The following is a 69,589-nucleotide window of genomic DNA, read 5'->3' as shown; positions in this document are numbered from 1 at the left end:
AGTAAAAAAAATTTGAAAAAAAGAAAAAAATTCTTATGTCCAAACGGGCTCTTAATGATTACTATTCCAAAATAGATTATTTTTACTTTGTCTAACGAATTTTTTTACATGTTTATCTAAATGAAAGCATTTTTTAGTACTTGGTTACCTTAAAATTTCAAAAATATTTTCCACCTAAATGTGAAACATAACTGATGTTTGGCATATTTCGATATGTGTTGATGTTACTTTGCCCATGTTTTAACCACTTTTTGATGTTATTCAATCTTTAAAACACCCAACATGGTGTAATTATTGGTTTGATGACTAATTAAGTTATGTGTGACGATTTAAGGTGTTCGGAGTGCAAAATATGAAGAAAAGGTGGTTTAGCTAGAGGAAGAAGGGTTGGATGCGTCGCATCCAACCTAGGAAAACATCATCCTGCATGCAACCTTAGCAGTGAAGTTGGGCCATCGCGTCCGCCATCGCGTGCGAAACTGGGAAGTAGAAGTGAAGCTGGATGCGTCGCGTCCACCATCGCATGCAAGCTGAGAAATAGAGGACAAGGTGGATGCGTCGCATCCACCTTCGCAGGCAAAAATTGAAATAGAGGACAAGCTGGATGCGTCGCATCCACCAGCATCAATCCCTGAATCCGATTTGGACTAGGAATAGGAGAGCTTTGGCCCACGACTTTTGTACGCAATATATAAGCCCAAAAACGCCTCCTTTAGGTTATCTAACATATTGGGAAGAGGGAAAAAGCCACGACAAAGCTGTGGAGGCCGGAATTCATCAAGTTTCTTCTTTCTCCCACCAAACTTAGTAATTTTTATGTTTCTTTATATGATTTGTTGTTTGGCTACCATGTCTATGTGGAGCTAAACTTCACGTTCTAGGGTTGTGGTTCTTTCATGACTATTGTTATTCGGATATTGATTTTGACTTCTTGATTTATCATATTAGTTTATTTATTCAATCTTGCACTTAATTATTTAATTGCTTGATCACCAATTGAATATTATCTACGAATCTAGAATTGAACTCGAAAGTGGGAATTCTATATTGCATATAGGATTGAGTAGGGCAAGTTCTTGAACTCGGGCATCGGGGAATGGATTCGTGGTTAGGATAGACATATACCTAATTGCCTTGCTTGGTTGATTTACAGGAATTATAAATGCGTTCTTGTTGATTCTAACTCCATAGACATATGGGCGTTAGGTTAGCTTGAATAGGCGAGTAAGAACTCGACAGATTCTTATGAGCAATATTAACCCTGTCAACCAATAAGCTAGATAAATTAGTCGGTCAATTCAATTGAAGAATACAATAGGATTGTTAGATAGCCCATAACCCTAGATCGTTTTCATTACATTGATATCATAAAAGTCTGCTCTTTCTCTGTTCAAAGTTTATTATTTATATTATTCTTATTTAATTAGTTAGAATAAAATATTTTTAGATTTAATTCTTGTTTAGATAATTAAGATAGGCTAATTTAGTTAATAGTTAATCATAAGTCCTCGTGGGTTCGACATCCGACTTTGAGTCACTTTATTACTTGACGACCGCGTATACTTGCGTGAGTGTGTTTGGTCGCAACAAGTTTTTGGCGCCGTTGCCGGGGACTTAGAAATTTGCTATTTTTCTAGATTAGACATTTTTTTTATCTATTCATGTTTTTTATTTTATTTTAGTTTAGTTAGTATTTTTTATTTATTTTAGCATGGCATCTTAGAATGAAAATTATTCGAATGATGGTTATTCTTATTTTGATGATCCTTGTCCATATTGTGGAGGACCCCACTGGTGGAAAAATTGTCAGAATATTCCCGGGACCGAGTTGTGCGCACAATCTCAATCCTTTGAGTGGAATATTTATAATATGTGTGGTGGTCAAGATGACCATTGGGATGGTTGTCCTAATTTTGTTCATCCTTCTCTGAGCCCTTATTATGATCTTTCTAATGATGTTTCTGAGTTTGATAGGGGCAATGAAGTGCAGGATATGGAACCTGATGCATATATTAGGGATATTTTGAGGCAAGTAGCAGAGCAACAGGATGAACTCAAAAAAGATATGAAAAGAATGAGGGTAGCAATCACAAGAATGAAGGCCAATATGGAAGAATTGAATGAAGAGAGCGAGTACCAGCAAGAGAAAATTTTTGAAAAAGAGGAGATTTTGAGCCAAACTTGGCTGGCAGAACAGGCTGAAAAGTTAGAAATATATGAAGCTCAACATGAGGAACTTACTGATGGGATGAGACACTTTATAGAGGGAAGATCTAAACTGGGACAAGGGATCTATAAATTTGTCACTACTATTCACGACTTGCAAGATAAATTAAATGCAAAGGTTGTTGCGTCTATCGCCCAACAAAATAGTAATGAGTTGTCAGAAGCTGAAAAGGAGCTTATACGCCAAATTGAGGAGCTAAAAGTGGAGAGCCAATCATTCGAGCATATTTCTGTTGATGATGCCCATGTTGAGAAAAGTACACTAGAGCCATGCGAGGTAGCAGATAATGTTATATTTGAAGACTCTAATGTGTGCACATATGAGGATATAAATAGTAATACAATTCTAAAGTTGGGGCGTGTTGGTCCTCATTCTAAACATTTTTCGACATTGTATTTGGATGATGACATGGAAATCGAGTCATCTAAGCCTTTGGAGGAGTCAATGGAAGAGGAACATGATGCCTATATTTTTGAATTTGTCATGCCAAAAAGCAAAAAATACATTCCTCATCTAAAGGCCGAGAAGTGTAGAGTGAAAAATTTATTACTTGGCCTGGTTATCTTTGTAGCCCCACCACTGGAGCATAGCCGCAAACTGGATGCCATGTTAGGGGCTCAATTCATAAGTTCGAGGTGGAGGCAAAAAGTGGTTCACGTCGTGCCGCTACGTTAAATCAGGCGCTTGTTGGGAGGCAACCCAGCGTTACTGCTTTCTTTTATTTTTGTTTACTTTTTATTTTATTTTATTTTTATTATTTTGTAGTATTTATTTTTGTTTTGTAGGATTATGAGCATAGGAAGCAAAGCCATTAGAAGAGTGCAAAAGCGAGCTTGATGGTGAGGACTAAGTGTGGGGTGCCCACACAAAGGACGATGCCTGGGGGAAGTCTGAGTACCTCGTGAGCCGCTATTGCTTCGGCCTTTGGCCTACCAGGGAGTCTCGTTTACCCTCTTATTATTTATAATGTGCATTGAGGACATTGCAAAATTTTAAGTGTGGGGTGAGGAGATCGTTTGGATAAGTTTCTGTGCTATTTTAGCTTAGTTGTAGTACTCATTCTTAAGTGTAGTAGCTTTTGTGAAGGAAAAAAAAAATGAAAAATTAGAAAAATTGGACTTTTCCCGACGATTGATCTCCTAGACAGTTTTCTTGAGGGATTAAAGTCTAAACAAAAATCCAAAATATATCTTTTAGCTTTCTTTAGGTAGTAATAATCCCCTGTGGTTTTTCTTTGTGCCTCGGTTCTTTTCCATGGGATGTAGTTTGAACCGGGTAGTTTTTTTCTTTCCGAGTAGATTAGGAATTTAGGGAATAAAAGGAGCAAGAATGATGAACCTAGGCGCCCTTGACTTGTTTGATAGTAACATATTTATACTTTCGCATGTGTAGTATCTTCTGTATGATTTGAATTTATTGATGATGCCTTGTTAAATTGGATAGCATGTTTTGTGGCGCCTATGTCTCGTTTACATGACTTATGTTCACCTTGTGTTTAATACTTAATATCTCGTGGCTCCGTGAATACTTGCATTGCTTGAGAGTCGGAATGTGATCGTCCTTAGTGAGTCATGTGCCAGAACTTGCCCGGTATGTGAGTTGAAGCAAAATTTTAGGTGATGCTCGGTTTGAAAAATGATTTTAGGCTTTCTTTGATCTTTTTGAGCTTATTGCTTATCACAAATAAAATCTATCCCTAGTTAACCCTTTTGAGCCTGTAGACCTTTTATTTGGTACCCACATTACAAGCCTATGCCCTTTTTATTCTTAATTGACATTGTTTTGATTCTTTTACCTCTTAAAGTACTTTAATTGTTAGATGAGCGCTAAAAGAAGTAAGAAGGGACTAAGTGTGGGGTGACTTTTGAGTGGAACCAATGAAAGAAAAAAAAGAAAAAAAAAATATAGATGAATAAATTATTGTCTTGTTCTTGCTAGTGGGTATGAATTAAAGTAGTGCTTAAAGAAAGAGAAAATATTGTTTGGAGTGATATTATTGGTGAAATTGAAAGGGTGTTGAAGAATTCGCGCTTAAGTTATTTGATGATGTGTTAAAGTGCTTAGGAGGGTGAGTCACTATTCCTTAAATATATCCTACCCGTCCCTTAGCCCACATTATAACCATGAAAAAGTCCTAATTGATTTTAGATCGAGCGAGCTTACATTAGTAGAGATTTACATTAAGGGCAAGCCTATGGTACTAATTTCATGCATGTGACTTCTTTGTGAGAGTGAGCGATTTTCTTTGATATATGTGAGTCATTAAAATATATTTGATCATGAGATTCGAATGTGTGGATTGAACTCGCTCTATTGTTCTTGTTGTGAGGGCACATGGTTTCACGAGGGATAGGTAACGTTATTAGACTTCTCTATGATGTTGGGTGTTCAAGCCATGAGTGCATAGTGACATTGAGTCGGTTTTTGAGGTTAGGATTGTTGTGAGCATGTTGTCTTTGTTCGAATATGTTTAAAGAAGGGCATAAGTAAAGGGAAGGGTATGTGATGCATAGCCTAGAGCCTAATGGTTGCAAATAACCACGGTCAGAGGTGCAGTGTGCTTTGAATGATAAGAGCTCAATTTTGTTTCGTCTACTATAGGATGGTTTGTTCGAGGACGAACAAAGGTTTAAGTGTGGGGTAGTGATGTTTGGCATATTTCGATATGTGTTGATGTTACTTTGCCCATGTTTTAACTACTTTTTGATGTTATTCAATCTTTAAAACACCCAACATGGTGTAATTATTGGTTTGATGACTAATTAAGTTATGTGTGACGATTTAAGGTGTTCGGAGTGCAAAATATGAAGAAAAGGTGGTTTAGCCAGAGGAAGAAGGGTTGGATGCGTCGCATCCAACCTAGGAAAACATCATCCTGCATGCAACCTTAGCAGTGAAGTTGGGCCATAGCGTCCGCCATCGCGTGCGAAACTGGGAAGTAGAAGTGAAACTGGATGTGTCGCGTCCCCCATCGCATGCAAGCTGAGAAATAGAGGACAAGGTGGATGCGTCGCATCCACCTTCGCAGAAGAAAAATTGAAATGGAGGACAAGGTGGATACGTCGCATCCACCCTAGCATCAATCCCTGAAGCTGATTTGGATTAGAAATAGGAGAACTTTGGCCCACGACTTTGGTACGCAATATATAAGCCAAAAACGCCTCTTTTAGGTCATCTAACATATTGGGAAGAGGGAAAAAGCCACGACAAAGCTGTGGAGGCCGGAATTCATCAAGTTTCTTCTTTCTCCCACCAAACTTAGTAATTTTTATGTTTCTTTATATGATTTGTTGTTTGGCTACCATGTCTATGTGGAGCTAAACTTCACGTTCTAGGGTTGTGGTTCTTTCATGACTATTGTTATTCGGATATTGATTTTGACTTCTTGATTTATCATATTAGTTTATTTATTCAATCTTGCACTTAATTATTTAATTGCTTGATCACCAATTGAATATTATCTACGAATCTAGAATTGAACTCGAAAGTGGGAATTCTATATTGCATATAGGATTGAGTAGGGCAAGTTCTTGAACTCGGGCATCGGGGAACGGATTCGTGGTTAGGATAGACATATACCTAATTGCCTTGCTTGATTGATTTACAGGAATTATAAATGCGTTCTTGTTGATTCTAACTCCATAGACATATGGGCGTTAGGTTAGCTTGAATAGGCGAGTAAGAACTCGACAGATTCTTATGAGCAATATTAACCCTGTCAACCAATAAGCTAGATAAATTAGTCGGTCAATTCAATTGAAGAATACAATAGGATTGTTAGATAGCCCATAACCCTAGATCGTTTTCATTACATTGATATCATAAAAGTCTGCTCTTTCTCTGTTCAAAGTTTATTATTTATATTATTCTTATTTAATTAGTTAGAATAAAATATTTTTAGATTTAATTCTTGTTTAGATAATTAAGATAGGCTAATTTAGTTAATAGTTAATCATAAGTCCTCGTGGGTTCGACATCCGACTTTGAGTCACTTTATTACTTGACGACCGCGTATACTTGCGTGAGTGTGTTTGATCGCAACAATAACATCACTCACTTATGAACGATGATTTTCTTTACAAATATTACTATCCTTATTCACTTACTTATCTCTATTTTAGTTCTTTCACTATATTGACCAATCAAACAAACAAAGGCAACAAGATGAAACAAGTGTCCCTCTATTGGTAAAATGAGATTGTGAGACCAGGAGCAAATGTACCACTATAGATATGAGTTCAATTGGACCCATAATTTTCGACGCAGAATATAAACCATCATACAGACAATTATGGAGGTCAGATTATGACAATAAGATTTGTGAAAAATTCATTCTATAGCCTCAAAATCAAAGAACACCAAAGCCACATCTAAATGGAGCGCTTGAGCAGTGAAGATTCATACAGCCAATCCCGACTTGTTTGGAATTAAAGCGCAGTTGCTGATGTTTACAACATCAACAAACAACTCACTCAAGTTTTCCGAATTCACACTAATAATCACCGCGTTCTGAAGTATGTTATGATGCCCTTTAGCTGAACTAGTGGATTAAACATGTCATCTGTAATAAGGTATTCCAGAGAGAAAAATGACTATGCAGTGTCACTACTTTCTCCTTTTGTCATATTTGGGCAAATTACATATTTGAACGATCGGCCAAAAATTACATTCGCTAGTCAAATATACAAAAAAAAATAATATTAATTATGTGTTATACATGAAAAAACTAAAAAAGATTAAATAAAGTTTTCCAAGAGTAATTAAAACAATTCTCAATGACTCATTAGTGCTTCACCTAAACTCATTTGTACACTCATTTTAGAGTCACGGGTTGACTTGCATTGGCGGAGCCACATTCTTCAGGGTGTCAATCGACACTCTTTCATCGAAAAATTCCACTTTATTGTTAGATATTTTTATTATTATTATGTATATTTATTGTACATTGACTCCATTTGACTTTTCGATATATTTAATTTTTTATATTTTGATATCTCTTAGTAAAAATTCTGGTTCCGCCAGTAGATTTGAGTCTTGGCCCAGAAAAATAGCAAAGCCTTCTTTTGCTGAAAGTTTTTTTGAGAAAATTTAACTATAAAAAAAAGTGGGAAAGTTGCTCTTTTGGTGATATAAACATGAAATGCAAATTTGAATCAAAATATAAATCGGACCATTTTATTGGTAAAAATATATGTGTACTCGGTGTTTATATCAAATTAATATTCTTTATCATAGTTAAGTAATAAATTAGTTAAAATATATTCTTTCTTTGTTCACATTTACTTGTTCACCTTACTAAAAGTACATTTGCAATTTTACTTGTCCATTATATTAAATTAAGCGAAAGACAATCTTTTTTTCATGTTTTACTCTTATCATTAATTACTCATTCACCAAATTATTTTTTAATATTTTTGAAAATGCTATCATTATTATGGGTAAAATTATAAAGTACATACTTTATTTATTTTCTCTTAAATAAAGTGCAAAATCAAAAGTGAATAAGTAAAAATGAACGGCGGGAGTATTAGTTAACCTTGAATAGGTGAATAAGAGTCTGTCATATTTTGCTGTAAACACTGGATAAGAATAAATTCCCTTTCACCTTAATAGTCTCTCGATCATCGAGGAATAATTTAGAGACTAAAATTAAGACCTTTTCTTATTTCTTTTGGGGCTTTCTAAACTGAATTCTGAACTATAAAAAATTGCCAAAACTAGTGAAATATTAGATAATTTGAAAAGAAAATGCAATAAAATATTAAATAAGGAAACTCAAACTTTGTCAAAATTGTTATGGTGTGGGTAAATAAAAGCTCAGTTAATAGAATGTCGCTAATGTTGAAAAAGATGCTTGAACAAAATATATTTATAGAAAGAGTGAAATTAATGGAGGAAAAATATTATAAAGAAAAAGTTACATGTCATTAATTTTAAAGAGAGAGTAAATGTATGAATAAAATTATATTGACAACATTAATTAATAAAATGTAATAATAATAATAATAATAATAATAATAATAATAATAATAATAATTTTCAATATATTTCTATTTAATGAAAAATCTTGGCGCAGCAGCTATGTCAGTGTATTTCTATTGCTTCACCTAAAATCATTTGTATACTTCGGAAGGATAGGACCTGGATAGTTCAATTTGGATCAATATTTTCATTTTCAAATACAAACACTAAATTTATAAATCAAATCTCAGAGTTTTTGCTTAACTAAAAGGTCTCTTAAGATGCCTGAACTTCATGCATAAATATCTGGAATTCAGTCATGTATATGACCTTCTAACTTAGCTCCCGTTTGGTCATATATTTTGGCTATTATTTTTTAAAAACAAATATTGAAAACATTATTTATTCATGAAATATGATCAGTTTTTGAAGAAAAAAAAAATTCCAATGTTCCCAAAAACTGGTTTAGGGCAGATTTTAGGGGGAATTTTTTCTTCCACTCATAAAACTTTTACTTTTTTTCCAAATAAAATGCATGTCTAAACACAACTTCAACTTCCAAAAATTATTTTTCAACACAACTTCAAAAGCTCTTTTTTCAAGTTTCAACCAAATCTATATCCAAATGCTAGCTTAGATTTGTCCTCTAATTTTCCTTGCCAAACTTAGTGATATATGTCAGAAGTTTGCTTGCACAATTAATTTGCCAAACTTCAAACAAAATCTGTAACTTCAAATGCAGATTTTTGCAAGTTTAATCCCATATGTCTGAAGTTATTTCCGAAGTTGTTTAGACTTACGAAAATTTATAAACTTAGGCCATGGATTAATATGGATCCCAAAATCGGCTATCTGTGCACTTGACAGGCTAAAGCTTGCCATGAGAAGAGGGGGCAAGTGCACAAATAGTCATTCTCAGGGATGCTATTTAAAAATTAGCTAGTACTTATTTTGTCCAAAAATTTAGAACTAAAAATCTTAACTTCAAGACGACGCATACTGATATTTAGGACACATTGACTAATGCAACTCCTTAGAGTGGCTACCTGATGTCATTTCTACCGCAATCCTGCCCCACCTTGCCCCGTTTACTCATAATTGGAGTGTTTACCCTAAAATTCGAGTAAAAGTTAAACTTATTTTAGTGGTTTCAAGGATACGTGATTTAATCCAATACTAATTGATAAACAAGGAATTAAATAGATAATCTGAATAGTAAAATAAATCAAACCAGTGTTCTGACATGCCTTCGACTTCGATTCGAGATGGTCTCGAGGTTGGGTAACAAGAACAATAAAGAACAGAAAATAAATAGTGATGAGCAGTAATAGATAGTAAGTGAAATAGAGAAAGCAGTGTATGTGTATATGTTTATCAGTGAATCAATGCCTCTTACAAATGAATGAGGCCCCTCTTTATATAGTAGAGGAATCCTAAATAAGGTATAATTCTAATAACGAAAACAAATCCCATGATTGGCATCAATAACCGCTTGATTCGATATGTTCCGGGATTTCCGCCGAGATCTTCGGTCGGTTGCTAACATCTCTCCATTCGATCTTCATGCTTCATACTCTGTCATTGAGCTCGAGCCTGGTCTATTACGAGCTTACTCTCGAGGCAGCTCCTCGTGCCTATGAAATCGGGCATGCCCGATTTCGACCATATACATGGAGAGAAACTATTCTTACCAAATGTGGGACAACAAATACATTGCTATAAAAATATTGCTTCTTTCTAGGGGTGGCAAAATGGTTAAAAGAAAACAGTTAACCACCCATATTATCCACTAAAAAATGGGTTGGATAATGAACTTTTTAAAAACGGGTCAAATATGGATAAGAATTATATTATCCATTTAGAAAATGGATAACCAATGAGTTTAACTTTTAGATTTGTAAAACCTCAAATTAGGGGTTCCTCAAGCTAGGGAGACTAAGAATTTTCCCAAAAGTGATCATATGCAAGAAGTCATGGATAATATGGTTACCCATATTATCCGTCGATTAACCCATTTTTTATCTGTATTAAATATGGGTCGGGTTAGATAATTTATCCGTTTTTTCATTACCCGTTTTCGATCTGAACCATATCCAACCCGACCCACCCGTTTGCGCACTCCTACTTGTTTCCAAAACAAGTACACAAACTTATAATTCCTGTAAAGGCATATTCTGGTGACTGCTGAAAAACACACAAAGGAGGAGAAAGGGACTTCTCTTCATTCGTTTCAAGACGCTGAAGTATGAACCAAAGAAGGACATCAGCATTATCAATTGTATACTATATAGCAAGTATATTTTCAGATTCAGATTTTAATCGCTCTCATCTGTATTCAATAGAGCATCATACACCAAACCAGAAGCTCAACTCTCAACATGAACTTTACAGCAAACTGACCAAAAAACCAAGAGCCGCAGCTCTCACACTCCCAGATAGCTACGACAGGGAACCAATATGATCTTTAGAGGTTCATCTTGAAAACTTACTGGAGCAGCAGTGCTAATCAAATGGTGTGCTTTATAAGTTTCGTGGGTTTCATCTGCGACGTCTATTGTTGACAAAATCTGGATTACCTTTCCTCATCATGGCAGCAAACTCATCATAATTGATTCTTCCATCCTGCAATTTGATAGTAATATTTATCAATGTCAGTCCAAGAAACATCATTATACATAACCACAACTCACTCGAAAAATCCTCTTCTTCTTTTTTCCGTATGCAGCTTTCTTATTAAAAGAACAAATTCTATTTCTTATATTTAAGAAAACATCAAAAGACAGCGCATATTTTTTTATACGGATCAAAAGACATATATCTACATACCATGAACTATTGTAGATATATCAAAAGACATATATCTACATACCATGAACTATTGAAGTCGTATCAAGTTTATATTGGTTCAATTCAACTAAGTCACGATTGACAAAATCTGTAACAAAATGATAAAAAGCACTAGAAAGAATTACGTCCTGCCAACACTTTTTTTTGGCTAAAACCAATGTTTAATGAGTGCCTTCCAAAAAATTTACTTCATTGAGAGAGACCTACTTATAAAGAGATTTAAAAAAAACAAAGATTCAACTCCGTTCTCTAGAACTTTCAAGTTGCTGTCTAAGCCACAGAGATGTCGCATGCAGATTCCATACCATGTGATCAAACTACTCTAATAAAACTCTCCTAAGTGACCAAAAGAAACTCACATTGAAAATAAAATTATATGTTGAATAGGAATATCATATAAATATTCAGAAATGAAAGGAACCCGTACATTGTCTGTGTCAACTTCAGCAATGATCTCTTTTATAGTTTTTTCATCAGAAATGTTGTATTTCTTCAGGGCATGCTCCAATTCATCCATCGTAATATACCTAAAGGAACCGAGATTAGAAAGCAGTAAAATGTTTAAATTCAACGTAGACGAGCAGGTAGATAGCTTCTCACCCGCTCTTATCCTTGTCAAAATACTCAAACGCTTTGTACAAGTGATCTTCTCTTTCCATGCGATTCATGTGCATTGTAGCTGTTATGAACTCAAGGTAATCAATTGTTCCATTTCCATCAACATCAGCCTGGAAGAGAAGCTATCTGTATTATTGACTATGTATTAATCATGTTAGGCAAGTACATGCACCCACTCTTCGGAGTATTAGAAAGCCAATTATTCATCATGTCAAACTGTTTAAGGGAACTGAGAACAACCACTACATCGTTTCCTGGAGCATTTAATAACTAAAACACTATCCATAAAGAGTTGCAGAACTTGCTAATGGGTATAGAATACTGCGATGGAGCGAGATACACATTCACCAAAACTTCCATTGGACTATGTAAATCTCTTGTTCATGTGTTTCACCAAGAAGATTTTAGTTTCAAAAATTTACATCTAAGTAATTCACTGCTCGCCAAATTTGAAAAATGAACATGATCAAATACCAATAATTGCAAGATGGAGATATAAGCTAAAAGAACCATAAACAAAGGATTGGTCAGGAATATACCGCTTCCATCAACTGCCTGACTTCTGACTCAGAAAGCTTTGTGCCCATTTTTGTAAGACCAGCTTTCAATTCTTCATATGTAATTGTTCCACTGTCATCTGTGTCTATAGATTTGAACATTTCCTTCAAGCCAATGATTTCTTCTTCAGAGAGATTTTCGGCAATTACCTACAAATGCAGGGCAACAGAAGATAAGCACAGTTGTAAGGAACACATGAGATGGAGAGAGATGGCCTATCTCGTTAATAAGAACATTGAATACACAATCCTGACCTTCAGTGCTACTTTCTTCAGCTTGTTCATAGCACGGAATTGTTTCATTCTAGATAAGACAGCAATGTCAAGAGGCTTGTCAGATGCATCACCATCTTCTCTCATCCATGGATGATCTACATTTGCACAAATATTTACTCAGTTATAGCACAGTAAGTTTGTGGTATATTTGTTAATTATTATATTTTGCTAAATAATTTTTTTTAAGTGCATCAAGCTAGTGTCAAATTAAAATACTATAACAATATGAAAGTCCTAGTACCATATGTGGAAAAAACAAATCGATAATTTGTGGCTTATTTGTTAATACAATGCACAAAGGTATTGTTACATTATTTTATTAAATAAGTACAAGGTGCGGATATAGTTGCTTTTGTGTTAATATGAATATCATATACATGTGTGGATGGGTTAGTAGTTTCCTAATAAATCTTAAGGTTCAATATAAAGTTAGATAGCCATGTCATACCCTTACATGTTTGTCTTAAGAGGGAAGAAATTTGGTTTCAGATACAACCAATATGTTCATTTGGATCACATCTCATGCATCATTTCTTACACTTATTCATTAAGTTCAGTTGGGATTGTACTAATAAGAAAATGATAATAAAGTCAATTGGCATGAGCATGTACCTTATGGCATGTATGGAAGGAAAACAACCATAGATTGGATCTTTGTACTAACTGTATACTATAGCTGATTGCACCCAAGGGTGTGGCCTAGTGGTCAATGAAGTGGGTGAGAACCATGAGGTCTCAAGTTCAAATCCCAGCGGAGGCAAATACTAGGTGATTTCTTCCCATATATCCAAGCCTTGGTGGATAGAGTTACCTGATACCTGTTACTGGTAGGAGGTGACAGGTATCCCGTGGAATTAGTCGAGGTGCGCGCAAGCTGGCCCGGACACCACGGTTATCAAAAATAAAATAGCTGATTGGGATAATTTATTGGATTTTATAGACTAAGAACTTAGTTAAAGGAATTCTGATGCTATACAGATAAATCTACTCTCAAATATAAATAAATAAAAAACTATATCTAATTAGAGACAACGTAACTATGAAGTCATTTTGCAATGTATTACGATAGATCTTGATTAAAGTTGAATCTTACTTAGGACTTCAGCTGCAGAAAGCCTTTCTCTAGGATCAGATCGTAGCATTTTCTTAACAAGATCTTTGGCACTACTCGATACTGAAGGCCAAGGATCAGATGAAAAATCAAGATGACCTCGAAGAACGGAATCAAAGATACTCTGATCATTCTCTGCATAAAAGAAAGAGAAATATTTCCAAGTCAATGAAAAAGTAAATTGGAACAGTCATTTTCAAGGAGAATATTATCCACAAACTTTGCCCTGTATAGTTTACTTATGGTAGCTATTCAGCACTAGAAACAAAAGGCTCAGCAAAATTTGGCAAAACATCTTACAAGTTTATTCGCCTAAAAATAGGATATGCTTCCCCAAGTTTGACAGTGGCAAATGGTTTAAATAATTGGAGCAGATATCCCCTCGCTAATTTTATGGGAAGCCAGTTGTAAATATGGAGTCGAAAAACAACCATGCTCAGATACAAAAGAAAACTCTAACATCTAATGCAAGATACCATCTATTCGGAAAGATAAATTTGTCTATATTGTTACATTATGGCAATTACAAGAGGAACAAGAATAATGCTGTTAAAAAATAGCTGCAAGAGAAGTATGAAATTCTTCTACTTATTATGCCATTTCCTCGAGTTTCCTAAAAAAGTGTATTCTGCTACAATTCCTGAATGACTTGTTTCTTCAATTTCTTCGTCATATTTTAGCTTAAGAGCAACAAACGAGATATTATATGGTGCATGTGCGAATCCACCATTGTTCTACCTGTGCTGAAATGAAACGGAGAAACAATAATGATGAAGAAGTTTTAGGACATTCAGATGCTAAAATTCTAGAGGTAGCAAATGAAGCTACCTCCATAGAATGGTGGAACGCCACTGAGTAGAATGTACAGGATAACTCCAGCACTCCAAATATCAGCTTCAGGTCCATATTCTCGACGCAGAACTTCGGGAGCGACATAATATGCACTACCAACTAGGTCTTTGAACACATCACCTGCATCAACAAGTGGTTTTTGAATAGGTCACCCCTATATCCCAAAGAGTTGTAAACAAGTGGTTCAGCTAAAAATTTAATGGAACATAAGATAAAAGAGACATGATCCAGGTAACACAGGCTTGAGTTCTGTTACACGGATGGCTTCTTGATTTGCATGAACTAGATGAGATTAATCCTAATTATGAATTCAATGCTTTTCGCATACTTTATTGACCTTAACAAAATTTAGTAACTATATCATCAGAACCGGATACGGTTGAGATTTGGGGAGTCAAAAGTTAGTCTTGAAACTAATTTAGTGGGTGTTTGGACATAAGGATTGTAAAATTCCAAAATAGGGGGAAAACAATTTTCAAGTGAAAATGGTATTTGAAATTTAGAGTTGTGTTTGGACATGAATATAATTTTGGGTTGTTTTTGAAGTTTTGTGAGTGATTTGAGTGAAAATTTTGAAAAATAACTTTTTGGAGTTTTTCAAATTTTCGAAAATTTCCAAAATGCATCTTCAAGTGAAAATTAGAAATTTTATGAACAAACGCTGATTTCGAAAAAAAGTGAAATTTTTTTGAAAAAAAAGGGAAAAATTTCTTATGTCCAAACGGGCTCTTACTTACAGGAATATGGGATTCGTTAAGTTCGAGACTGACCCTTCTAATAGGTCAAGCACTCAGGCTTGATTTCACAAACAGAACACACTGGTTAACTCAATCATCTTTTTCCTTATTGTCTTGTGTTTTACAATAAGCATTTGGAAAGCAAATAAATTTCTGCTTAAAGGCTCTATTATCAGTGTCTACCAGAAAATACCATTGTAACCTATGTTTGACCTACATGAATCACGATACTAGGTCCCCAATGAGATGGCTGGTTGTTGAGACATAAGAGTAACAACTAGGAGATCCCACTCTCCACTATAACACTCAATGTGAGCTCATTTGCTCCAGCCTCATGGGCAGGTTTAACTGGCACTTATGTTTGTAGGTTGCAGTAGATTACCAGTTTTCAGTCGAGGTGTGAATGCCTGACTGAAACAAGTTAAATTATAGTGATGGTGTAAAAGAACATTACACTGAGTGTATAATATTCATTATCAATGTATATAACATAAAATTATCCTTACATAGAGTTACCTGCAATTAGATTGTGTAATAGCAATATTTACAGTGTCAGTAAACAGAACTTGGTTTGAAGAAGACTGATAATACCTATCCAATAATACCTGGTTTGAAGAAGACTGATAATCCAAAATCAGTAGCTTTCAATGGTGAATTTTCATCGGAGCTCAAAAACAAGAAATTTTCTGGCTTTAAATCCCTATGCATAACGCCCATAGAATGACAATAATGAACCACCGTAACCATCTGCCGGCAAAGTCCGGCGGCAGCTCGTTCGGAATAGTGTCCTTTAGCAATTATCCGGTCAAAAAGCTCGCCGCCGGCACATAGTTCCATGACGAGGTGAACGTGATGCTTGTCCTCAAACGTTCCTTTAAGTTCCACGATGTTCCGGTGGCCGGTTAAGTGGTGCATGATCTGAACCTCGCGGCGGACATCGTCCACGTCGTCAGCCGCTATGAGCTTTCGCGTGGCGATTGACTTACACGCGAATTGCTGGCGCGTTTGCTTGTGAGTTACTAAATAGGTTACTCCGAATTGTCCGCGGCCGAGTTCGCCGCCGAAAATGTAGGTGGAACGAACTTCTTCCATTGGTTTGCCGAGGACACGGCCGATGCCAGAGAGTGGTCGTGGAGGTGGCGGTTGAGATGAAGGGATGATTCGGATACCGGTGGTTTCAGACGGCGGTGGACCGGTGGCGCCGCCTAAGGATGTGGTGGTAGTTTGGTCGGAAGATGAGCTGTTACAGTTGCCCATTTTTGGGGGGATTGTGTACTGTTCAGTCAAACAATTTTTTGGAGTTATATTTCCTGACTTGTCTGAAATTCATTGAGTGAAGTAACAGAATTGACCTTAGCAAAATTTGGAAATTGTATCCTTTAATTAGAAATTTTTTAATTTAACTTCTGAAAATGAAGAACATTTAAGTCGACACAAAAATTAAGCAAAGATGAGATAAGAAATTCAATCTTTCATTAAGATTTTAAGTGCTGGTCTCGAATTTATGCTGATTTTCTTCGACTTTTCTTTAGAAAAAAAATCTTAAAACATAATAATACAAGACAATTCACTAAATGATTATTAGTTCTATCGGAGGAATCTAATATCAACATGTAATTGCTTGGATATTAAATATTCGATTACTTGAAGAAGTATATGAGAAAGTGTTTTACTCCCTTAGTATTTTCTCCTGAAATAATCTGAATTATATGAGTCAGTAATTATGTATATATATCACGTCCAGTAGATGTAATATATGCGAGAATACTTTATTTGAATTTTTCAAAATACTAAATTTAGGGAAAGATTGTAGGTGTCGATATTGTATACTAGTATCTAGAATCGATGAGATAGAACATATATGGATTTTTTTTTGTTGCTAGAACGACTAAATTATATTAATAATTAAGGAGTAGCATTACATAGAGGTGATGCCCTGTTGGGGACATCTAAATCACCTGAGCCAGAAGGGCTGCTAGTCATATGGTTACAAAAACTATTAAAATTTTCAAGTTCGGCTAGTTTGTTTAGTACATTGTTAGATACTAATCTAATAGTGAGTGCTGATCCTTCTGTTGCCAAACTATGTGCAAGTACGTTCCCTTCCAAAGTTATGTCGGATCAGTGAATTCTCCAGTTCCTTCAGTAATAACCTGCACTCATTAACAAGGTTAGAGTAGAGAGAATAGTTGTTATGGGAAAGCAGTTGAGATATTTCAGTAGCATCAGTTTCAATTTCTAAACTATGGAAATTATAGTTTTTTGCTATTTGAAGGTCATTTTTTTAGCGCGAGGAGTTCCATGTAGGTGGGGGTGTAGCAATAAGCGGACATTCTGTAGCCCAGAATCCAGTTCCCAAATTTATCCCGGATTATTCCACCAATCCTGTCTTTTTATAGTTGTCTTTAATCACCCGTAAATATTGAATTTTAGCTCAGTTGACATTGAATTCTTAGACGGTCAAATTTATCATATTTGGTGCTTAAGTGATATGCACTTTAACTTTTATTAGTTGTTAAGATTAAATTGCTTGATAAGCTAAATATCGAATGCGAATATGTATTTATCGTAAAAGATTATGACAAATATATCCTTAACTAATATACACGACAATTCACTTCACAGGCTCAAAAAGAAAAAGAAGAGAGAAAGGACGACTTCATGTCAACTTCTTCTGTTTCAAGTTTCAACGCTAAGTTTTTTTTAATGAAATTAGCTAAAATTAAAATAGCCTTGTAATATTTTTTTATTACTTCCTTTAATCTTTCTCTTTTTCTTTTGTATTTTTTCTATACAACCTTTAATATTTGTGATAGACACTTATTTGTCTTGCTAGATAGAATAGTACTACCACTAAATGTTACGATTGAGTAATAATACTTTTTCATCCTTAATAACAAGTCCACAATTTAAACATAGAATATAAAATCGTTTTTGGTAGGAAATATTTTAGTCTGAAAGTGGAATTTTTCGGTATAAATTCGGACTAATCGGATCAAAACGGATACCAGATACTGCTTTGGAAACCAAAAAGAAAGGAATAGTAAAAAATAGCCCTCCAATTTTTATATTAGCACCTTTTAATCTAATTTTTCGTCTGCAAATTTTTTCCTTAAAACCTTTAATATTTTGAGATATGGGTGTGTTTGGTACGAAGGAAAATATTTTCCGAAAAATATTTTTCAATTTTTTCATGTTTGGTTGGTTTAAATGTTTTAGAAAATATTTTCCTTATGAACCCATTTTCCTTATCAAGATAAGCGAAAATATTTTCCAAAACTCCTTCTCAACCTTCCTCGCTCTGTTCCCACCCTCACTAACCCACCCTACACCCCATACCCACCCACCTAACCCACTCCCTGCCTACCCACCCCACCCCCTCTCTCCAAAATCACTCACCACCCACCCCATCCCGCCCTGCAATCCCACCCCACTGCCCCCACCCCGCACAAAAAAAGTTATTTTTTTTACTTTTGTTTTTTGTAATTTTTAAATTTCTGTTTTTTTCTTTTTTTCTGCACCCCCGCCCCACTGCCCCCACCCCGCACAAAAAAAAAGTTTTTTTTTGTAATTTTAAATTTCTGTTTTTTCGTTTTTCTGCACACTCCGGCCCCGCCCCTGCCCCCCTTCCCCGGGAAAAAATATTTTTTATATATATTTTCATTTTTAGTTTTTTCATCTTTCAGTTTACAGGTTCGAAATTTTACAAGTTCCAAAGTTATAAGTTCGGAGGTTTATGTGTTAGGAAGTTTACAGTTTTAGAAATTATAAAGTTTTCGGGTTCGAAATTTCGCGGTTCAGAAGTTTATGAAATTTGTGAGTTCGGAAGGTTGTTGGTTCGAAAGTTTATGACTTCATATTTATTGTATCTAAATTATTTATGAATACTCTTGAAAAGTTATTTTCCTTAATTTGCGTACCAAACACCGTAAAATGAATAAAATTACTACTTGTTTTCTAAGAAAATATTTTCTTGAAAACATTTTCCACAGAAAACATTTTTTGTTATACCAAACACACCCATAGACTTCTTTAGCTTGCCAGTTGCCACTTGCCTGTTAGGAATAACATAATCCAATTATGTCATCCAACAGCGCCCCACAAATTATGCTGTAGTAAATAATTATTTAGGACAAAGATAGTTTATTGTTAAGATCATATAATAAAGCATTGACTCACTGAATACTGAATAATGGCAAAGTTTGATTACTTAAAATCGGGGGTGGGGGTGGGGTGGGGGGGATGCTATAGAAATAAAATTATAATGAGTTCTCATACTACCACAAAATATTTACACCAAAACTACAAGAAAACAGCTATGTACAAATGTACATTAAGCCAATACTGGATACCAAACTCTTAAACTAACTTTCAGCCTAGTATCTCCCCTTATTACTACTATGTACTATAACGCCTCTCTACATGCACAAGGTAGGGGTAAGGCCAGTCTGCGTACACACTATCCTCTCCAGACCCCATTTATAGGAATATACTGGATATGTTGTTGTACTATAACAATAGTAGGTTCAAGTCGAAATCCGACTTCACAAATGAAAGATAACAGCTTCTCAATCACCATAATGGAGAATAAGGTTGATAGGAAAAATTGACACAAATATCCGGAATTCTCAAGGCTTACAACGAAATGCAAGGATGAAGCGGCTAGTGTGTCTCGCGTGTAGTTTTTAGGCGTTACCAAAAGGTTTCCCTGGCTCGGATGTAGTCACTGTGCCCCTGCTGCTGTTTAAGGTGTGGCTAGAGCCACCGGCCAGCATTGCCATCAAACTTCCTCCGTGCACTCTTCCCTCGGAAACTGATGATGAGCTTCCACCAACTGGCGTATTCCCTTCCTTAAACTCAAAATATTTCCAACCTGTAGATGTCAAAATGTTACTTCCCATCTTCATGATATCAATATACATATCCTCTACGTTGACAATCTCCTTCATCTTACCGGGATTTTTGGGTGTTGAATCCAAGACGACAGCCCCTAGAGTGGCACCACCGTGAACACGTTTGTCTTGCACCAGGGCACCATGAGATTCACAAAGTCCAGACTTTGCTCTGGCAAATGAGTTAAAAGGACTCTCATTTTGGCCAAATTCAGAACCAGGTTGACCCCATGAACATCTCTTTCCACCACCGTGGGCCTTGCAGAAATCGGTGCTTCCCTGAGCGCTTTTTCCACAGCTGTCGAATTTGCATCTTTTACCACCACCATGGCGCACACAGAAATCTGTCCGGCCCCTAGCACTCCTGGAGCATTCTGGCATAGCACATCTCTTACCACCGCCATGTGCCACACAGAAGAGAGTCCCTCCGTGCACACTCTTTGGGCAAACGCCACCTCCTTGGTATGTACATCTTTTCCCTCCCCCGTGACCTTTACAGAAAGGTGTGCTACCCTCTGCGCCCTTATTGCACCCTTCAAATGTGCAACGTTTCCCACCACCGTGGGCCTTACAAAACAAGGTGCTTCCTTGGGCCCCTTTAGTGCACTGGGGGTACTGACACCGCCGGCCACCTCCATGTGAAATGCAGAGGCCAGAGAGTCCTTCCGCACTTTTCGTGCAGTTCTCCATCTGGCATCTCTTGCCCCCACCATGTCTAATGCATAATCCAGACTTCCCTCTGGCAGCGCGGGTGCAGCCTTCGTGACTGCAACGGCGTCCACCCCCATGCGTGATGCAGAAATCAGTGCGTCCTTCTGCACTTTTGGTACACCCTAGGAATTCACACCGCCTACCACCGCCATGGGCCTTGCAGAATGCGGTTCGACCCTCGGCTCCCTTATGGCAACCCGGTTTCTGACACCTACGGCCTCCGCCATGGGCAATGCAAAGGCCAGAAGCACCTCTTGCTCCTTTAATACATCCCTTGAACTGACACTGTTTGATACCACTGTTGCGCTGCTGCTTTGTTGACCCGGAAGTACAGGTTACTGAGCTTTTTGGATGTGTTATTACACTTGAGGAGGGATCAGGAAAGACTGGAGATGGCTCAACTTCTTTTATCGCCTGTTTCGAGAAGTAATTAGACTCTTTGTCGTGTGGCGCATGTAACGGATGAAAAAAGCTACCAGTATTTTGATGAGAACCTGTTGATACTTCATCAGTATGAAAAGCTCCAGAAAAACTGTGTGGCACAGTCGTAACATCAGATTCAGCAGCACTATTGGAAAGACTCAGTTCCAGATCAATTGCAGTCCCTGCGTCAGGTACTTTTGGAATGGAGATAGCTGAACTTTTCGGCCTTGGTGTCATCTCATTGGCAAGATAAAGACCGAAGTCCACTTCCAGGTCCATCGAGGACTCGTGAGTTTCTTTCGCTGGAGATATTGAGGTGCATAGAATGCCTGAACTCCACATACTTTCCATGGAAGTTGATGAATGGCCTAAGCTTAGACATAAATATGAATCAATTTGCTGATCAATAGATCCATGAGTTGAGCTGCAATTGCATTTGATTTCCTTTGGGGCAGGGAATGAAGGTATTAAGGACCCAACAGAATCAAGTCGCAGTGTGGTATCAGCACAATCACCACCTTCAGATGCAGCTCCGCCAATTGGGATGGAATTGCCCAGATTCTTGGATGCATGTAACGACGGGTTTGCAGCAAATCCCAAATAGTGCAATCTGGGATCCATCACTAGGATGCAACACTACTATTGAACCAAATCTCAATTGCAAAAGAACAGTTGGCCTGACTTCCAGGCTAAGAATTAGTTAAGAGGCTAAACTTCCGGGCTAAAGAATTAGTTAGTGCTAAACTAGGGTTAGATGCGTCAAAAAGAGCACATCCCACCTCCGCTTACGAATCCTGACGTATCCTTTCTATCCATTATTAGATATCAAACTTTACTCCAAGTTCTTGTAATCAGCACCTAAGGAGTAAAACTTTGTGCAACGTCAGACCCTCCAGCGTCAAGTCATGACAAATAATCATCCTGCACAACACATTGAATTACATTACTGAGCAGATCTAAGATCACACATCCACCGTATATAAGACACAAGGTCGAGACAATATGAAAGGGAAAGGATTTTGCAGACGCAAACCAGAAAGATGAAGATCATTCTTTAACTGAATCAACGCGCCAAGCAAATAAAAAAAATTACCAATCACACTACATATTGATCCAAGCTAAAAAACCACTTTGATTTTGCCATAAAACCACAAGGAACAGATTCATTAGCATTAAAAATTTAAATCATTTTAAAGCTTGATAACTTTGCTGTCGGAGATAACATAAGACTACAAGGATATCGACTAAGGCAAACTTAGCAAAGCAGGACATGAAGAAGAAACATGAATTTGTCTACTTACGCAAATAGGGGATCACCTTAATTCATGGTCTACCTTACTAATGAATCATATTGCTTAACATACACTTTCCTACTTGCTTGTTTAAATCGAAAATTTCAGCCGAACTATTTGAAATCCAAGCAGAGCACTCGAGATTCAGTTTCCTTTTTTGCTTCCTCCACGCTATCCAGCTTCAAGAGTGCATCAACAGGAGACAAATGAGGAAAATGATAAGGATTTTAAGGCCATCTCCAACCCTTGCCTCCATTTTCTCCTCCAAAATAGAGTAAAGTTACTCCAACCATTACTCCATTTTTTACTCCAAAAAGAATATTCCATTTTATATTCTTCTCTCTCTTCAATATTATATTATTATCTTTTATTTAAATTTTATTTTCTTATTTCTATTAAAGAAATTCTATCTTTTTTTTCTTTTTTACATATTCATCAGATTGTCCAATCAGAAAATAATCGGATTGTTGCAACGATGAATAATGCAACTGAGACAAAAAATGAAGTTTTGACTGTTCAAAAAGAAAAACTTAAGACTAAAAAAATTGAAAGAAGAACATAAAATTTTAATGATCGATGTGGATTCTATTGTCGATCCGACTCGTCGTGAATTTTTGTGACAAGAACAACAACGATTAATGTATAAAAGAAGTCAACAATTTCCACAGTCACAAACACAACAATCCTCGACCCCATTTACTCAATACTATAATGATTTTGGTGTATCTGGAAACGACATAGGTCCCTACCAAGTTATTATGTTATTTACCGTAGTTTCAATTTTTATGTATTTTAATTTAATGTATTTCCAATTTTAATGTATTTTCATTTAATGTATTTTCAATTTTCACTTTTCAATTTTAGCAACATCTAATATTTTATATTCGCACCTTTCAATTTTAGCAACATCTAATATTTTATATTTGCACCATTCATTTTTTGAGATGATTATATATTTTTTGTACAATTATAACTTCTAATAAAATTAACTTACAATTTTATATAAAAATAATAAATGCAACAACAACAACAATAACGACTCAGTGAAATCCCACTAGTGGGGTCTGGGGAGGGTAGTGTGTACGCAGACCTTACCCCTACCCCGAGGGAGTAGAGAGGCTGTTTCCGAAAGACCCTCGGCTCAAGAAGACGAAAAGAGACAATATCAGTATCACCAATAGAAACCATAAGAAAAATAACAACATGTAAATGAGAAAGTAGATGCAAAGCAAACGTGATAGAAAGTAAATAGACGCAACACTATTGAAAACAAAAGAGTAATAAGACACAACATTGCCACTAGCTGACATCGGCAAAACCCCTACCATACTAGCCTCACAAAGGTACGAAGTAAGGTAAACTCAATTACATCCTAACCTACAACCCTAATACTCGACCTCCACACGCACGAAAATTAATTTATCAAAATTATACGTCAAAGTTAAGATGTAAAATTAATATTATAAAGATATTACATAAACATAATTAGGTATATATAAAGAGATAAATTAAAAGAGTCAAATAATAAAAATAATAATAAAGTAAGGATGAATAGTAATGGAGGAGATGAATCATCCCCCATTTGCAGCCAAAAATGGGGGAGTATTGGAGCCACATTTTTGGCAAAAACTGACTGCATTTTGGAGAAATGCAGCAGCATTGGAGATGCTCTAAATACCCCAAATACAAACAATATAATCTAAACCAGACATAACCAAGATACAACTAAACAATTATCTTTTTTTCTTGATAAGTACAACTATAACAATATATCAACAACAACAACAAACTCAGTGATTCCCCACTGGGGTAGTATGTGCGCATGACTTACCCCTACCCTGAGAGCGAGAGAGGTTGTTTCCAGTAGAAAACTATAGCAATATATCAGAAGAAAATATTGCAACATAAGCATAAAAAATCGAAGAACAAACTTATTACAGATGTTCAGATCTAGCTAAAGGATAAAGATTTGAAGACACATGTCCAAGAAAATGTTCAAATCCAAGTTAAAATAGCAAATCAAGGAGTAATTGTAAAACAAACTAGCTTCTAATCAGAGTTCAAGATTACAGATTCAATCACAATTCCCACCTTTTACTTTCCGGGGGAAAAAAACAGATTTGAGGTACAGGACTCAATGAAGAAAAAAAGGGCAACCCGGTGCACTAAGTTCCCGCTATGCGCGGTGTCCGGAGAAGGGCCGGACCACAAGGGTTGAGTTTATTGTACGCAGCCTTACCATGTATTTCTGCAAGAGATTGTTTCTACGGCTCGAACCCGTGACCTCCTAGTCACATGGCAGTAACTTTAGCAGTTACGCCAAGGCTCCCCTTCAACTCAAGGGAGAAAGTACTGAATAAATAAAGCAATTAAGATAATACAATAGAAACAGGATATCGTATCGGAGACAAAAAGTTGCAAATTTTTAAAAAAGACAGAACAAAACTTGAAAATTAAAAATTGCAATACAAGGATAAATATTTGAAGGCACAACTTCTAAAAAAGGTCAAAACTTAAAACAGCAAAACATTGAAAAATTGCGGAAGTATATTACACTAGCTAGTAACCATATTCTCAAAGTTCAAGATTACAGATTGCAGCTAAAAATCCCACCTTTTTCATTCTTGAACAAAAAAAATTGAAAATGAAGCTAAGTAGATCAATTGGCATGTCTCAATAAAAAGTTACTGATTGAATAAGTAAACCAATCAAGAGAAACAACAAAAGAAAATTCAAAATCTGGGACAAAATGTTGCAAATATTTCCAAAAGGGAACAAATGTTGAAAATTTAAAATTTTTGCAATATGAGGATAAATATTGGAAAACCCAACTTCTAAAAACTGTCCAAATCAAAGTAAAAACAGCAAAACAATGGAAATTGCTAAAATTATACGAGCTTCTAACTGTATTCTTAAAGTTCAAGATTACATATTTCAGCTAAAAATCCCACCTTTTTCATTCTTGAACCATAAAAAAACTTGAAATTGAAGCTAAGTAGACTAACTGGCATGGCTCAAATGAAAAAGTTATTGAATAAGTAAACCAATCAATTAAGAGAATACATATCAACAGAACAAAAGCTTGAAAATGAGATTAGAGATTCAAGAAAAGTACCTTTTCCAGGAGGGGATTTTCTTCTTATTTTTTTGAGAAGTTTTTACAGGTGGGGATTATGTTAAAACCCAAGAAAGTATATATGTACAGTGAAATTAAGAGAGAAGGAAGTAAGGCTTATTGGGATTGCTGAGCACAGGGCAGCTAACGAGGGAGAGACAAGAAAATGAGCACACTATGAGGACAGTAGGTATATATATGTGTAACTTGCTCCACTTTTATTTTATCTTTTACTTAACCTTTATTTTTAATTAAATAAATATTTATAATTTGAGCCTTGAAAATAAAAGAAATTTTTTCTTAAATGAACTTTAGTCATGCAAATTCGAATTAGTCAACTGATACTGAAATCATCCATTGAATATCAAATGATTAAAAAAACAATGTACTTATAAGTACCTAGTCATTAGGATCCAAACAGTGACCTATTGATTACTCTTTCTAGTCCTATCATTTAAGATTTTGATAAATTATTAAGAAAATTATTCCTTGGGTTTTATTTATATGATACTCTCTTTTTTTAAATGTTCAAAATAATATCTCATTTTTATATTAAATTTTTTATAAACTTCAAGTTCCTTATTTTACCTTTGATAACATACTTTTATAGTTACAGTAATATCGTAACTATAATGTCACGACATTTAAAAAAGATATAATAATATTATCGAGGTTTTTGGTTAAATTACTCTTATCTCATCTCTAAATGAGTAAAGAACAATCCGGTGCACTAAGTTCTCACTATATACGGGATTCAGAAAAATGCCGAATAATAAGCGTCTAGATATTGTACACAATCTTACCCTGCATTTATGCCAGAGGCGAATTCCGCGTCTCTAAATAACTAACCAAATGATATACATACCTTCTTGAAATAGTAGGAGTGAAGTTGATTAGTTAATTTTTCTTTTAATGTTTCCTGACTTCTTATAGTGAAAAAAATGAGTGGCAATTTCTTTTTCGCAAAAGCACACATACAATGGACCGAAGAGAGTGGAAAAACACAAGTTTATCTACATTCGTATCAAATTATTAGTCTGTTTGACCAAGCTTTTTTTTTTGTCTAAAAGTATTTTTGGCTAAAAATTAAATTATTTGACCAAATTTTTAAACGGAAAAAAGTAATTTCTCTTAAAAGTAAAGGGATAGAAGTTTGGTCAAACATAAACATGTTATATATTAAATTATTAAAGTCATGGGATAGATTATATTGGGAGTAATTAATTATGATTAAATGGTGTAGTAAATTTTGTGATACAGTGCATGTACAATAGTTCAATCAAGAAAATAGTTGGCGTGGCTGCTGACTAGTGACTTATCCCTTTGATGAGTGGAAAGGTCAGGTTGGGACTTTTGCTGTGCGGACAAAGACACCTGACACTTTGTCTTTTTGACATCAAACTTCACTCACGCATTTCCACAAACACAACGTGTCCTCCTCCTTTTGTCAATCAACAATTTTCTTTTCTATCATCAAATCATCCTATCATATTCACTTAATATTAATATTCATATTCGCTTAATAATAAAGTTGGCAGCGGCTCGACACCGATCGTTGTGCCTCTACTGTTGTAGCCGCCTCCTTTTGTTGTTTCTTGGTTGGAGAGTTCTTAATATACTTTTTCTGTCTCTGAGTGATATTTTCCGTTTTCCAAAATTCAATTTTTTACTTTGATCGTGTATTTGGATATACTCGATATATGACCTACAAGTCACATGTTTTAGCAGTAAAAATAATAATTAATGATTGCATTATGATAGATTATTTATATAATACTTTTAGTTGTGCGGTTTCTCATGGATCCTGCGTGAATGTAAGATATTTTGTGTATCAGACTGTCCTTTTTAATCGTGTATCTGGACATAGAATATTTAAGTATTTCGAAGTAAATTTTACATATTTAAAAACTACGTAAAATATTATAAGCACGTACATTAATAATTCATTATAGTTAAAAAAATATAGGAAAAAATTATAGTCAAAAAAGAATTCGTTTGACTTTCGAAATTTAAATACACCATCACATTGAGTGTATTTTATTGTGAGAAACCCTTCACTACGCCACTTCAATCACCAAGTGGCGTGATACACTACGATTCTCTAATATAGGACTATATGTCACGGAACCGTTTTTTTGAGGGTTCGGTGAGGACAGTGAAGTTAGCATGACTGCTACTTAGCTTCAGCCCTTAGACAATAAACAGCACAATCGTGCTAAGCAATGGCAATCACACGAAATAAGCAAGAAAGCTATGAAAGAAAGAGACTCAGATTTGGGAGGCAAGTGCCAATTTTCTATTGTATTATGCAATATCTGATGCTTACAAAGAATGAGTATAAAGCCTATTTATAGAAACTAAAATGGCTATACAAAGGGGGTGGTTGGAAGGGCTGGTAAGGTTGTCCAGCAGCCTGGTGCATTCCAGCATGGAAAGCTGGAAAAGCAGACTTAGAGGGATCCTACTGTCAACCATGGCCCAGAAGGTCAAAGATGTCTTCCCACTTTCGGTTGCTTGTCCCTTGGTCTGCTTGTCCCTTGGTCTGCTACCTTTCTGTCAAAGGTGCCTTCTGATGGCATCTCATGATTTCTGTGTGGCCCCAAGTGTTTTCCCACTGATGTCTGTCCGAGATTTGGGCTCGGACAAGCCATGCCATCGCTGGAATTGCGAAAAATTAATAGGTGTGACGGCGGGGCGGTGCACTCTCCCCTACTTGAAATGGCGACGACCCCGGCGCCGCACAACTGAAGATAATTGTGGACTTGTTCCCTAAACTGCCATAAATCTTCGTACTTCTCCCACGATGCCTCCTCTGGCGAAGTTCCTTTCCAATGAACAAGGAACTGTGCGCTCGAATTACCCCATCCTTTTTCACGGACCAACTGATGGTCTATGATGGCTTCCACTTGCTTGTTTTTTGCTGGTGGAGTAGTAAAAATTTGGCTTCGGCTGGGCTGCGCCCGATCCTTGTCTTCCATGTCTTCGAAATATGGTTTCAATTGGCTAGCATGGAAGACATGATAGATTTTCAGATGGCGCGGCATGTCCAGTCGGTAAGATATTATACCCACTTTGGCAACAATTTCGAATGGGCCCTCATATCGGCGAATCAGACTATGATGTACGCCTTACAGTGATTTGAACTGTCGTGGATTCAATTTCACCATGACCTTATCTCCAATCCTATAGTTGACTGGACGACGCTTCCGGTCCGCAAATTTCTTCATTTTACGGGCAGCTTGTCAAGATATGACCTGGCTAGATCGACTTGTTCCTCCCAAAACTTGGCCATGTGATAAGTGCCTGGATTTTTCAATCTGACATTGGCGGGCAATGATTGAGGAGTGTTGGGTTGTTGCCCAGTTGCAAGCTCAAAGGGTCTCTTCCCGGTCGCCTTGCTGCGTTGCAAATTGTAAGAGAATTGGGCTATATCCAGTATCTTAGCCCAGTCTCTTTGATTGGCGCTGACATAATACCTCAGATAGCATTCGAGTAAGGCATTAATCCTTTCCATTTGTCCATCTATTTGCGGATGAAAACTTGTTGAGAAGTGCAGTTGAGTTCCCAACAAGCTGAATAATTCTTTCCAGAATGCGTCGGTAAATCGAGGGTCTCGATCGCTTATGATGTGCTTAGGCATACCCCAATATTTTACGATGTCCCTCAAGAATATACGTGCTGTCTCTTTAGCTTTGCAACCGGCAGTGGTGACCGAAAAGGTTGCATACTTGGTGAATCTATCGACAACCACCATAATGGTGCCGAATCCTTCTGAATTTGGCAAACACGGAATGAAGTCCATGGTGATGCTATCCCATGGCTTCTCCATAACTGGCAGCAGCTCAAGTAAACCCCCAGGAAGTTTAGATTCTACCTTGTCTTATTGACAAACTAGACAAGTGCGCACGTATACCTCGATGTCGTCCCGCATCCGAAGCCAGTAATAAGAAGACTCAATTAGGGCCAATGTGCGTTTTTGCCCTGGATGACCTGCCCAGGCAGAGTCATGACCTTCTTTCAGCAGAGTACGCCTGAGATTTGCCCATTTGGGCACGTATACTCTTTTGCCAGTGGTGTACAAGAGACCATCTTCTTCCCAAAATCTCTGAGTTTTTCCTTGACTGGTCAAGGCAAGAAGTTGTTTCGACACGGGGTCATGTTGCATGACCTCTTTGATGGTCTTGATGATGCCACTGCTTGCTGAGCTAACAATGGTTGCTAGTACTGTCTTGCGACTCAAAGCATCGGCAAATACATTAGCTTTCTCTGGTTTGTATTCCAGGGTGTAGTCGAATTCGGCTAGGAAATCTTGCCAACGGGCCTGTTTGGCAGATAGCTTCTTCTGTGTCTGGAAGTAGCTTGTTGCAACGTTGTCAGTCTTGACAACAAAATGTGCCCCCAACAAGTAATGACGCCAAGTCCTTAGGCAGTGGACTATGGCCGTCATCTCCTTATCCTGAACAGTGTAACGCCTCTCGGCGTCATTCAGCTTTCGACTCTCAAAGGCTATAGGATAGCCCTCTTGCATCAGTACGCCTCCTATAGCAAAGTCAGACGCATCAGTTTGGACTTCAATAACTTTCGAAAAATCAGGCAGGGGCAATACGGGTTCCTTGGTGATTGCTGCCTTGAGTTTCTCAAATGCCTCCTGGCAGATGTCGCTCCATTCCCACTCTGTCTTTCTTCAGCAAGTTAGTGAGGGGGGATGCAGTAGCCGAGTAACCAAAGATGAATCTCCGATAATAGTTGGCTAAGCCGAGAAAGGACCGAAGTTCCGGTACCTTTGTTGGAGCTTCCCAGTCCTGGATAGCTTCCACCTTGTCCCTATCCATCCGGATTTCCCCATGGCTGATTGTATGCCCGAGGAACTGTACTATGGGCTGTGAGAAGCTGTATTTTTCATGTTTTATGTACAAATCATTTTCCCTTAGTACCTTGAATACCTTGCGAAGGTGTTTCGCATGGTCTTCCATATTGTTGATGTAAACCACAATATCATCTAAATAGATGACAACGAACTGATCCAAGAAAGGATGGAATAATTTATTCATCAGAGTGCAGAATGTTGCAGGAGCGTTGGTCAATCCAAATGGCATAACCAACCATTCAAAAGCCCCATAGCGTGTAACACAAGTTGTCTTGGGCTCGTCTCCGTCGGTAATTCGCACTTGATAGTAACCTTTCCTCAAATCCATCTTGGTGAACACCTTGGCCTATCCCAAGTGGTCAAATAAATCAGCAATGAGAGGGATAGGGAACTTGTTCTTCACAGTGACCTTGTTAAGGTCCCGATAATCAATACATAAGCGCATGGTACCCTCCTTCTTCTTCTGAAATAAGATAGGAGCTCCGTAAGGTGCCTTGGATGGTTGTATGTGGCCAACCTCTAGTAACTCCTTGAGTTGCTTCCTCAATTCCTCTAATTCTGGGGGCGCCATGCAATAAGGCGACATAGCAGGTAGATTTGTCCCTGGAACAAGCTCGATCTGATGATCAACTTCCCTTCGTGGTGGAAATTATTTGGAAAGTTCTTCTGGCATCACATCATTATTATCATCAAGGACTTGCTCAATGCAGGGAGGCAAGGCTACTGCCTAAAGGGAATTCTCAACGATTCCCGTCAAGGTTGTAAGAAATATTGGTTCCCCTTTCTTGAAACCTTTCACAAGTTGCATCGCTAACAGATGCATTCCATTTTGTGGTACCCGAACAAGGGGCATAATACACGAGCCTCCGGTATCGCTTATGTGAAGCTGGTTGATACGTGGCACAATAAGTGTGTTGATCTCGTACCAAAAATCCAATCCAATTATGATGTCAAAGACATCCATGGGAGAAACGGTGAAGTCCGTCAATCCCTGCCAGCCTCCTAAAGCAATATGTACGTTAGGAGCAAAGCCATGAACGGTAGTAGGAAAGGCATTGACGGTCTTCATCAGCATGTCGCTGGATATAAAGACAAGTCCAAGCTCCCTAGCTCGTTCCTCTGTCACAAAATTATGTGCCGCACCCGTGTCCACCATGATACATACGTCTTTGCTGTTTAACTTGGCATCGACAAATAATGATTCACGGGGCCTCACACGAGGCGGTTGGGCAGTAACAACAGCAAGGGTCATGTGGTTTATCAAGGTCATATGATTGAACACGCCTATGGCCTTGTTCTTCCCTTGTCCTGCACCATCAGCTGGTGCTCTACGCTCTTCGGGTTGCTTGTCAGTAGGCGCAACAGTTTGTCCTTGCTGCTGGTGGGCTGCAACAATTGCTCCTAGTTTGTTCAGTGTAGGGCAATTTCGAGCAGCATGAGAAGGGTCTCCGCAAAGATAGCAAATATCTCGTTGAGCAGCCTTTTGTGCGCCTCCTTTCCTCTTCTCATCATAATTCATGAAGTAATTAGAAGAGTGGTTGATGTTGCCTCTGTTATCGTTGTTCCGATTGGGAACAAATTTGCCTTTGCCTCGGTTGGTGTCCGTCTTTGTAGCAGCAGCAGCTTGGCTCCGGTTGTTATTTCCCTTAGACGCTCCGGTCCGGAAATCTGATAATGATTCGTCTATTACAATAGCCTTATCGACGTTGTCGATCTGTCGCCTTTGCAATTCTTGTTTGGCCCAATACTGCAAGCCATCCAAGAAATGGAACAATAGATCCTCACTGGTCAAGTTGGGGATCTGAAGGGTGAGTTTTGTGAAATCCTTCACGTATTCACGAATGGAAGATGTTTGCCTAAGCTCCCTCAACTGTCGGCGAGCCTCGTGCACAATGTTTTGAGGGTAAAACTGCCGTTTTTGCTCCTCTTTGAACTGCTTCAATGTGTCAATGGAGCACGTTCCTTTCTCCATATCTACCTTTTTCCTGCGCCACCAAAGTATGGCGGTTTCTGCTATGTACATGGCTGCCGTTCGGATTTTGGCAGCATCACTGGTTATGCTCACATGTTCGAAATAAGCATCCAGCTGCCACAAGAAGTTTTCCACGTGTTGATCGCTTCTTTCACCCCGAAACTCTTTGGGTTTAGGAGCCTCAATACGTGTTTCTCGGACAGTGATGGGACCTCGCCCACTGGTTCCTGCTGTCTCTTCTAGAAGCAGTTTTAAAATTTCAACTTCTGCCTGTAAGGCAGACAAAGCCTCAGTAAGCTTGAGTTCAAGGTTGGTTAGCCCTTCGTCTTGCTCCTGAACGTTCCCTTTGACTTCGCCAAGTCCATCAAGGGAAACTGACTCAAGTGAACAGATATTATTTTCGGTAGCAAAAATACGACGGTGAATGGCCGTCAGACCCTTTTCTACCATGTCAACTCTCTCATCGAGAGTTGTAGCTTCGGAAGTTTTGGATTCCACGTAGGGTAGTAACTCGCTATCAGGTGGAGATGCGTCTCTGGCCCTATTTTTGTCGCGTTTTCGCCCCATACCTCTCTGTGGTTCTGGGTTCTCTTCAATGTGGGTTTCTTCTATGTTGCGATGTGAGTTCTTAGCCATGCAAGAACCTAGGATCTGGTACCAATTGTCACGAAACCGTTTTTCTGAGAGTTCGGTGAGGGCGGCGAAGTTAGCCTGACTGCTACTTAGCTTCAGCCCTTAGACAATAAACAGTACAATCGTGCTAAGCAATGTCAATCACACGAAATAAGCAAGAAAGCTATGAAAGAAAGAGACTCAGATTTGGGAGGCAAGTGCCAATTTTCTGTTGTATTATGCAATATCTGATGCTTACAAAGAATGAGTATAAAGCCTATTTATAGAAACTAAAATGGCTATACAAAGGGGGTGGTTGGCAGGGCTGGTAAGGCTGTCCAGCAGCCTGGTGCATTCCAGCATGGAAAGCTGGAAAAGCAGACTTAGAGGGATCCTGCTGTCAACCATGGCCCAGAAGGTCAAAGATGTCTTCCCACTTTCGGTTGCTTGTCCCTTGGTCTGCTGACTTTCTGCCAAAAGTGCCTTCTGATGGCATCTCATGATTTCTGTGTGGCTCCAAGTGTTTTCTCACTGATGACTGTCCGAGATTTGGGCTCGGACAAGCCACGCCGTCGCTGGAATTGCGAAAAATTAATAAGTGTGACGGCGGGGCGGTGCACTATAGGTTCATATAATAATTCGTCTAACATGACTCGAGCGTTTTTTTAATTTTATTCTTTGAAAAGAAAATATGAAAAGAGTTGTATTTTCTTCCAAATATATAATTCAATCTCCGAATTTGATCTTATATTTTTGAGTTTGTGTTACATTAGTTGGTTGCTAATGTAATCTTATTCTTCAATGATAATATATGTGTTTGTGAACAATACATGTAACAACATTTGACCAACCATTGGATCGATAATAATTTAAGATTGAATAATTGATATGAAGAACCACGGTAATATCGTTTTTTCTTAATCTTCCAATTGACATGTGTACATTTATAAGATCAATTCATCAGTAGTGAAAAATTTAAGTGGCGTCTGACTCCTTTTTAATCTTATCGAAATGATGACTTTTCTTTTTAATATTATCACACGTACGAGGACATAAAAAAGTAAACAACAAATAAAACTATTATGAAGATGTGTGATAGAATAATTCATTTTTTTCTATTTTATTTTAAGAAGTCTCGGATTACAATTCTAAAAATATTTTTTTTTGGAGAGAACATTTTACCTCCTGGACTTACCTAATATAAATCAGATTAGTCGGGGACTCAAGCAAGGGGCTTTGGATATGAATGGTTAAAAAAGAAAAATTAATAAATCTTTAGAAAGAAAAGGAAGAAAGAATATGCCAGGAAAATATTCAAAGAACTATCCTTTTCCTAATCTTTATATAGGAAATTTTTAAAAATGAGCATCTTTTTAGACCAAAAAGGATGCAGGAGAACATGAAAAAAAGAGATATTTTAGAAAAAGAGTGATGCTTAATTGGTCTGTCAAAATCTGGATAAAAAAAATCCGTTGCGCACCAAAGATTATATTGTGCTTTTATTCTTTTTTCTTTTTTGTATTCAGACAAAAAAAAAAAAAAAAAGACGAACGCTTGAGTTTATGACTTTATTCTTTTGTTCCTTCAACTATAAACCACCCAATGTTGGCACATTTATAGCAATTTTTACGAGTAAATTTTATGGATGGTCATTCAACTTTGTGTTCATTACGCAAAAGTCATTTTTTTCTTTTTGTTACGTAAAAATCATTCAACGTATTCATTACCTAAAAAATACTTTTCTTTCCTTTGTTACACAAAAATTATTTTACTTTTCTATGTTTATCACAAAAGTCACATTGATAAGATTTTATAATACTTTTACTTGAAAGTCTATTATGCCTTTGACACTATATATACTCTCATTTATGTAATATCTTTATATTATATAATATATAATATATTTTTAACTAGGTATTTTACTTATAATTAAAATAACTTTAAATTATTTTATTTATTATTTTAATAATATATCCATACATTTAATTTTTTTACGACACTCAATTTGTTTAATCATATTTAAGCATGAACATATTTTAAATATAAAAACCATAAAAAATATTTCATTAAACTTGGTTAAGAACGTGGACTTGAGATTTGTTCATGGTGATATTTGCTGACAAATTTAATAATGCTACTTATATACCTTGAAAATTACCATTAAGAAAATATTAAATGTACGAATATATTATAAAAAAGATAAGTAAAATAATATCAAGTTATTTTAATTATAAGTAAAATACCTGGGTAAAAGTATATTATATAGCATATAATATAGAAGGTATTACATAAATCGAATGATTTATAATATCAAGGGCATAATAGACTTTTCAGGTGAAAGATTTGTATAATCTGGTCAAAGTGATTATTATGATAACTAGAGCATAGACATATGATTTTTGTGTAACAAAAGAAAGAAAAGTAATTTTTGGGTAATGAACATAAAGTTGAATAACTTTTACGTAACAAAATAAAGAAAAATGACTTTTGGGTAATGAACACAAAGTTTAGTGACCATCCATAAAATTTACTTCATTTTTTACCATGCCCATATTTTCTTTATTGATAATGGTGGCGTTTGGATTAATTTATGCACATATAGACTGTTGCATGGACATTATCCAAATTAACACATGATCGAAACACAGTAATCAAATAGTTTAGGCAAAAGAACCAATCAATAGCTCTTTATTTTGAAATTTACAGAGATTATTATTATTATTATTTTTAATTTCGATCTTAGGTGCATTTTACTGGAAAAAGGAGAATTTATGAGCATGATGCAAGGTAAAACGTATAGCTACAAGCTATTAATAGCCATCCTGATATCGTACGTAACAAGAAAATGTACTGTAAATAACATGTTATGACTCATAAAATCACATTGATAGTATAAAATTATTATTTTACGTTATTGTACTAGATATTATCTTAGTCTTTTATTTTTGAATATTTGATTTTGTCTAGTCTATTTTTGTGTATAATTTTATCTAGCTTTTTCCAATTCTATGATGATAATTGAAAGTTTTATGTACGTCTTTATTTATGTATTCATTTTTCTTTGTGTTTCCACACTTGTGAATAGAATAATGGATTTTCAAGAATATTCCATCAAATTATTCCTTTGCTATGACGCACGTTTCCAATCTTAAACTCCCAAGCTTCAACATTTCATTATTATTCTTTATTAGTATTATTCGAACACTTTATTCCTTTTATTTCTTATTATTATATTATTATATTTCTAGACGTTGTTCAATGGATTGCATTACTGTTTGTCGCGTACAATGAAAATGACCTCCTATCTTTGTTTAGGGTTTCATGCAACTTGTTCGGTATTCGCATTGGAGTTCGACTATATCTGAATTTACGTATGTATCATTGGAGCCCAAATAAATCTGGATTCGTGTCGCGTAAGGTTCATTTAAGGGAGAAGCTCTCAGTAATAGGATTTTTTGCATATTCCTAATATGATCTTTTTCATACCTAATACTCAGATCCGAAATCTATACTTAAAGGTGAAATGTCATATCCATTTTAACACCATGTGGCTACCTCCTTACTGTCGTTTGTTAGTATGTGGAGTGCCACAAGTAAAGAATATGTTTTACATATAGTGATTATTGTCTGTTGACACAATGTAACTAAATAAGATAAGGATTAACTTAATTATAAACACCCAATGAGAAGAAAACAACACATCTCACGCGGCAAACTGATTCTGCCTTATTTGAGTCTTAGGTAACATTTGTTAACTTCCATCCTAGTATGTTAGGTGGAAACGATCATAAATAGCATTCGACAAATGTAATTTTTATATCGTGTTCGATAAATGTAATTTATAAATTGCAGTCAATACTTGACGTTGCATGATTCGGAGGTCACGGATTTAAGCTACGGACAACTTCTAGCAGAAATGTAAAGGTAAAACTGTGCACATAATATCCAATTTGGTCCGATTCTTTTCCGAACCGTACATAACGGGAGCTTAGTACACCAGACTTTCGTTTTTAGTGGGGGTTTGGACATAAGAATTGTAAAATTTCGGGAAAAAAGTAAAAAAAAATCCAAGTGAAAATGGTATTTGAAAATTAGAGTTGTGTTTGAATATGAATATTATTTGGAGTTGTTTTTGAATTTTTATAAGTGATCTGAATTGAAAATTTTAAAAAATAATTTTTTGGAGATTTTTAATTTTTCGAAAAATTTTGAAATTCATCTTCAAGTAAAAATAGAAAATTTCATTGCCAAATACTAATTTCGAAAAAGAATTCGAAAAAAAGGAATCTTTTTTTATGGCCATACATGCCCTTCGTTATTTCTTAAAGAACAAACTCTTCCCTCTATTCTTGCCATTGTAGAGCCAACAGTAAGAATCTTCTGTTTGCTATAATAGTATTGAATTATTAGTTGATAATGTCACAAGCTATTTGGAAATAGTAGCCTATCTATTTTGTGTTAAGTTGAAAATTGTTCATACTAGAAGTTAAATATAGAAAACTCTTCTATTAATTTTAAGGCTGAGAGATAAGATAAAATCTAAAAAAAATTATCCTCTAAAACTAGAAATGAGCGTGAATCTAATAGGGGAAAAGAAGAAGAAAAAATGTTATTTTTATTTTATGTGAATTTTCAAACTACATGATAATTTAGTATTTGTGTATTCATGAAGTTTTTTTGTCAATCAATTAACTATGCCTCAATTCCAAAATAATTAGGCTCATTATATGAATCCTCTATATATCTATCCCGTTTATTGAAACCTAACAAGTATCAATCTGATTTTAAAAAAAAGAATATTTATTTAATCGGTTGATACCATAGTAGTTGGTTATAAGAGGTGATATATTTGATCAGTTTATTCTTGGATGAATTGTATCATGCCATCAAAGGCTCTATTATTAATCTATGTTGCGCATATTCTTCAAAAATTATTGTCGTACTTCTGTTGGATCCTCCAAAAATATACTATTTTTCGAGGATCCAACACGCATCCTTTGATATTTTTACCAAGTCTGTGCAACATAATTGTTAATGAAAAGATAATGGATAAAGTTGTGATCCTTCAAAGAATCTTGGAAATTTTGCAGCTTTAATTTCCAACATAAAAAATGCAGAAGGTAAAACAAGGGAAATGAACTCATCTAATAATCCCTTAGTTATCTATTACTGTACAAACTTGTGAGTACTTCTTTTTCCTGCATCACACCCCCTTAGATTGCGGCCCTTCCCCGGATCCTGTGTGAACGCAGGATTCTTCGTGCCCGCTGAACGTCTGAACCTCCCGCCAGGAGGATCAACAGTGTTCTCACTTACTATCCGCACGACTTAAACCTATCTAGTATTTTTAGTTAGAATCGTTATCGCCTTCTGTTAACTCTCCATCCTTCAATGAATTGATTGAATCTTGAGATAACTCGCTTCGATATTGTTGCACAACCAAAACTGATGCTGTAGTTGAAAATTCTGGACAAGTTAACAAGTTACCTAATGGCCCTAATTCTGGACAATCACTCTTTTTATCCAATGCTGCTACTACTTGACCCTCAGACATTCTTCCAACAAGAAACAGATTGCATCGACTATATGAACGAATCGATTCTATAGTCCCTGCAACATCCTTTACTGTCTTCTCTTCATATTTGACTGAACCATTCTTGGAAATTTTGTGTTTTAAGTCGATAAGTAACTCTTCATCCTTGGAATTTGCCTCAGGACTATAAGTTTGTTCCATATCTAACTTAACACTTTTTCCAACAACCTCAGGGTCTAGTACAAAACGAACCACGACTAAGTTAATGCCAGGATGCTCTGCTATACGCGTACCATAAGCAAGAGCTTCGCGATCATCATAGCCTCCAAAGAACAAGACGGTTACTTTAAAGTCAACATTGCTAGCGGATACATGAGATGCACCACCTAGTCCTCGGTCTACTAATATACCAACTGAACAAGGCGCGTGCTGAAGTACTCTCCGGTTTACATGCCTAAGATCAGCTCTTGTTGTTTCCAAATGTCCATCGATTCGTTGATGTTTATGGAACGGGAGAATTATCATCGCGACCCTCTTTCTCTCTGCACTAGCGATGATGTCCTCGTGCATGCTATTCATAGGAGAGATTGCAGTTGTAGGCCGGATAGAGACCTTACTGAGTTGCTCAAAAGTCTCAAAAGCAACAACAATTTGATTAGAATCTGAAACTTCTCCCTTTTTCCAAAAGGGAAGTCCATTTTTTCTAGCCTTGTGCACCATTAGAATAGCTGAAGATCTTTCGGAAAGTTCCATAAGATGCATTGCATAGACGCAGAGTCCTTCTTTCTTCTCAGTACCACGAGAAGCCTCGATGAGATTGATCATTGTGGGAATGTTCTTTGTGCTATGGAAACAGGTCAAGATTCGGAGTTGTTTGCTCGTGTCTTTCCTCTCAATCGTTCTGTTCTTGTATTCGGTTATAGCCAATTTAGCTGGCTTATATACCGATACCACTATAGGTGTCGTGATGAATGTTGTGAAGAGCGCCATCAAAACCATGATTGCAAATGTTTGATCATTCAATACCTGCAAAATTGATCATTCAAAAACAATGTAAAACTTACAGTAACTAAATTCAAAATCGACAAAAGTGTTTCAACAACAACAACAAACCCAGTGTAATCCCATAAGGGCCTGAGTAGGGTAATGGATACACAGACCTTACCCCTACCCTATAAAGGTAGAGAGTCTGTTTCCCCCGACTCAAGGTAGACGAAAGTGTAGCGATCAAAATTAGACATACCCCTCTATCTTTTCCAATGTTAAGGACAATGAGCTCCACCAAACCTTTAGTATTCATCAAGAAACCAAGCGTAACAGCCTCCTGAACCGGCATCTTACACATGAGTGAGACCACAATAGTACCGACAATTTTCCCAAAACATGCTGTAAATATGACTAGAACAAGAAGACCCCATGATTGTGCGCCTTGAATAGTAGCTACATTCGTCTTTAATCCACTGGAGACGAAGTACAACGGAAGGAATAGACCGGACACAAGATCCTCGACTTTTTCTACTAGAGCACCAGAAAATGGCCCTTCCTTTGGTACAAGAACTCCAAGCACAAACGCTCCAAATAGGGCATGAATACCAATAGTATCAGTAACAAATCCTGCAGCTAAAACAGCTGCTAATGTAGCACAGATATATAACTCATTCACTGGCTCGCCCTGAGAGCAACGTTTAGCCATCCATTTGAATATAGGAGGACAGATGAATATGCAAAGTAGGACAAAACCAGTCCCACACAAAAGTACCCATAGTGAAACAAGGGGCGAATGACCGGTACCTGAAAGGGCAATAGCAAGAGCAAGTAGAATCCAAGCAGCCACATCATTAACTGCTGCAGCAGACATTGCCATTCGACCAACATCTGTCGTTAAAAGCTTGAGTTCAGCTAGGATACGAGCCAAGACGGGGAAGGCTGTAATAGAAAGGGCTACTCCCATGAATACTAGAAAAGGTCCTTGACTAACTCCTTTACCAATAGTTCCTCTGAGAACAAAGGATGTCCCTATTCCTAATGCAAAAGGGACACTAATTCCAGCTAGTGCAATACTAAGAGCTTTCTTTCCTGTCCGACGAAGAGACCTTGGATCTAACTCGAGCCCAACTAAGAAAAGAAAGAAGAGGAGGCCAAAGTTGGCTAAGGTATCTAACACTGTGAGACTCCTTGATGGAAATATTGCGTGCAAATACTTAGCGTTCCGGCCAAGAGCAGACGGACCAAGTATAACTCCTCCCTACAATAACAAAAGATCAATTATCACCTATTTTCTACATTAGCAAGTAATCTTCTAGAGTTGATGTTTTCATTAGCCATAACAGTGTAATTCGGAGATTCTTCATGTTATCAATATCAGTATGAAGTAAATATCACTGCTATGAATAGAGTACTAATATGTATCAATATCATGTAACTCAAAATAGTTATATTCATCTCTTAATAAGTTCATTGAAAAGTTCTTAACTAGGATTGCTTTCTTCTGTACTTGACTACTTTCTTCCTTAATCTTAGATCACATTAGAGTCAGACAACAATTTTAAGCCTCTGTAAAGTTGTCTCCGCGTAACCTACGGGTTCGAGCCGTGAAAGCAACCACTAGACCTTGCGATAGGGTAGGCTGTCTACATCGGAAGTCTTGGGGTACGTACGATCCTTACCCTGACCCTGCGTGAATGCGGGATAATTTATGTATCGGGCTTAATTTGTCCTTGTAAAAATAATTCTTAAACTAATTATTTCCAAATATTGGTGTATGCTGCAATTAACACTAGAATAACTAGCTGCCCTGTAGCATTGCCATTAGCAATTAAATAGTAATAGGGACCATGTGTTTGAGTTAACATTAATAAATAATTGGATTAATAAAGCTAAAACTTTCATCACAGGAATAAGCATGTAATTTAGCATGAAACATGTTTGACAAACAACAACAACAACAAACCAGTATAATTCCACAAAATAGGGTCAGAGGGGAGGGGGAAGGGGTAGAGTGTACGCAGACATTACCGCTATAGGCGAAACTACATTGTCATAAGAGTGGTCAATTGACCACCTTTCGTCGAAAAATTATACTGCGTATATAGGTAAAATATTAGATTTTAGAGATATATGATATATATTGAACACCCTTTGTCGGAGAATTTTTTTCACTTCTTTCAAGTTTGAACACCCTTTGTCCGAGAATTTTTTTCACTTCTTTCAAGTTTGAACCCTTGGATAAATTTCTGGCTTCGCCATTGATTACCGCTACCTTCGTGAAGGAAGAGAAACTATTTCCGCTACACCCGGCTCAGGGAAAATGTTCAAAATTTTGTGGGGCACTATATATAACAAATTATTATATCCCATAAACTTTCTTAGAGTCTTTCTCTGTGGCTTTCCCTACTCTTCTTTCTTAAACAAGTCTTGACTAGTGCTAATGGATGCACATGGCACGCCATGTGTGGGACACGTCCACTGCTTTTGACTCAAATTATATATATAATGCGAAGAGTTTAACTTCTATGCATTGACTGTTTTATACCGCTCATAAAAAAAAGTGAGATTGGAAACTTGAAAACTAAGACATGTTACTTTCTACGACAAGTTAAAATATACTGATAGTGTAAAAATTCACGAGAGAGAGACTTACAACAATCTCAGCAATGACGCGGGGTTGTCTTAAAGGGCGAAGAAGATAGGCGAGGACTCGAGTGAGTACAAGCACCAAGCATATTTGTACAATGGCAAGAGGAAGTGCATAGTCCAATGGATTATCCCCTTGGAATACTCCATTTGAGGTTGCTTTCATAGGTGGTGGACATTTCATAGGTAAAGTTGAAGCCATTGTCGTGCTTGAAGAGAACAACCCCAGATCAACCAGAGTTGAGAAACAGCAAAATCTATATCATTATTCAATGTCTGCACATCAAAATAATATAGAACCCAAATTAGATTATATGTGTTGTCTTTTTCTTTTTTTTGGTAATGCTAGACAAATCTTATATATAAAACTATCCGTTATTGGCAAAGGCGGATCTAAAATATAATCGTTAGACATAATACTTATACTAACTTTTCCAGGGGTTTTCAAAGTTATATACCTATAATCTAAATTTTAAAAAATGCGAGACTAATTGAACCCGTGGCAGAACTAGATACTTTGAGATCGAACTATATATATAAGTTTATAAAACAAGTATATAGATATATTTTAGAAGGCACTCTTAACTCACAATTTAAAGTACTAGAATTCTGGATCTGTCACTGATGTCAGCATACATGTAGATAAAACTATATTCTTGTAACGAGCAAATTGTTAACAAGAACTCCACCTAATCTTAGTATTATGAAAATTATGTGCAATAAAAGATTATCTTAATAAACCAGAGTTATCTTATCCAAGAAAATGATTATGGATTTTCTATCTGATATGATAAGTAACTCAAGATACCAATTTGACTAAGTGTGAAATTATCAACTATTTTTTCCTGTGCACCAAAAGGCCCTTATGTTGCAAAAATAGTTATAATATAAAAAATATGTAGTTAGTAATAAATCATGGAAGTATATCAGTGCCAGATATATTAGAGATTGTAAATCTTTTTTCTTAACTTTTAGAACTTTCTTTTTAGAAATTCAAGTCATCAATATAGAAACTTATCTTGGCTTCAATCCTGACGCTAAAAGTGCACAAAAAAAAAAGTAGTAATTAATTTCAGAAAGAGGGTCCCATTTTACATATAAGAAAAATATCTTTTCAAGAGCACGAGATTAAATAGACTTTTTTCTAAACTTGACAAAAAGTCAGAAATTTTAAAAAGTCAAGAGTAAAAGAGTAACTAAATAGAGAAATCATCGTCACTACGCTTTGTTTTTCTCTAAGCAAATTCACTTCAAATAAACCTGCAAAATTATTTAAGTGTGCCATTATTATTCTGAAAAAACACTATACTATTTATTGTTCTCAGGGAAACAAAAAATATATCTTTTGTATTTTCCTAGAAACCAGCTAAAAATGTCGCTGCATCTCTTCCACGAAAATAATGTGGTGAGTCTTTTTTAACTAAAAACCACTCAAAACATGGATACTTACTCGTACCCAATGAATGAAAAAAAGGTAGCCCGTGCACTACGCTTTTATTATTTGTACGAGGTCCGAGAAAAGGCCGAACCACAAGGTCATATGATATTCAGTCTTACCCTACATTTCTGCGAGAGAATATTTGCATGGCTCGAACCAACAAAACACACACCATGACGTTCGTCCTTATCTCTCTGTAATGTAATATACCGGTGTATACGGTTTATACATTATATACATTACGTACATATATATATTTAGAGAGAGAGAGAAAGAAACCTAATATTGTAGAGTTTGAAGAAAGTTGAGAAGAAAGAAAATCTGTACGTCGAACACAATATTTTTCTCTGCAAAATTTCAGACGAGAAATTTGGTAGAGAAAGAGTTTTTTTTCTTTTTTCTTTTTATGAAGAAGACGAAGAAGATGGCCGAGAAAAAGCTGAGAAAGGAGGAGAGAGAGAGAGAGATTTTTCCAAAGAGTGTGGAATTGATGACAAAAAGAGAAAGATAAAGAGAAAGAGAGAGATATGGGGAATGTGCGTTAAGAACTGATATATAACACAAGCCTTGCATTACTCTCTATATTTATAGAGCCACCGGAGTACCCAAGATTTTTGATAAGCTGTATAAAAATTTGAAAAAATAAATGAATAAATAAATTACTATAATAAAAAACGATATCATTTATATATATATACCTAATATTTTTATTTTGTATGCTCTATATATATATATATATATATATATATATATATATATAGGGTTAATTTCACACATGGCCATCTAACTTATCATTTATTTCATAAAAGTCACTTATCTATTTTTCATCCCTAAAAAGTCACACAACTTTACCTTTATAACTTGAAAGTCATTCTAGTTCAAAACTTATAAAATATTCAATAAAAAATATGACATGGCATTACATTTAATTAAAAAATCTAACAATAATGTCACATAAGCTTAAATAGACCATATCTAAGTTAGACTCATTTCTTTCTCAGCCCGTTTTCGGGCAGTTTTTTGAATATTAGTTTTAATTTATTTTATATGAAAAATTCTTAAAAAATAAATTTTGCGAGATTTTAAAATAGTTTCCCGCATTTTTGCGCAAAAAAAAAAAGACCAAAGTTGGTCGGTTTTGTAAAAAAAATTAAAAATTAAAATATTTTGAAAAACCGACCGACTTCAATCTCACATAACATATAAATATACCACTAACAAACAAGAATAACAAGTTAATAAAAATTTATTTTCACAAATTACTATTCCATTAAAGTCAAAATATTGGTAAGAAATACCCACAATAAAATTGCACAGTAGAAGTTTACTACTAAAAATTCGGCCAAAACTGACCGCGGCCAACCTATATATATATATATATATATATATATATATATATATATATATATATATATATATTACGAAACCGACCGACTTCTGTCGGGTTTTTTTTGGCGCAAAAATATGGAAAACTATTTTAGAATCCCGCGATATTTATTTTTTAAGAAACCGACCGAAATTTGTCGGTTTTTCATATAAAATAAATTAAAACTAATATTCAAAAAACTGTCAGAAATCGGGCTGAGGAAGAAATGGGTCTAACTTAGATATGGTCTATTTAAGCTTATGTGGGATTATTATTAAATTTTTTAATTAAATGTAATGCCATGTCATATGTTTTATTGAATATTTTATAAGTTTTGAACTAGAATGACTTTTAAGTTACAAAGGTAAAGTTGAGTGACTTTTGAGTGATGAAAAATAGATAAGTGACTTTTGTGAAATAAATGATAAGTTGGATGACCTTTAGTAAATTATATATATATATATATATATATATATATATATATATATATATATATATATATATATATATATATAAAATAAAAATTCCGATGAAATGTTATCACGTAATATCTCTTGCCGCAAAGTATATCCGCCCCTTAATAGAGCCATGAAAATAAGTTTGGCATTGCCCATGATGGCCTTGCTCATTATATTGATTTAGGATTTCGGTAGAACGGATGGAATCTCTCAAACCTTAATCAAAGGTCTCGGATTAGAAAATAAAAATAATTCTAATATGAACACTTCTTTAATAGATTTTACATGTCTTGAATCAAAATTAGTCGAAACTCCAAAGTGATTATCGAACGCCAAACATCGTATATATATATATATATATATATATATATATATATATATATATATATATATATATATATATATATATATATTATTTATGGAAACTAATTACTAAATAGCTTCTTATAATATGGATATGATATGTGTCTAAGTGCATCTTTTACTCGAGGTTTATCGCTTGATAATTGTATTAATTACTAGCCATGTCTTAATTTATGTAGTTTGCTTTTCTTTTAATATGTAAAAATAATTTAATTTTAAATTTACTTTTTATCCTTAATAAGATGATTTATAGCCACATAAATATCTATTAACTTATTTCGGACCAAATTTTTAGTAGCTCTTCGATAGTCACAAAAAAAATAAAAAATTTATAGAGTTCAAGCTACAAGGTCTGTGCATCTACTTTTCATTTTTGGTGTGAATTGAAATCGATTCTTTATTTTTATTTTTTAAATAGTTACATGAATTGTGACTGTTAAACAATAATATTATAGTCAAATAAAGACTCTTAACGCTCTGAACAATGATAGTTACGTTTAATATACAATATAACAAATAAAGCAATAATACATGCAGAGTTGTCAGTTATAATTTCTTAAATTTATATCCTGAGTATTCTTTCTATAAATTGGCTGGAAAGTTGAATTTATTATATTGGTGCATATTAGTGTTGCACACGTTAGCTACTACCCATAGCATTCTTTTTTGTTTTTTTGTTTTTTCATTCAATTTTTTTTTTAGCCTCGATTAATTCGAATTTGAACCGTCTAAAATTATTAAAAGAGAAAATGCTCAAACTCAAGACCTCTGATTAAATATTGAAAAATTTTATTTATCCTACCACAAACTCTTAACGATATATAGCATCCCACTACAACTAAATCTCACGTGTTATTTTCAATATAAAATGATATTCATGTCAAATGTCAATGCCTCGTTTCAATTATTGAATGAACCTAGTGACTTTGTGGTCAAACTACTTTTCAAAAAATTCATATTCAAGTTCAAATTTTAACTAATTTGTCCTTAAGAATAATTATTAATATTTGTAATAGTATCTAAAATAAAATATTGATACTGTATTAAACTTCAACACCTATCTTAATCCTTTTTTGTTTCCAAAATGATTTATACTTCAGTAGAAGCATTATTTAGTAACCTATTTTAAACAATCAGATCTCTTATATTTATACTTCAGTAGAAGCATTATTTAGTAACCTATTTTAAACAATCAGATCTCTTACAAAATAATTATGGATAAATCTTGTTGATATGATAATCTAATAAGTATACTGATTTTGTAAAAAAAATCTTTATCCTGCATTATCTTGTAAAAAATCTTTATCTTGTCGATGTAAGTAGCTTGAATTTTTATATGACAAAATATAATTTAATTTGTTATAACACAAAAATTATTATTTTTATCAAGTTGTTGATTGATTACTCTATAGTATTTATCATAAAGTTGTGTCGATAGTTTTTAGAATATCAATGCACAAAACTTGAACTCTTTTAAAAGCATAAGTTCAATTTGGTCTTTATTAGTTTCATTTATAAATAGTTACTAACGAGTTTGTAATACTAACGTCGCCATTGATTATGCTAATTTTCATATTTTGATTCTGTCTATTAATTCCTGCCAATATTTTATTGAGTCAGATACACTTATAAAACGCAAATAGCGGGGAAAGGACTAAGGAATAGGCTTCTTAGAAATTGCGTATTCTACAACATCAACATCTTATTCTGTCTCTGGAATAGACTTTCAAATTTCAGATTCGCCATTGTGTTTAAGGGAAGTGATCCATACCAAGAATTTATTCAATTCAAATTCGAGACTTCTGATCACGAGTCGAGAGATAATATTCATGTTAGGGATATAGTAGATATGCCCTAAATTCATTCTCATATTTGACGATTTGAACATATTTTTGTGAACGTTATTTGATATAAAAATATATGGCATTTGATATTCTTTTATCATAGTTATTATCAATTGCTTGATTAATTTAATAAGATCCTTGATTAAATTTTAAAACTTGTCATCATGATGGAGATCATGATAATGAGATTGAAGTTTCTTATAATTTAATCTAAATTTGTTCTTGATCGTAGGATTATTAATTGGACATTAGTAATCCGTTAGATCAATATTTATGTGATCGTCTTTATTGGATAAAGATTAGTTGATCTCATTAACTAAATCACATAGATAGATGATGCATATAGAGATATGATCATTGAACCGACTCATTGGATAATTCATAATAGTTAGAATTACCATAAACTGTCAATAGGATATTCTCTTGAAGAATGTGATGTAAGAGTTTCCTTTGACCTGAGATCATCATAGTAATTGACAAGTTATTTATTATGCTTTGATATTAGACACCTATGGCCCTAGGGCGATAATTGAAAGGATATTGGGTACGATTAAATGCTTGTAAAATTAGTGATTGATCAAGATGAAATCTGTCAACTCTTGGTAATGAGTTTAAGCTCCATGTTGTCATGAATTATAAATGACCAAACTAAGACCTTGGCCAAGGCAATTGAATGAAAGAAGAAAAGAGTTTCTTAGGTCATTCAATGGTCGATTATATTTGACATGAACATATAGTTGATCGCCTATTATGATTTAACAGTTGAACCATATCCTAGGGTGACCCAGAGCTATAAGGATAGAAGGAATTACTACATTATTCTTCTACGGGTTCTTGAGAGTAAATTGTATACTTCATGTTATCCGGCCGTTAATGAGTGTTGATAGACGCCACCCTTGATTAGTATATTGATTTGATCAATTAACTGTCGGCTTAGTATTGAACCTATGGGGTCGCACACTAACGAGTGTTCTAATTTTTGCTAAATGATTAATTACTTTATCATTTGATAATTAAATTAAAGAATTTAATTAGTCAAATAAATGAAGTTATTATTCCAAATAAAATATTATTATATTCGTTGCTAGCACAAAGAATATAATTAATATTGTGAATAAATTGAAGTTTTCTATTTGGAATAGAAAATTAAATTATATCTCTTGGTTGAAATATATATGTATGTGTGTGATATATATAAATAATATTTATTTATTTGTTAAATCCAATTTTGAATTGGATTAACTTATAAAGTCCATGAAAGGACGGGTGGCTAACTTATTGAGAATGGGATTTGATTTTTCTATATTAAAATACTAATAAGGATTTTATAATCCAATTTGGAATTGGACTTTGTGGAAAGTCCATAAAGATTGGCAGTCACGAGACCCATTGAATGGGATTTTGAACTGTCCATTGAAAATTCCATACTATATAAAGTGTGATGGAAAAAATTTGCCACCGAAAAAAAATTACTTTGTGAAAGTAAGAGTGCAACAAAAGTCAAAAAAGAAAATACAATTACAAGAAAAGTGTTTCTTGTTCTTCTATCTTTGAGGTGAGACGCATAGAGTCTTCGCACTATCGAAGAAATTTTTGAAACGAGAATCTCTTCACCAGATACGTCTTAGATCCGATCTTTGACATGTAAATAAATTTTAAACACGAAAAGATCTGCCTAGGATTGTTTGTCTTCTGCTGCGTGTTACGAACATCTATATGCAATCCTACAATTCCATTTTGTCATATCTTTTGGTGGTGATTCTAGAAATATTCAATTTCACATAAAATCTGTCTTTTCCTGATTACTAATATATATATTAATTAAGATAAGTGAAAAAAGAGCAATTTGAAGGCTGATTAAGACTGATAAGAGAGAAAAGATACACAATTAGCTAGGGGGAAGGGAACTGATTAAGTTTCAACTAATGAGTCAAAAATGGAGTCGGTTGCTCTAGTGGTAAGCACTCTCCACTTTCAATCAAGAGGTTGTGAGTTCGAGTCACCCCAAGAGCAAGGTGGAGAGTTCTTGGAGGGAGGGAGCCGAGGGTCTATCGGAAACAGCCTCTCTACCCTAGGGTAGGGGTAAGATCTGCGTACAAGCTACCCTATCCAGACCCCACTAGTGGAATCATATTGGGTAGTTATTATTGTTGTTGTTGTCGTCATCGTCGTCGTTGTTAATGAGTCAAAAATAGACAAATCAAGCATGTGGAAACTCCCATAAGGAAAGCCACCAAAAAAGGAAGAAATAAAGAAGAAGAAAAATAGAGCTTTGAGTATTAATTGGTGATTTTGTTTTGAGGACACAATTATTATCGTTCATTTTGTTTTAAATTTAGAGCATGTTTGGCCAAGCTTCTCGGAATAAAAAAAGTATTTTTTAAAAAATTTAAGGTGTTTGGCCAAAATAAAATAGTACTTTTGGCTAACAGCAGAAGCAGTTTTTCTGCTTTTGGAAAGAAGCAGAAAATTCTAGCTTCTTCCAAGAAGCAGAAGCAGAAGTAGAAAATTAATTTATTCAAGACAAAACTATCCTCACCATAAATATATATTTTCCAAATTATCCTTTACATTTTCTTTAATATTTTTTGTCTTTTCATTTGTTCTTGCTTCTTTCGCTTGGATAGTTCTTTTTTTTTTTCCTTCTAATTTCTACCATTATTTTAAAAAGGAAAAAGGCCCAAAAATGACCCTGTAGTAGTCGAAATGAATCAATTATAACCCCCATTTTAACTTGAGCCTACTAATACCCCTACCGTTAAAGAATGAGCCTAATTCTACCATTTTCCACTAACAGCTACTACTTAAAATATTTACTTTGTCCAAAAAAATCAGGCAATGACACGTGTCTTAATCAACCCACCCCTAATATTATTTTAACATCCCCCACCTGAATTATTTCACCCACCCATCCCCACCTTTTTACCCCCTTCGCTTAATGCTTGAACACAACATTTGGATGCTGGAACACAACAATCATTTGCATCTGTGTTTGACACTCAAACTGGAATACTACAGTCAATGATTGTGTCTGAGACACAAACATGGCTGGAGCCAAGGAAGACAAATCATGTTGCACCAGTGGCAAGAGCTAATACAAGGAAGATCCAATTTAAAAGAGATCACACTGGTACTTCAAATCCAACTAACCTACCTTATTCGCCAATCAAGTGCACATGGAAGGGAAAAGAGACAATGACATTAAACCAGCTACAAGAAGGATGAAAGAAAAGAATCAAAAGTATGGGAATTAAAGGGAGGGGAACAATTGCATAATGTAGTCATGATGGATGGTTTTTGATTAAGTGAAGGAGGGTAAAAAGATGGGGAGGGGTGGGTGAAATAATATTGGGGGGTGGGTTGATTAAGACACGTGTCATTTCCTGATTTTTTTTAGACAAAGTAAATATTTTAAGTAGTAGCTGTTAGTGAAAAAGGGTAGAATTAGGCTCATTCTTTAACGGTAGGGGTATTAGTAGGCTCAAGTTAAAATCGGAGTTATAATTGATCCATTTCGAATACCACAGGGTCATTTTTGGGCCTTTTCCCTTTTAAAAATTAAAGATATCAAATACATGAATCATCTTGTAACTTTTCAAATTCTTTTTTGACTTTTCTTGTTTTTGATGTTTTCTTTGACTAATCTTGTTTGTTTTTTCTTTCTAAATTAATAGATCTCCTAGAATTCTCCTAGTCTTCGATGTACAATTGAAAGAACATTTGGAATCTGAAAAAATAGGTTTTCTATTTTACGTTCAATGCCATTTTTCAAGTTTGACACTCAGATTCATCTTGTTATAACTACCATGGCTATACACAATTTCATCCGACGATTTCTTCTAGTGATAAGGAATTCAACTATTATGCTAATGAAGACATTACTGCAGAGATTGAGGAAGGAGATGGACCTTCTGGTATTCCTTTAGAAATGCAAGACAAGTCTTCTGCTATTATGGAGGCGTTGCATGGTAGAATTAAAGATGAAATTGTTGAGAAATATTATCATGTGTGAGTGATGTTGCTTATTATTTCATGGTTGATTATCAATATATAGTAATTTTTGGAATAAACTTTAAGTCACACTGGATGACGTATTTTGATTATTCAAATCATCGTGTAAATAACAAGTACTTATACTAGATAATATTATTGCTTTGGTATAACTATATATGTTACAATGATTTAAATATTTAGTATGTATGTTTACTTTATGTTTATATTTTAATTAAATTGAATAAAAAAATAAAAACAGTCTCTTATAATAAATATTTAAATTTATTTATTTTTTAAATAATTATAAAACCTTGGTACTATCCTTTTTGGTAATTTGACACTCAAAATTACTTTTTATAAAGATTGGTCAAACTCAATTTGTTTATCAAATATTGCAAAAAGTACTTCTTAAATGAATTGGCCAAACATAAATTTTATTTTTCAAAAGTACTTTAGAAGAAAGTACTTTTAAAAAAAAAATATTTTTCAAAATAAGTATTTTTTTAGCAACTTGGCCAAACGTGCTCTTAATTTACTTGTATTTGAAGTCAATGGATTAGAAAAGAGAAAAAAAGAGTTGTTTATAAGCATTATGTCCATATCGTTGACTTATCTTCAATTATCGATGGAAAATAATACCAATAAGGGATGCTAACAATAAATGTAGCAAATCAATGCACATTTCCCTTTCTTCATGGTTGCATATACCTCTTCTGTAATTTTTTATTTTTAAATTTTCCAACTTGTCGTCCATGTGCAAAAACAATATATTCGGGGAAAAAAAACTTACTTACACATGATATTTCACACGGTATTTTTGAATGCAAGATATGTACATATTTATCACTAAATTATTGTTAGTCTCGTTAATTTTTAATAGGTGTGTCTAGGGGTTGTATTTGTTCGCAAGGAAGAATTTCTCGTCAAGTAAGTTTGGAGGGGTGCAAACACACTTGCGAGAATTCGGGTAACGGCTATAAGGAGAAAACGAAAGGAAATTGTATCCGACCAAGCAATGGCGGAGCCACGTTGAACTAAGGGGTGTCAAGCGACACCCCTTCGCCGGAAAATTACATTATATTGTTAGATAAATTTTTTTATTTTATGTATATTTACTATACGTTGATTCCCCTTGATTTTTTGATATATCTAATTATTTATATTTTGACACCCCTTGATGAAAATTCTGGCTCCGCCACTACGACCAAGTATGGACAAATTGTTTTCTCTTAAAAAATATATTTTTGAAAAGCAATTTTAAGAAAACACTTTTCAAAATAAGTTGATTTAAGAAGTTTGGTCAAACATGCTATTAGGAGGGACAATACTTATTAGAATATTTCTTAGTAGGGAAATATACCAAACTGTTAAAATAAATTGTTTAATTTGAGGTAAACATCGAATACAAACAATATTTTCCCAAAATAGTCTATCGAGCTAAGAGATAAGAGGGAGATGACGTCTATGTTTGACGAAGAATAATTCATGATTTCTTGAGTTTTAGTTTCTTTTGTTTGCCCTTATTATGGAAAGGGACAAACAATGCATGAGGATTAATTACAGGATTTTCTAGGTTAAATTTGACTAGAAGCCTTCTGAATTGATATAAATTTTTAATTTGAGGACCATTTCTGATTTAGAATGATGGGTTTCCTTCCTTATTCTTTTTCTTTTTTCTAAAAAGTCATTTCACTAAAATAATTATTTATAGTTATCTTTTAAGTGACATAATAGTAATGTATAAATTACTAGACAATAAATTATACTGATTTATTATAGTTACATAAAGTTTAAACACAGGAGACAAGCTAATTTATATTGCTTTAAGACTGCTCATACTAATTAATAGTCGAGGTTTGGTAGATTTTTAACGAGCCGTACTCAAGGGTATAGCTTGATGGTTAATAAAGTGATTAATAAAGTAGGTTGAGAACCACGAGGTCTCGAGTTTAAATTTTAACGGAGACAAAAACACTAAGGGATTTCTTCTCATATGTCCAAGTTTTAGTGAATAGAGTTACCTGATACTTGTAACGATTAAAGGTAATAACTCTTCCATAAAATTAGTCGAAGTGCGCGTCACCGATATAAGTGGTGAGTGGTCGATGTTTAATGGTACTTCTGTCAACTCAGTATTAATAAAAATAAATTTCTTATCGTGTAATTATTTAAGAAAGTTTAGCTAGTTACGGAAATTAAGCATAGACAAACGAAAGTTCTCACAAAACTCTTCCTTTTACACATGTTTGCTAGTGAGGTAATTAATTGCATATTTTTCTTACTTAAATGAAGAAAATGCTCTTTTTTAGCCACACAATAATGACTCCAATGTTGGACTTTATTCAAGTAAACTCCAAACTTTTGCCTAACTTGTTGTTTCAAATTTGGAAAATTAAATTAAGTTTGTTCATTATACTTTCACCTTGTGGATTCTAATTACTCGTGAAAGAATTCGACATCCCAAAATCACCACATAATATGCTCCTTGATATTTCTATTCGATTTATAATTTAAGAAGTTGGAAAGAAGTTATTTCCCTTTATGAATTCAAGGCAAATATAGTGGCAATAATCCTTAATAATTTAAAGTTGTTATATGTATACATGTCTAAGCAGCAAAAATGGGTTAAACTTTGTTCTATAGTTAGTCCAGTTTCTTCTATAACTTCAGATCATTTGGTCTGAAATTCTCAGTGAACTTTGTGTGAAACCTTGTTGATCTAAACTTTGGCCATAATATTTTATAGGTAGATAAGTTTCTTCTACAACTTTAGACCATCCCTATAAACTTGTTAAAACGTTAGGTTAAAAGGCAGCGCAGTACACAAAGCATCTCGCATTCACGCAGGGTCTAGGAAAAGGCCGCACCCCAAGGGGTATGAGTAGATAGTCCACCCGAATACAAGAATTAATAGTTGTTTCCACGACTCGAATCAGTGACCCGTAAGATCACACAGTAGTTAAGTTTGGTCATAAAATTTTATAGGTAGTTAAGTTTCTTCTACAACTTTAGACCATCCTAATAAACTTTTTAAAACCTTAGGTTATATGCTAAGATTCATTTAATATAGAACCTTTCCCTTTTACTTGCATTGTATGTCAATGAAATTGGTTTAACACTCTTTTGGTCACCTCATCTTTTAGCAAACAGTAGCTGGCTTATTCATTAAGTACAAAGAGAGCTATTACTCACATAATTTTAATGTCTCAATCGACAAACTCAGGTTCAAGCAACTTAAACTTATTGCAGAACATTACAATGAAAAAATGCTCAGACCTAACCAACATTACAACTAACAAGAGTTTGTTGCAATGCCCCAACAGCTTAAATAATGCAAACACGCCTTTCAGAGAAAACGAAATAGTACAAGAAATAGTGATACGAATCCAATCATCCGCCAATATCAGAATCCAGAGAGCGACGATCAAATAGTGATAAATACAGGAAAGGTTCCAATCCCTCAAGCAGTAACCTGACCGAACAGACACTTGCGGATCTGCAAGATTCAGGACAGCAGCAATTAAAATTAACAATTAATTAAGCAAGGATAATAATAATGCAGAAAATGATGGAAGGGGCATACTCATTCAATGTAGAAAACACTAGAACAAAGCTCTAGAGCAATGAGCAATCTTTTATAACCACCCCCACCCCCACCTCCAAAAAAAAAAAAAAAAAAAAGAGGAGGGTAAATCAGGAAGTTCCTGCTTGCTGTCATCCCATCCCTACTAAGGACTGCACATTCAACTCATTTTACTGGAAAGTAGTATTCTCTGTCTTCACTCATTTTCTTTGCTTCATCCACCCACGTCCATTCAATCCATCCTAGCTAGTTCTTTAGCTGGTTCTCAACACATTTGTAGTCTCAAGTCACAATTTTCTTGTGACCTTAAACTGCTCAACCGGCTGTATGCCTTCATTAACTTACAGGCGTATAGATACTCAAGTTTTCAGAAAGAGTCTAGTCTCAACAATGATTAGGATACAACCGACTTGCTTCCCCCACCCAGATAACAAAATTTAGTGACAGAAACGATAAATAGATGACTTTGCAAATTTTAACCACATAAGAGGTAAAAAAGTGTCAATGAACTGAGCTGCAGAAAGTTACTCCACAGAGATCAATCATTAATCAGCAACAGTAAACATCTAACACGCATATCCATTCAAACAATGAACATTTAAGACACTTTGTAACTCATCTGAATGATATTTTAAATAACAAGGGATCAATAGACAGCTAAAACTCAAGCAATAGATCACGAGTCTAAAGTACATTGGAGGAATGCGAATCAAAGAAAATGGCAAGACCAGACCACAGAAATCTGACAAAAATGAAGGAAAGGGCAGAAGAAAGAACCTCTGGTAGTTTTTTACGGAACACAACTTCCAATCTGGCATCAAGGGTGTTTTCACACACAATTTTCCCATCTCGAGAAGCCAACACCACTCCTCCAGAGCTGTGGGGATAAATAGAGATAAATTAGTAAGAGGAGTTACATGGTTTTTCAAAGAGCTGATTTCTCACAAAAGCAATAACAAGGAAAGCAGGAAAGAAAAAAATCCAACCAACAGACAGGACCTAGTTTAAGCACAAAGGGCTGTACTTTAAGGTTTCCTCATGAAAGTAAGGTTGTAACTAGAGCAGCTTACCAAGAAGGACCATGCATATTATGATGTGATGGAGCCGGAGGTAGGTGGATGTCGTCAACTATGATCTCCGGTGCGTGGACATTTGCCTTCTCTGCATACTCTTCCTTTGCTGCATCCAATACATGTTCAACCAGGTGTACGTCATGTTTCCGACAACGCAGCAGGACAGAAGGCTCTTTAAGCCTGAGCAAACTCTGCAAGAGAAAGAGATGGTTTCGAATTATGCCTAAAGACTAAGCAATAATAAGTTCAGTAAGCCATACAGACACCACGGGCAGTCAAGCCAAACATAACAAACAATAATTAGTTCTTAGTCATTATATTGGCTTTAGCAAAGAAGAAATCGCAAGCTTCATATTACAATGAAAATGCGTGCTACAATTTTCGGTTCTGTTAAGTCAAGCCCCAATTTTAAAAGGATCCAGCTTGAAGGTCAGTAAAAGTTTCTTGTCACGCTATCCAATTATATTTTGGTATCTAAAACTATAACATGACTCTACTAGTCTTAGACTTAATATATCAAAATCCAGTCTGAACTTGAAGCCAGAGAGATTCACAATTTTCAAGTTGCCATTCCTTTGTAAAGCACAGTACATGCCATAGAAACCAAACAAGAAGTAATCTGGCGTCCCAAGAGTTCGGATATCATGATGCATATAACCACATCAACAGATGACTATATTGGTCTTTTTCTAAATAGTATGCCTTCCATAAAGTATTCTTGCTCAATTTCTAAGATCTCATAGTTTAATTCGGGAAGTCCAGAAAAAAAAGGAGGAGAAAATGGTGTAGATTAACGTCCACCATACCTGAACAATAAGATTATGCAGAAGCTTCTTATAACTGTCTTGGTGGTGAGGAAGAATAATCTCTACGAGTTCGTTGTGATGATGGCTAACTTGTAAAAGCTCCTTTGCTGCTGCCTCCTTCATGGTGTTAACCAAGTCATCCTGAGCTTGAAGAACTTTGATCCGAGAGGCATTGAGTTGCATGGAGTACTCGCTGCGAGAAATACATTTTTGAAAAACTTTAAAGACCATGTACGCTGATAGAATTCAAATTAGATAAGCTGAACCACAGAGGATGTTATGTTGGCAAATCAATTGCAATTTAAACTTAAACTTCGCACCTAATTTAACATGATCTAGCTTGCTACAGTCTACAGAAACGAACATCGTGAGGAAATCAACTTCATACCTAATTTAACCATGTGGCTTATTCCAAAATAGAACTATACTCTAACTAGCAAGAAAGGAGTTTTAAAAAAAGGTATTAATTGTAGCAGAATACAACAGTGGAATATGTCAAAAAAGCACACAAGCCCCCGAAGATGCCATTAGTAAGCTTTATTTTCTTTCTTTTAAAGTAAGCTTTTCCATGATGTTCCGGACCTAGCATGGAGCAAAACAAGCAGAAATCTGGATATACCAAAAAGAAAAAGGTATCTATCTTCAAACTGCAATCAAACATCATACAGCTAAGACACCAAATAAAAACAATCATTTTTATCGTTTTATGGTTATAAAAAAAACAATCTTTTTCAGCCAAAATCAAGTGATAGCATTATAGTTATAATACAATGGCTTTTGATTGCTGTTACAATAACAGTACTACTGAATATCTTCTATTCACAGTTATAGCACAATGGCATTTGATGGCTAACAGGAAATCAAATCGAAGCATTTGACGAGCAATATGAATTCCCAAGCATAAAATCGAATAATTGTTTCTTCAAGCCAATTTCACCTAAAACACAAAATTATAACACAAAACAAACCAAAACAAATATGCAAAATTACATCTTTTTGCGAACATCCACTTGTTTTTCTTTGCGCTCGAACTCTTGTCTAATCTTCTTCTTCTCCGCTTCCACTAGCTGCAACTTCTCGATGTTGAATTCCTAAGAAACAATCGCATCCACTGTACATTATTTCTATAATTACCTATATAAATCTCCGAACATAGGCAGATCCAGCTCTATGTCGGTGAGTTTAGACGCACCACTACTTTCAGCTTAAACTATATATATAATTAAAACTTTTCAACTCCAACTATATATATGGAAAGTCGAAACTTTTTGAAAAGTATAAATTTACAACTTTTACACTCGAACTATCTATATAATTTTAAATTGGTAACTGCACTGCTATTTGTACTAACTGATTTTTTAAATTTCGGATCCGCCTCAGGGTTCAGAACAATGCTAGATGCAGAAAATAGAAAGTTTGAAACTTTTCGAAAAGTGAAAACTATTTAGACTTGAACTATATATATAAGTAAAACTTTTCAACTCCAACTATACGTATGGAAAGTCGAAACTTTTTGAAAAGTATACATTCCCAACTTTTACACTCGAACTATATAAAATAATTAAAAATTGGTAACAGCACTGGTATTTGTACTAACTAATTATAAATTTAGGATCCGGCTCTGGCTCAGAACAATGCTAGATGCAGAAAATAGAAAGTTTGAAACTTTTCAAAAAGTACATTGAAAACTTTATATACTCGAACTATATATATAACTAAACTTTTCATCTCCAACTATATATATGGAAAGTTGAAACTCTTTGAAAAGTATACATGTACAACTTTTACACTCGAACTATATAAAATAATTTAAAATTGGTAACTGCAGTGCTCTAATTTTAAATTTCGGATCCGCCTCTAGCTCAGAACAATGCTAGATGCAGAAAATAGAAAGTTTTCACTTTTCGAAAAGTGAACTTTTCAGACTCGAACTTTATATATAATTGAATTTCGAAAAGTATATATATATATATATATATGTTTACATTTATTATCACAAATATTAGTGAATGCAGCGCTATTCATAGTTACTGAAATTAAATTCTGACTTGGAACAATTGCGAAAAACAGAAATGATTAAATTCAATTAAATTTGATATTGTATAATAAAAATAAATAGGGATTACTTCTTCAGCAGAAACGGAAATCTCATTGGCTTTTTCTTCAGCTTCTTGGCGGATGAATCGGACCATTTGCTGGATCTGCTTTGAGACATCTGTGTCGTTCATTTTTTCGGATCTGGATTTTGGATCAAAATCGGGTCAACGATTCGGGTTCTTTTTACAGAGTAGGTTTTCGAAGAAGAAGAAGAAGAAGACAGGTAAGAGCACGAGTCAACAGTTCACAAAAAAATTGTCTTAAAACTGAAATGAAATCACATGTCTGATCTATCTAGCCCCGTATTTTATTAGAATTGCTGAAGACACCCAAGAAGCTTGTTTAAAGAACCCCGAACTTGATGTTTTTTGGCGAGTGTACACCTTAACTATTTGAGGTCCTAAATACCACTTTCAACTTGTTTTTTGAAAGTTATTAACTCTTTAACGCGCTACATGGCAAAGAAAGTAACTTCAAATGAGTTTGGGCGCGTGAAAATATCATGTAATTGCCACATCAGTCTAAAATTACCATTTTTGTTAACTGTTATTCTATCTCAAACAATAAAAATGATGAAATGACTTTTTTTTTAAATTCCAATCCCTATATCACCGTCATCGTTCCTAATTCCATTCATCTTCCTTATCTCATCATATTCTCATACTCATTTTGTGATATAACATCATTTTCTTGCTTTAGCAAACTAACAAATTTCTCCCTAAACTTACAGCATAAATTACGCATAATATGCCTTGTAAATACCTCAAAAATTGGGTGTGCTTTCGGAGAACATTACCCGCGGTAATGGTGTTAATCTCGGCATGTGGGACACATTTGGACAGTGATTGAGACCCATTTGGGGTGGGTTTGCCGGTTTCTTCCACCAGAGTTATACTTAAAACTTATTTGAGTTAGATTCTTCCACCAGATTCTTTCGCCGGAGTTATATTTATAACTTATTTGAGTTAGATTCGAGTTTTCATCGATTCTTCCACTAGAGTTGTAGTTGTATTTAAAACTGATTTGAGTTCAATTGAAAGGACCCATTTGATTCTTCCGGTGAATTCTTCGTCGGATTTAAGTTGTATTGCAATTGAAATGGCGTAAAGGCCCTAATATTTTATTAGAGTTTTAAAATTTTAAATAAATAAAAAATAATTTATTTTGCCACTATGTACAACCACATCAGATGAAAATTTTATATGGACCGCGCGTGGATGCACAATGCTAAGGTCCAACAAGTTAAGGAGTTAATAACTTCAAAAAAACATGTTGAAGGAGATATTTAGGACCACGAATAGTTAAGGTGTACACTCGCCAAAAAGCGTCAAGTTCAGGGAGGTCTTTAACTATTATGCCTTTAAAGAATTGACCTACTTCCACGGCAAAATTTAATATTTGTGAAAATTTAATTAAAAGGTGTGAATTTTTAGTCCACAAAAGTTCTAACTCTTCTAACAAATGAAAACATGGTATTGAGTTGGACGAGTCAAGTCATAATCTTCATCTATTATCATTTCACCTAACGTGACATATAATTTATTATTCCGATTTAAGTAAATTTTAAATAAATTAAAATCAGAAAACATCTAACTCAATTTATATTTGATTCAGACTATTTTTCACTTGTTGTTCCACTTAGACAAGGAAAAAGCATTGTTGTTTTCCCCTCTTATTAAACTCATCTCCAACAATCATCACCCTTCGCATTTTTTAATGCCCAACCCATTATTTTTCTAGTTAAATTTTCAATAAACGCAAGTGAAACGAATTTAGAGTGTTAAATAAGGTTATATATACGTGTTTAATCAACAAATGTTATACCATTATATAGGATAAAATATGTTTATATTAAATGATCGCATGAGAAAATGACTTGTGGAGCCAAAGACAGGGGGTAGTTGAATTCTGAGGCAACGATCTTGTCTGCTACTAGAGAGAATGATATTCATAAAGATAAAATAAATGCTTGTCACCGGGTAGCATTTAACAAGGAATATTCTACAGCATTCAGTACGCAGCCCGTTGCAAGGAATATAGCATTCACTATCTGTCATTACACATTCTTCAATGGACCTCATAATTGTCATTAAAGAGGGGCTTGATCTAGGGGTGGGCATAATACCGGCCGAACCGAAAAAACCGGCCAAACCGTTCATTTCGGTTTTTCGGTTTCGGTTTAATCGGTTTTTCGGTCGGTGCACGGTTTTTAAATTATTAATTTTTGATTTTTCGGTGCGGTTTACAATTTTGATGTTTCGGTTTTCGGTTAAACCGAAAAACCAAAATTTTGGGTATTAGTTAAGAAAAATAGGTTTGAACATGTGGGTTCTTTTATGAGTCCAAAACTTATTATCTATTTTAGGCTGAAGCCCAATAGTCCAATACACATTTGAACTTTAAAGCCCAATTTACCCAAACTTACTGATAGTCTCATACGTTAGTCACTTACTTCCCAATTCCCATTTCCCAAACCTAAATAAAAAAATTAGATTTAGGGTTCTTTCTCAGCTCTGTCTCTGTGCGACTGCTGTCTTCTTTCTCAGCTTTGTGCGACTGCTGCCTTCTTCCTCAACTCGACTGTGATGCCTTCTTCCTCAGCTCGTCGCTCATTCTTCTTCCTCGGGTTAGTGCGACTTCTTCTGAGTTCTGAGTTGAGTTGGGTCCAGTGTCATTTTACAGGTTTGCCCACTGTTAATGCTGTTTTGGCAAAACTTTCTGATAGAGTTTTGCTGGAAAAGGTGTTCATGATTTCTTTGGTTGATTTTTTATTAAGATAAGGCTTCCTTTTTTGGTGTTTTAGTTCTTTTCTATTCATTCGGTATGACAATACCTTCTTTTCTATTCAATGGATGTTAATGTCGTATCTGTTATGTGCAATGGTTATTAGACCAATATCTTCTTTTCTATTCATTCATTATGACAATCTATTTTCTTTTGCCAGAGAAACATAAAATTTCTTTCAACCGTTTAAAACCGAAAATAACCGAACCGAACTTTGAAAAAACCGCACCGAACCGTAAATACTTTGGTTTGATTTGATTATTAATATTACAAAACCAAAAACCGATAAACCGAACCGTACTTTCATAATAACCGACCGAACCGACCGACGCCCACCCCTAGCTTGATCCTAGGACCTTGTTCCCAATGTGCAACTATAAATAATGAGCTCTATTATCATTATAAAGGACACGAATTTTCTGAAAAACAAACGCTACACTCTATTCAAAGCTCAATATAGTTTTATCTTCTTGTTTATTGGTATCGTTGATATTGTCCCCGGAAGTCGTACTCCCTAAATTATAATTTCTGCTATTTTATCTCCATCTCAAGGCTATGTATTACATTTTTGTCTAATTCATCTATTATTTTAGGATCAAATTAATTTACTTGTCTATAAATCACGTATATATTTAATTGTACCATTTTACGGGTAACCAGTTTGGCGCCCACCATGGGGATTAGACACTTGTGTAATTAAGTTGGTCCTTGCCTCTTTTACTAACGCGCTTGATTTTTTGTTCTTAGAAAAGAATCATAGAAAATGGCAGATGACGGTTTTAACAACACACACAACCTTGAGGCCTAAGGAAATCAGCCTCAGCACGAGGATTTAATCAGTGATACCCACAGTGAGGGGAACGAGGCCACACTGGTCCACGGCAGCAGTACCCGTGACATGTTCGAGAGGCGACTCCTGATGATGTTGGAGAAGAGCACGTTGTCGAAGCGGCAATGGTCTTGCAGGAGCAACAAAAGGACATTTTAGATCATCTCACACGGCCTGATAAGGTTATGACAAAGTTGAAGCAAGCATTATCAGGTGCTTCCAATAATGCGAATGGACGAGGTCTAGTTCCTCCCGGCGCTCCTGTAAATCCAACAACGCAGAGGGTCGATAACAACACCCCGAGGGGCGATGTCGGCTTAAATAAGGCCGGGGGGAGCGAAACCAGTCATAACAACGAGAGTGATCCCTTCAAAAACGAACTCATATGGTTTATGAGGGAAGTAGACGCCCACATGGATCAAATTCCGGGCGTGCTGAAAGGGCCGGACTCAAAGGAGTACACTCAATTGCCGTACAAACCAAGTGCGACACCAGAATTGATCCCGAAGAGGTTTAAAATGCCAGACGTGCCGAAATATAATGGGACTTTAGATCCTCAGAAGCATATCACCACCTATATAACGGCGGTGAAAGGCAACGATTTAGCTCCCTACGAGATCGAGTCAGTTTTGCTGAAGAAATTCAGAAAGACTCTCGCGAAGGGAGCCTTGACGTGATATTCTCTTTTTCCCAAGCATTCCATAGACTCCTTCGAGATGCTTGCACATTCTTTCATTAAGGCCCATGCTGGGTCCAGAAAGGTACAGGCCCGAAAGGCCGATATACTCAGGATTGCACAAGGAGGGTCCGAGTTACTACAAGAGTTTGTAACCCAGTTCCAAAAGGAAAGGATGTTGCTACCGGCCATTCCAGATGAATGGGCGGCTGAAGCATTCACCAAAGTTTTGAATCCGAGAAGTTCTGATGCTTAATTCCCGGAAGTTGAAAGAAAGCTTGCTCGAGTTCCAAGCGACAACTTGGGCGGATGTTCATAACCGGTACGAGTCAAAGATAAGGATTGAGGATGATCAGCTCGGCTTCTTGAAGTCAGTTAAGGGTCGGGATCAGGAAAAGAATAAATAGAAACTAAAAGAAGATTTCAACACAGATCGATGGTCTTCGGGGGCTGATTCTTACCCTATGAACGGGTCGAAGGACGCGGCAAAGGTTTTCGGTCGGCGGATAGGTTCATTACCGATAGAAGATCTGATCGCGGACGAAATAATAGGTCATTACAGGACAAATAAATGCCAGGTTCTCGAGATTCTTCCTACCACATACTTTCATAATATAACTTCAACATCAGTGTAGTATATTTGGTATCGGCTATGAGGAACATTAAATAAGCACGGTTCCCAAAGCCAATGAGATCTGATCCAAGCCAGAGGGATCCTAATTTGTGATGCAAATACCACGGGACAAATGGTCACAGACTGGGGACTACCGACATCTATGCGAAGAGGTGGCGACACTGTTGGAAAATGGCCATCTCAGGGAATTTGTAAGTGACCGGGATAAAAACAATTGCGGTGGCAATCGTGATAACACTGAACCTTCAAAAACAGGAGCAGATCCCCCGCGCCTAACGATCAACATGATTTTCGGGGGGAAACAAGATTAACGGGGTTACATTCTCAACAGCAAAAAAGACGAAGGTGTCAGTAACCCATAACAAGAGGCTCCGGAAAGTCGTTGAAGATGATATCACTTTTAAGGAGGAGGACATAGATAGATTGTTGCTACCGCACAACGACACATTGGTAATATCTTTAAATGTATTAGATTTTAAAATCAAACGCGTTCTGGTAGATCTAGGGAGTTCGGACAATATTATACAATATAGGGTATTGGAGCAAGCCAAGCTCACCGGTAGCATCATTTCAGCCACAAAACACCTTGTCGGGTTTAACCTAGCAAGCGTGACAACCAGATGAGAGATCTTGTTGCCCACAAATGATGAAAGGGTGATGAAGACGCCCCTTTTCGAGGTGGTGGATGGTGATATGGGCTACAATATTATCCTGGGAAGACCATGGTTGCACGAGATGGAGGTTGTGCCATCGACATATCATCAGTTGCTGAAATTCCCAACTCTCGAGGGAATTAAACAAATAAGAGGTGACCAACCGGTGACAAGGGAGATGAATGCAATTTCAGTCTCCAGTAGCAAAGGGAATGAGCATGCGGCATAGAAATTATAGGAATCGGTGCCTGCTCCCGAGTCAAGCGAAGTCAACCATCAGGGAAGAGGCGTCGGAATCTTATCAGGTGCCAAGGTATTTCCAGGTACCAGAAGAGACGGACGCAACAAAATCCATAGTGGAAGAGCTTGAGCAAGTCGTATTATTCGAAAAGTTCTTGGAGAGGAAATTCCACTTGGGGACAGTACTGCACCCTAACTAAGGTTTGGATTTATTGAATTTCTTAAATTTCACTTCGATTGTTTTACGTGGTCATATGCGGATATGGCAGGTATCCCGTTGGAAGTAGCTGTACACAAGCTAAACTTGGATCCTAGCATTCCTCCGTAAGACAGAAAAAATGTCATATTGATGTGGCCGGAAACAACTTTGCCAAAGAAGAAGTAACTCGCCTACTTGATATCGGTTGAATCCGAGAGGTAAAGTATCCAATCTGACTAGCTAACGTAGTAGTAGTTCAAAGAAGAAGAATAAATTTCGCATGTGCGTAGACTATAAGGACTTAAATAAGGCGTTCCCAAAAGACTCGTTCCCATTACTGAACATTGATCAAATGATTTATGCAATGGCCGGGCATGAGTTAATGAGTTTCCTCGATGCTTACTCCAGGTATAAACAAATTAAGATGAACCCGGAGGAACAGGAAAAAACTATGTTCGTAACAAATTTCGGCACATATTGCTATAATGTAATGCCCTTCGGGCTAAAGAACGCCGGAGCCACTTATCAACGGCTCGTGAACAAAATATTGGAAAGTAAATAGGGAAAACCATGGAAGTTTACATAGACGATATGGTTGTTAGGTCTTTGAACGTAGGTAGTTATCTTAAGCACTTGCAAGAAACTTTTGACATCTTAATTAAGCATAACATAAAATTTAGCCCCGAGAAGTGTGCGTTCGGGGTCAACTCCGGCAAGTTCCTGGGATTCCTGGTGTCACAAAGGGGGATTGAGGTTAACCCCGATAAAATTAAAGCCATCGAAGACATCCCATACCAGCTATCAAGCGTAAAAGAGATGCAAAGGCTCACAGGGCGATTGGTCGCTTTGAGCAGGTTCATTTTCCGATCTTTAGAGAAATGCCATAATTTCTTCTCGTTACTCAAAAAGAATAACAATTTCGAATGGACACCGGAATATCAACAGGATTTGAGGGATTTGGAAATTTATTTATCAAGTCCTCTGTTACTATTGAAGTTGGAGGAAGGCGAAAAACTGTTAATCTACCTAGTAGTCTTAGAGGTAGAGATAAGCGTCATTTTGGTCTGTGAGGACAAAGGTACGCAATCTTCCATTTATTAGTTAGTAGAATTTAACGAGAGCAAAAACTCGCTACCCATATTTGGAGAAGTTGGCCTTAGCCTTCGTAGTCGCCGCTCGGAAGCTAAGGCCTTACTTCCAAAGTCACCCGATAATTGTGTTGACCATCTTTCCCCTGTAGAATATCCTTTATAAACCCGAACTTTCAGGTAGGCTGGCCAAGTGGGCCGTCGAAATGAGTGAATTTGACATAGAATATAAACCTAAGACTGCGATTAAGTCACAAGTTTTGGCCGACTTTCAGTCCGGGATTGTTACCTTTGGCAACCAAAAAACCAGTGATGGTGTCAGAATCGACATCAGGAGTTTGGACCCTATTTATGGACGGAGCTTCTAACGTAAAAGGGTCTGGGCTCAGCATAATATTAATCACAACTTTGGGAGAAACCCTAAAGTCGGGCATAAGAACGGTTCCTCTGACTAACAATAATACAGAGTATGAAGCTTTGATTGCAGGGCTCGAATTGGCCCGGGGGCTAAATACCGAGGTCATAGAAATCAAATGTGACTCTCAGTTGGTGGTAAATCAGGTCTACAGGATCTTTGAGGACAAAGTGGAATGCATGCCACAATATATAGTGAAGGTTCAAGCTCAGCTTGCTCGGTTCCGGGAGTGGTCAATTACGCATATCCCGAGGGAAGAAAATGTAGAAGCGAATGTATTGGCTAACCTTAGCTTGTCTACGACTGGTCGTAAAACTTATGCACTCGGTTCTGTATGCATATGGCTACTACGAGGTAAACGCGACTAATTTGTTCTGGGACTGGAGGAATGAGATCATTGATTACCTCGAGCACGGAAAGTTGCCTGAAGATCCCAAAGCATCCCGGGCGCTACACTCTAAAGCAACGTGGTATAGTTTCAAAGGAGGTCAATTGTATAGGAAATCTTTCCAAGGCCCGCTGGCCCGGTGTTTGGGAGCCTCCGAAGCTAATTATGTTATGCGAGAAGTCCACTGAGGGATTTGTGGAAATCATTCACGCGCAGATTCCTAAGTACTAAAATTAGTAAGGGCTGGATACTATTAGCCTTGAATTGAACAAGACGCCAAAGCTTATGTTCGAAAATGTGATAAATGCCAATGCTACGCACTGTTGGTACATCACCCAGCAGAACCATTGCACTTAGTTTTGTCTCCATGGTCATTTATGAAGTAGGGAATGGATATCATCGGACCACTACCTCCCCAGGTAAGGTAATGTTTCTTTTGATTTTAATTGAGTATTTTTTCTGAGTGGGTTGAAGCAGGTCCTTATCAGAAGATCGGTGAACATAAAGTGGTGAATTTCTTTTGTGAGAACATAATTTGCATATTTGGGATACCAAAAGAGATACCTTGCGACAACGGGCCATAATTTATAGGCGCAACGGTCACAAAGTTTCTTGAAGACTTCATCCGAGCGCATATGGTCAAGCGGAATCAATGAACAAGGTGATTATACAAAATCTCAAAAAGATATTGGAAACATCTAAAGGTAAATGGCTTGAGGAATTGCCAGATGTATTATGGGCATACCGAACAATGGCCAAATCGAGCATGAGAGAGACTCCTTTCTCCTTTGTGTACAGAGCAGAAGCCTTGATCCCGGTGGAAGTAAGAGAGCCTACCCTGCGATACTTCCGGGCAAATGAAGAAACAAACAATGAAGCAATGTTGGTCAATTTGGAGCTGCTTGATGAATGCAGGGACTTGGCGCATATAAGGATGGCAACTTAAAAGCAGAGAATAGAAAGATATTACAATCAAAGGGCTAACCTTCATTATTTCAAAGTGGGAGATTTGGTTTTAAGGAAAGTAACTCAAAACACCCGGGACTCAATGCAGGAAAGCTAGGTCCAACATGGGAAGGCCCCTTCCGGGTTTCAACTGTCACCGGGAAAGGATCATACGAGTTGGAGAATCAAGATGGAGAAAAGTTTAGGGGTGGGCATAATACTGACCGAACCGATAAAACCACCCGAACTGAAAATTTCGGTTTATTCGGTCTTAGTTTTTCAGTTTATTCGGTCGGTTTGCGGTTTATATATTTAAATAGTTCGGTGTTCGGTTCGGTTATCTATTTTAAGAGTTCGATTTTCAGTTAAATCGAAAAACCGAAGTTTACTGATAGTGAGTAACTTTTAGTGGTGTGCAGTCCAAGACTCCAGGTAAATTAGATAGTTTTAACTACCATAGGAAGTGTTGTGAGTTGCAACAAAGCAAAAAAGGCAAGAATTTCAGGAGTAATTTAACTAATAATGCATTTATGACAAAAATCTCATCCAACAATATTATAACATTATATTAAAACTAAACTTTAAAGGAGAGACACAGCCTACACAATCTTCGATACCAGAAGTATTACATATTAACGCAGATAATGTAATCTGTCACGATGTATTGTCAATTAACCTATCATTATTTGGTTACAATTTTTGCCATGGCTTGAAAATCGAAACCGAACTGATTAAAACCGAACTGAACATGAATAAACCGAATTGAACCAATATTATTACGGTTCAGTTTTGGTTATTAAAATCATAAACTGAAAGCCGAATAAATCGAACCGAACTTCTATAAAACCGAACCGAACCGACTGACGCCCACCCCTAGAAAAGTTGCCAAGAAACTGAAACGTGGCACACCTCAAGAGATACTATTGATGATGAACATCACATGTACTGAGAGTATGTGCTGCATTCTTTTTTCCTTCGTCCAATTTTTTCCCAATTGGGTTTTTCTGGCAAGGTTTTTACGAGACAACAACGGAAAGCATACTACGAAATATGGGTGTACATAGGCAAGATTGGTTCGGATTTTCCAATTACCAAACCAAACCAATTGTGTCGGGTTATTAAATCTAAAGACCAAACCAAACCAATAAAGTCGAGTTCTTTAATCACAGTTTTTTTCGGGTTTTTCAGCTTTTCGAATTTTTTTGATTTTTTCCCATAAAATTTGCATAGCACAGACATAGAAGTAGTGTTCCAAATATTTCTTTAATCCTAGTAAGACATAACTATATAAGGTATTTTTTAAGAAAATAACATAAAATATGAGGTAAGCCATAGCATTGTACTAAAATATTTAACAATAAAGATAATAAAATCACACAAAATAAATATTATTAATAAGACATAATGAAAATAAATATAATCTAAAATTACTAAGTTGCTAAAATAAGTACGACTAATAAGTACTATTATTTACATGACAA

General features: G+C 35.7%; 4 protein-coding genes and 1 long non-coding RNA gene across 10 annotated transcripts; all 5 read right to left on the bottom strand.

The window, feature by feature from the left end:
- Positions 1-9,885: 9,885 nt before the first annotated feature.
- LOC138903489 (uncharacterized) lies at positions 9,886-10,432 on the bottom strand. Its single transcript, XR_011412630.1, has 2 exons — positions 10,314-10,432; positions 9,886-9,918 (listed from the first exon to the last, which is right to left on the bottom strand). It is a non-coding gene; the product is annotated as an uncharacterized lncRNA (long non-coding RNA).
- A 2-nt stretch (positions 10,433-10,434) lies between these two features.
- Positions 10,435-16,519, bottom strand: LOC104112064 (calcium-dependent protein kinase 1). Its single transcript, XM_009621894.4, has 8 exons — positions 15,792-16,519; positions 14,426-14,569; positions 13,580-13,732; positions 12,466-12,581; positions 12,193-12,360; positions 11,636-11,763; positions 11,463-11,562; positions 10,435-10,810 (listed from the first exon to the last, which is right to left on the bottom strand). The coding sequence occupies exons 1-8, from the start codon at positions 16,441-16,443 to the stop codon at positions 10,727-10,729; spliced, it is 1,545 nt and encodes a 514-aa protein (XP_009620189.1). The 5' UTR covers positions 16,444-16,519; the 3' UTR covers positions 10,435-10,726.
- Positions 16,520-19,685: 3,166 nt separating this feature from the next.
- LOC104112063 (uncharacterized) lies at positions 19,686-25,785 on the bottom strand. Of its 3 annotated transcripts, none has more exons than XM_070192303.1 (3): positions 25,620-25,785; positions 24,744-24,856; positions 19,686-22,133 (listed from the first exon to the last, which is right to left on the bottom strand). In XM_070192303.1, the coding sequence occupies exon 3, from the start codon at positions 21,831-21,833 to the stop codon at positions 19,872-19,874; it is 1,962 nt and encodes a 653-aa protein (XP_070048404.1). In that variant the 5' UTR covers positions 21,834-22,133; positions 24,744-24,856; positions 25,620-25,785; the 3' UTR covers positions 19,686-19,871. The 3 variants fall into 3 exon arrangements, with proteins under 3 accessions (XP_070048404.1, XP_009620188.1, XP_070048405.1); XM_009621893.4 differs by lacking the exon at positions 24,744-24,856 and having other exon boundaries at positions 19,686-20,059; positions 20,141-22,133; XM_070192304.1 differs by lacking the exon at positions 24,744-24,856 and having other exon boundaries at positions 19,686-21,925; positions 21,958-22,133.
- Positions 25,786-38,140: 12,355 nt separating this feature from the next.
- Positions 38,141-44,211, bottom strand: LOC104112062 (cation/H(+) antiporter 18-like). Of its 4 annotated transcripts, none has more exons than XR_011412862.1 (4): positions 42,244-42,546; positions 39,847-40,848; positions 38,362-39,629; positions 38,141-38,310 (listed from the first exon to the last, which is right to left on the bottom strand). XR_011412862.1 is itself a non-coding variant. In XM_009621888.2 (4 exons), the coding sequence occupies exons 2-4, from the start codon at positions 42,436-42,438 to the stop codon at positions 38,418-38,420; spliced, it is 2,409 nt and encodes an 802-aa protein (XP_009620183.1). In that variant the 5' UTR covers positions 42,439-42,512; positions 43,954-44,211; the 3' UTR covers positions 38,319-38,417. The 4 variants fall into 4 exon arrangements, 3 of the variants coding, with proteins under 3 accessions (XP_009620183.1, XP_009620181.1, XP_009620184.1); XM_009621888.2 differs by lacking the exon at positions 38,141-38,310 and adding an exon at positions 43,954-44,211 and having other exon boundaries at positions 38,319-39,629; positions 42,244-42,512; XM_009621886.2 differs by lacking the exon at positions 38,141-38,310 and adding an exon at positions 43,794-43,933 and having other exon boundaries at positions 38,319-39,629; positions 42,244-42,512.
- A 10,624-nt stretch (positions 44,212-54,835) lies between these two features.
- Positions 54,836-59,618, bottom strand: LOC104112061 (V-type proton ATPase subunit E-like). The gene is made up of 6 exons (XM_009621885.4): positions 59,287-59,618; positions 58,151-58,251; positions 57,161-57,353; positions 56,352-56,545; positions 56,059-56,158; positions 54,836-55,194 (listed from the first exon to the last, which is right to left on the bottom strand). The coding sequence occupies exons 1-6, from the start codon at positions 59,386-59,388 to the stop codon at positions 55,159-55,161; spliced, it is 726 nt and encodes a 241-aa protein (XP_009620180.1). The 5' UTR covers positions 59,389-59,618; the 3' UTR covers positions 54,836-55,158.
- Between the last annotated feature and the right edge of the window lie 9,971 nt (positions 59,619-69,589).

The sequence above is a fragment of the Nicotiana tomentosiformis genome, chromosome 12 (genome assembly GCF_000390325.3).
Source record: "Nicotiana tomentosiformis chromosome 12, ASM39032v3, whole genome shotgun sequence".
Taxonomy (NCBI): Eukaryota; Viridiplantae; Streptophyta; class Magnoliopsida; order Solanales; family Solanaceae; genus Nicotiana; species Nicotiana tomentosiformis.
The sequence above is the reverse complement of the archived record's forward strand: the minus strand, read 5'-3'. Positions and strand labels throughout refer to the sequence as shown.

Excerpts from the sequence above, each read along its gene's own strand:
- LOC104112064 (XM_009621894.4), bottom strand. The coding sequence starts at position 16,443 with ATGGGCAACTGTAACAGCTCATCTTCCGACCAAACTACCACCACATCC. Across the intron at positions 13,733-14,425 it reads CGTTCCACCATTCTATGGAG|AGAATGATCAGAGTATCTTT; the intron begins GTAGCTTCATTT and ends TCTTTTATGCAG. Across the intron at positions 12,361-12,465 it reads TGAAGAAAGTAGCACTGAAG|GTAATTGCCGAAAATCTCTC; the intron begins GTCAGGATTGTG and ends CTGCATTTGTAG.
- LOC104112063 (XM_070192303.1), bottom strand. The coding sequence starts at position 21,833 with ATGGATCCCAGATTGCACTATTTGGGATTTGCTGCAAACCCGTCGTTA.
- LOC104112062 (XM_009621888.2), bottom strand. The coding sequence starts at position 42,438 with ATGGCTTCAACTTTACCTATGAAATGTCCACCACCTATGAAAGCAACC. Across the intron at positions 40,849-42,243 it reads GCGTCATTGCTGAGATTGTT|GGAGGAGTTATACTTGGTCC; the intron begins GTAAGTCTCTCT and ends TTGTTATTGTAG. Across the intron at positions 39,630-39,846 it reads ACATTGGAAAAGATAGAGGG|GTATTGAATGATCAAACATT; the intron begins GTATGTCTAATT and ends TCAATTTTGCAG.
- LOC104112061 (XM_009621885.4), bottom strand. The coding sequence starts at position 59,388 with ATGAACGACACAGATGTCTCAAAGCAGATCCAGCAAATGGTCCGATTC. Across the intron at positions 58,252-59,286 it reads TTTCCGTTTCTGCTGAAGAA|GAATTCAACATCGAGAAGTT; the intron begins GTAATCCCTATT and ends ATTGTTTCTTAG. Across the intron at positions 56,159-56,351 it reads AATATGCATGGTCCTTCTTG|CTCTGGAGGAGTGGTGTTGG; the intron begins GTAAGCTGCTCT and ends TTATCCCCACAG.